Here is a 72,089-nt window from a genome sequence, read left to right on the forward strand (position 1 = left end):
CCCCTGCCGCTCCAGGCTCCTCCTCTTCGGCAAGTGACCCCATGGAAAGCCACTTTCCTTATTGACACAGAGCTGACGGCTTGGCACTACTTGCTCAGCACAGCATTTGATTGATAACTCCCGCTGCTGTCTGTCAATCTCCCCAGGTAGAAAGGAGGCAGCACACATACATGAAGGTGAAAAGCCTTAAAGGGGGTCGAAAAACCTCCCGTGATGCAGATGCCCCCATTTACTTACCTGAGCCCGGTCTTTCCAGCAATGGGGACGAGCACAGCAGCTACAGCCGTTGTTCCGGGTCCTGATCGGATAGATTGAAAGCAGTGCAGCCATTGGTCTAATGATGTGGGGGGCGGGGCCGAGTCCTGCTGTCTGTCAATGGACACCCTTTGGCGTCTAGCTTCAATTTTTTTTATTGTATGATCGTAAATGTAACACTCCCCCAGACTGACACTGATGCTGTGCTCCTGTATTAGAGTGGGGGCACTCTAATACAGGAGGTGTGTTACTGGAAGATCACCAGGTGAAAACAGAGGGGGGAAAAAAAAAACAAAACACTAATGCAGCCACCACATCTAATGATTGGTAAACTGCAATACATTGCATTTTTTGGTCTTGGGTATCCTTTAAAGCCCAATGTCTGTCCATTACAAGATCATAAAAAATTGTCATGTTTCCCATTTTTTTTCTAGGGGCACGATATAACAGAGAGTAATACTTACCTCAACTGTGGCCCCAGGACAGCTGACAGGCTAGTCTTCCATCAGCACTGGAATGTGGGTGGGCACTCCTACCAGTGACCACATCTCATGGCTTGTTCACACCAGATGCTTTTCTTTTTTTTTTTTTAATACTTAAAAAAAAGTACAGAGGCATGCAGTGTTTTGAACTGGAATGCGCATAAACACGTTTTTCTAGTGGAAAAACATTCATTGCTTGGAAACACACATGGAACACAGGGATTGTGCTATGAATTATCCCTCATTCTGATGTAGCTGCAGGTGGTCATGGACTGACAAGGGCAGTTTTGGGGGATCAGTTCTCACCACCAAAATAGGCAGGGAGGTAGATGGCAGGGCCCTGGTTTGAAGGCATTGCTCTGTGGTACCAATACCCTAGAAATATAAGCATCATCTCTTTTATCAAGGAGAGAAAAAAAAAAAAAAAAAAAAAAAAAAAGACTTTTTTAACTACTGAGTTGGGCTTTAGGTTTGATGTTGTAGTACAGGAGTGTCCAAACTTTCTAAACAAAGGGCCAGTTTACTGCTCTTCAGACTTTGGCCAGCTGGAGTAGAAAATGTCTTGGAGTCAGTGGAAGTAAACCATGCCCCATTTTTGGTATTCGGGTGAGGAATAGTGCCCCATCGTTGGCGTCAGAGGGAGGTAGCGTGCCCCATCGTTGGCGTCAGTGGGAGGCAGCGTGCCCCATCGTTGGCGTCAGTGGGAGGCAGAGTGCTCCCAAGGGTCAGAGAAAGACAAGCAAAGAGCTGCATTTGGCCCCCAGGCCGCAGTTTGGAGACCGCTGTTGTAACAGAACATTTTTTGTAATCAATATCAACTTTGGGAGGGATAAGGAGAATAAATGCACACTTAAAAGATTGTCAGACAATACTTGATAGTGGACATGAAAGGCTTCTCATTTCTAGAATTGCATGTTATCCCTTTTAAACCAAATTGTGCAATCGCAAAAGTGGACCTGAAAGAGAGCAAATGTAACACTTCAAATTGCAGCCCCACGTGATCAGAACTTCTCTGTAGCAAGTCTTAGACCTCAGGTGTCCCCGGTGCCAGATTACTCTTTCCAGGGAAACTATTTTTAATAGGATTTTTGTACTACAGGCGCACCCTTGTGAAAGTGTTTTATCCTACGAATCATTCTAATTTCCTAACAAAGCCTTTGATTCTCACTGCACTCAATGTTTTATTCAAGCAAAGGTTTGGGGAACGTCCGCACTTTCTGAACATCCGAATGCCTCAAAAGATTCTTCGTCGCCTCGGCTAATAGGCTGTAATTAGTACAGTGGGGGGGTGTTGAGGAATTTAGGTCAGGCTGTAGGAGGGGGCGGCTCAACATAGAGGACGCAAGGATTAGGCCGCTACTTAGTGTGACATAATTAGGAAGGACAAGGCCTAATTTAACTCTTATGCTGCCACAATCTGCTAGGTCTCAGCAGCTGTTGGTTTTATCATTCAGATAGAAGCGGTTAGTGGATGGTTCAAAATGGAGCAGCTGTTTTGTAGTATGGGCTGAGCATCAGGAAGCTGATTATTAGGAGCATACTTGTGCAATGTGTTGGTACAGACACACCTAGTCTATGTTGAGGGTGATAAAGCACAGCAAATGGAAGACAGGGACTTTGCATTGTCACCCTTATGGTAAGATGACCGGGTATTTGTTTAATGAAGAAAAAATTGAATATAACTTACAAGCTTTGTGTTAATGTAATTATGTAAGTGATTTATAACAACTGTACTTAAAATAGTACTACTGACGGAAGTTGGCTTTTAAATGTAAGTTCAAATCTATAAAGGTGATAGTTCACGATAATTTATTCATATAAAATACACCAAATACCATTCATAATATGTTAAAGCTAGAAGAAAATTTGCAATAACAGATGACAAAAATATTTGTGTCTGCCACATTTTGGTAATCATGGGTGTACAGAACTGGACATGATCTAAAAACAGTGAATTAAACACACAGGGGTCAGCACATAGCTTGCTAAAGTGACCGACTCACTGCAATTCCCTGGCTTGCTGAAAGAAAGACAACTTAGATAAATTGTATGTCTGCCCCACCGACCTCCCAAAAATCCTAGTTGCCTGGCTGTCAATACTGACCCAGAACAAGAACACAGCAAACAAAGTCAGAGCGTCTGATTTGCAATGTGCTGTATGTAGCTCCGGGATTTGGAAAGCACAGGAATAGCATGACAGCTGCACAGCTAACATTTTCAGGAGAGGTTAGTAATGGCAGCCTGCGTATTTCTTCAGTAGTCACTTAAGCCGACCAGGGCTGGTCTGAATCCTGGCCGGTTAAGCTGGGACCAGCCGAGATTCAAACTGTCTATGGGCAGGCCGATTGTACCAAAGTTGATCTATCGATCAACTTGGGCAAGACCAGCATGCTGGATTTTTACATGTGATTATTAACAGCGACTTTTTCTCACAACAGGGGCGGTTCCCCCAGCTAGGAGAACACAGTAGCTCCACAGGAAGAATTCCCCAATCAACACTGACTCTGTTGATGGGGGGGGGGGGGGGGGGGAGGGGGGAGAATCACATCATCTATAGCCAGCTTTAGAGTTTTTTTTTTTAGGTGATTTACAAGAAAAGGGGTTTGTACATTGACAGATTGCCAAGATGCAGTTTTTTTTGCCAGTGCATAATTGCATGTTAATGACAGGTAGACCCCTTCCACTTTTTCAAAGGACAGAAGCAGGTAAGAATCAGCAAACACATACTAAAAAACATGCAATGTATAGAATTGTCCTGTATTTTTACCTCCCAAAAGAAATAAAAATGGTAAAACAAGCCAGCAAAAGTAGCAGCAGCCATACGACTATTTTCATAGATTAATTTAAAGGTCCCATTCACACCATGGCAGTCTGTTGTGGTGCAGTTAACATGCATCATGTTAAGGCAGCCCATTCATTTGAAAAGGCTGCCAACACATCACAAACAACTAAAAAGCTACACCTGCCACATTTTTGATAGTGCCCAAAAAACTTGTGGAGGTTATCGGTCACATTCAAGGCTCCTTTCCGGCTCTCAAAGCCAATTTGCAGAGCTGGTGCTCATCCAGGGCACACCACACCTTTGCAACATCAGTGTCAACATCAGCCAACTGCAAATGACACCACTTTGTGGGGTTTGGACATATATTATGATACATGTGTAGAGCTATAGTTCATTTATCTTTGGTGGGTGTCAGAAGTCCGTTATCTATATCTCTTAGTGAAGCATGATCAAGATGGATTTCATTTCATCAATGCAAATAAGTACCAAATATTTACACTGTACAGAAGCTCTTAATGGAAAAGTGTAGAACACTGCTGTCCCAAGAGGGGAAGGAAAGCTTGTTTGCTCCCCATTAACAGTGCCTGCAATAAGTTAAAACTTTGCCGTTTTCTTTCCTTGCTCAAGAAGCGTTGAATATTTTCTGCAGTAGTGAGCGATTCGTCTGTGATCTCTCCTGTGCACGCTCTGCCTGCTCCTGCCTCTTCTGGATTCGTTTCTTGTCACCAGATGCCTTGAGGACCTGTATTTCAGCCTCAGTCTTACGCTGCGTGAAGTTCCACTGCTTGTCAGGGAATTTGCTGCCCTCTGGCTCCATTGCCCTCTTACGGTCAGCTTTGGAGAACTTTTTGCTGCGCTCTATGTTCTGCAAGTAGAAATTAGTTTCTCTCTTGGCCTGGGACACCTCGGCGCGCATTCTCTGCTTCCGCACTTGCCTCTCGATGGCCAGCCTCTCGCTGAGATGAGTCCACTTGAAACGGTGCAGATACTGTAGATGGAGAAGTGCGAAAGTTAGTGAAAGTTACTTCTAGTTGCACGCAATCTGACGATGACCCCACAGAGGTTCTACATTTTCACCGTATATTATATTTAAAAAAAAAAAATGAATGGATGGCGGTTTTTGTCCCTCTTGGAGGGATTTCCTATGTAGCCACTGCCACAGAAGTGAGGAATAATCTCTCTAATGGAGACAAAACAAAAACCTGGCAGGTTCAAAATTTTTACCTACTATACTGTATGCAATTCTATTAAAAACATATTTGTATTTGCATTAAATTCCACGCTTTTTTGATATTGCTCAAAAAGCAGGACAAATAAGAAAATATGTTTTTACCCCATTTAAAAACTATTTTAAAAGCGGTTGAATCTTTGGGGTTTATTTACTAAAGGCAAATCCACTGTGCATTGTAAGTGCAGTTGCTGTAGATCTGAGGGGGACATGCAAGGAGAAAAAAAAAAAAAAAAAAAAAAAAAAAAGCATTTTTGCTTGTACATGATTGGATGATAGAAACCAGCAGAGCTTCCCCTCATTTCAGATCTTCCCCTTATTTCTACAGCAAGTGCACTTGTAGTGCACAGTGGATTTGCCTTTAGTAAATAAACCCCTTTGTTCCCCATTAAATCTGCTTTTTTTTTTTTTTTCTTATAGCAAAATCATAAACAAGCTCTACATTTTTACTTTACCACAGACTACTCTAACGTCTAGTACACACTATTAGCTGCCCAAATGGCAGAAACTCCAACCTCACCTTCATATTCCACATGTCATCATGAAAGCGGTTCTTTTTCCGTGTGCCCATAGGGGCGTTGTTCAGGCTTTTAGCTATCAGCTTAGCCACGCGCTTGTCCCGGAATTCCACCCAGCCCTCTGTGAAGTCGCGGGCATTGCTGCCGGCTTTCTTTTTCTTATTGCGAATTGCGCGATCTGCCAAAAAAAAAAGTTTAAACACACAAACGTGACTTTAGAATTTTAGTCGCCTAACGTTCGTACCAAAATTAAAGATGATAGAATACACAATGGACAAATTCATGTATAATCTAAGCTTAATCTAGGAGCCAGCAGGCGTCAGTAGTGAATCTGCCCACTGATATTTCAGTTTTCGTTGGACGTTGTAGTATCAACACACTGGCGGACATATCTGACACTAAGTGACACCAATTACAGTGATCTGTGCTAAAAAAAAAAAAAAACAACACACCGATCAATGTATAAATGACACTGGCAGGGAAGGGGTAAACACAAGGGGCGATCAAAGGGTTAAGTGTGTTTCCTATGAGTGCTTACTAACTGTGGGGGAGTGGATGCACTGGAGGAAAAGAGATCCGCATTTCAGCTTAGCTGAAAAACAGAAGAACTCTCTTTTAATCTGACAGAACAGTGGATTGGCTCTTGCTGTGTCCAATCCAGTGGGAGTGTTGCTCCGGCAGTGAGTGCGCGCCCCCTAGATCGCATGCACAAAATAACATACAGGTACATGATTTTGCGCTGCCACGCCGCCCTGCCACAGTATATGTGTGGTGGGCAGTCCAGAGGTGGTTAAGGAGATTATCGTCATGAAAATGACCTTTTCAATATGTGTTAAAGCGGTTGTATACCCTTTTTTTTTTTTAATTTTTACCTACAGGTAAGCCTATAATAAGGCTTACCTGTAGGTACAATTAATATCTCCTAAACCTGTATGGTTTAAGAGAGATAGTCACTTTGCATGCAGCCCCTGATGTCAGCGGCGCATGCGCTGTGAAGGCCTGGCAGACGCTGCCGGGAAGAAGACTCCCGGGCGCAAGCCCGGGAGTGACGTAATTGTGGCTCTGGCCTCTCACAGCGTCAGAGACGCGAACCCCGAAGACACACAGAGGGCAAAATGTCAGCTCCCTCGGCGTGGACCGGGGTCAGATGCCAGCACTTCGTTCTAAGATGAGTATTTCAGAATGAGCTATTATGCATACTAGCTCATTATGGCTTTGCCTTACAGTTTTTTTTTTGTAAACCTTAATTAAAGGTTTGAAAGTTTTTTTTTAAAAAATCCTCTTCTCAGGTCCTGCGCCAGTGCTTTTGGCTGCTCCCTCTTGACCAGTGCCCCCCCCAGAGCAAGCAGCTTGCAACAGGGGCACTGGTGCGTGCTTGCTCCCGAGCATGAGTCCATAACACATATAGAGTTGTGGATTGGCTCTACCCCCTTCTCATTTGCTCACTGGCTGTGACTGACAGCAGTGGGAGCCAATGGAGCTGGTCTCAGCCAATGAGAAGACACGGGACAGCTGAGTCTCTTATGCATATCACTGGACCAAGAGGGGGCTCAGGTGAGTATTGGGGGGGGGGGGGGGAGCAACACACAGAAGGTAAAAAAAACCTTCCGCCTTTACAACCACTTTAACCACCATCTCTATGTGAAATTTGTTATGATATATGTACATAGGGGCCCATACACGGATCGATCATAACTTTATGACCACTGACAAGTTAAAGTAGAACTATAGGCTAGAGGTCGACCGATATATCGGCTGATATTTGGTGTTTTTTACTTAATCGGCATCGGCTGATTGTGCTGATAAAAAAGGCCGATATAACTTCAGCGTGACTTGCAAATGACTTCTGTAATAGAAGTCAATACAGGTTGCCTGAAATCTTCTTTGAAGCACTTCTCTCCTCTCTGGGCAGCCTGCCAAATCTGATAAAAAGAACCTGAAGAGATACAATGTTTACACTTATGAATTAACTGAACTCTGTGTGTAGAAGCTCTCAGTTTAGCCATTTAAAGACTAAATCTTTTCTGACATTTGTTGCTTACAAGTAAAAATCCTGTATTTTCTGCTAGAAAATCACTTAGAACCCCCAAACATTATATATATATATATTTTTTAAGCAGGGACCCTAGGGAATAAAATAGCGGTTGTTGCAATATTTTGTTGTCACGCGGTATTTGCGCAGCGGTCTTTCAAAACGCAGTTTTTTTTTTAAAAAAATACACTAATAAATTAAAAAACAAAAAAAACAAAAAACTAAGCAGTAAAGTTAGCCCATTTTTTTCGTCCAAAAGTTTTGATTACCTGTTTTTGTGTATTTAATATTTAAGATATAGTTTGTTTTTTTTAATCTAAATTCTACATACAAGTGAACTGATTGGAGGTTTGTTTTGTTTAATAAATGTTTAAATGTAAAAAATTTTCTGTATCACTTAAGGTTGCTCCCACACTGGAGCGGGCATGCGTTGACGGTAAAAAAAAAAAAAGGTGCTAGTTTTAGCGGCGCTTTACCGTCATTTTAGCGGCGCTATTCGGCTGCTAGCGGGGCTCTTATAACCCAGCTAGCAGCCGAGGAAGGGGTTAAATGTGCCCCTGAAGTGCCGCTGCCGAAACGCTTTGCAGGTGCTTCGGCAGCGGTGCGGATTCATTTCAATGGGCAGGATTGGTGGTATACACCGCTCCAAAGATACTGCTTGCAGGACTTTTTTTTTTTTAACATTCTGCCAGCGCATCGCCTCAGTGTGAAAGCACTCGAGCTTTCACACTGATACTGCAGGGGAGCCGTTTTACAGGCACTTTACAAGCGCTATTTTTAGCCCAAAAGCGCCTGAAAAATGCCCCAGTGTGAAAGGGGTCTAACTGTTAGATTTTATGAGATGAGGGGGAAAAAAAAATAAAAAAATCGCGCTATCGGCCACCGCGATTTCTAAATATCGGCATCGGCCAGAGAAAAACCCATATCGGTCAACCTCTACTATAGGCAAAACTTTTTTTAAAAATCTTGTATAGAGTAAGGGAGGGTTATAACTAGAGGTCGACCGATATGGGTTTTTCTTTGGCCGATGCCGATATTTAGAAATCGCGGTGGCCGATATATGATGCCAATATTTTTGGGCCGATATATTAGGCCGATTTTTTTTTCTTTTTTTTTTCCCTTCATCTCATAAAATCTAACAGTTAGACCCCTTTCACACTGGGGCGTTTTTCAGGTGCTTTTGGGCTAAAAATAGCGCCTGTAAAACGGCTCCCCTGCAGTCTCAGTGTGAAAGCCGAGTGCTTTCACACTGAGGCGATGCGATGGCAGGATGTTAAAAAAAAAAAAAAGTCCTGCAAGCAGCATCTTTGGAGTGGTGTATACCACCACTCCTGCCCATTAAAATTAATGCGCACCGCTGCCAAAGCGCCTGCAAAGCGTTTCGGCAGCAGCGCTCCATGGGCGCATTTAACCCCTTCCTCGGCCGCTAGCTGGGTTATAAGCGCCCCGCTAGCAGCCGAATAGCGCTGCTAAAATGACGGTAAAGCGCCGCTAAAACTAACAGCGTTTTACCGTCAACGCATGCCCGCTCCAGTGTGGGAGCAACCTTAATAAGTGATACAGAAAATTTTTTACATTTAAACATTTATTAAACAAAACAAACCTCCAATCAGTTCACTTGTATGTATAATTTAGATTAAAAAAAACAAACTATATCTTAAATATTAAATACACAAAAACAGGTAATAAAAACTTTTGGACGAAAAAAAATGGGCTAACTTTACTGCTTATTTTTTTTTTTTTTTTAATTTCATTAATTTAAAAAAAAAAAATTGCGTTTGAAAGACCGCTGCGCAAATACCGTGTGACATAAAATATTGCAACAACCGCTATTTTATTCCCTAGGGTCTCTGCTAAAAAATATATATATATAATGTTTGGGGGTTCTAAGGGATTTTCTAGCAGAAAATACAGGATTTTTACTTGTAAGCAACAAGTGTCAGAAAAGATTTAGTCTTTAAATGGTTAAACTGAGAGCTTCTACACACAGAGTTCAGTCTATTGATAAAAGAACTTGAAGAGATACAATGTATCTTCTTATCAGACTTGGCAGGCTGCCCAGGGAGGAGAGAATCCTCTCCACAAATAACTCCAGGAAACTTGCATTGACTTCTATTACAGAAGTCATTTGCAAGTCCCGCTGAAGTTATAATCGGCTTTTTTTATCAGCACAATCAGCCGATGCCGATTAAGAGCCCTTTCACACTGGGGCGGGGGTAAAACGCCGCTATTACTAGCGGCGTTTTACCGTCGGTATGCGGCCGCGAGCGGGGTGGTTTTACCCCCCGCTAGCGGCCGAGAAAGGGTTAAGGACGGCGCGGTATAGCCGCGCCGTCCCATTGATTTTAATGGGCAGGAGCGGTAAAGGAGCGGTATACACACCGCTCCGAAGATGCTGCTGGCAGGACTTTTTTTTACCGTCCTGCCAGCGCATTGCTCCAGTGTGAAAGCCCTCGGAGTTTTACACTGGATACACAGCAGCGGCACTTTCGGGTCGGTTTGCAGGCGCTATTATAAGCGCAATAGCGCCTGCAAACCGCCCCAGTGTGAAAGGGCTCTAAGTGAAAAAAAAACAAATAGCGGCCGGCCGATATATCGGTCGACCTCTAGTTAAAACCCCTCAGATTTTTTTTTTTCGCCATCTGTGTCCCATTGCAGAGATTTACCTTAATTTCCTGTACCATAGCCAAAACAGGAAGTAAGAGGAAATCTATGCAAATAAAGGGAATTCCTTGGGGAGCCCCCAGGTCATCAGAACTAGTGTCTCCATTGGAAGATTTCCCCTCTATTACTTTTCTGGGGACAAAATGTGGGACTTTTTTACTTTCAATGAGAATGGTAAACAGGACAAATAGAGAAAGTGAATCTCCTTAATGGGAGCACAGATAGTAATAAAAACTGACAGATGTTCTAATCTATCTCTCCATTATCCAAAAGAAGAAGAAGAAAAAAAAGTTTTGCCTTTAGTTCTACTTTAAAGTTTTTTGCCCCATTGGGGGGATTCCTTTACTTCCCGCTTAATAGCCAAAACAGGAAGTGAGAGGAAATCCCTGGTTGTCACCAGAACCAGATGATTACTTCTCTATTACTGTTCTCGGAACAACCCAAAATTAGTGATTTTCTTTTACTATCACTTTTGATAACAGTAAACATGACTAATAGAAAGGGTAAATTTTCTTAACGGGGCACGGGCAGCAATAAAAACTGACAGAGGTTCTAATCTCTCTTCACTTTATCCAAAACTTAAAGCCTTTAGACTTTAAGTGAATGACATTGATGATCTCTCTACAATGACATCTGAAAGTGGGTATGATGTATTGGGCAGCAAGTGAACATGGTGTCCTGAAGTTGATGTGTTGAAAGCAGAAATAAATGGGCATCACAGTTTGTTGTGTATGTTGTTGAGTAGCTGCAGACCAGTCAAGGTGCCCATGCTGACCCGTGTCCACAGCCAAAAGCACCTACAATGCTGGACCACAGAGCACATTATAAAACTCAGGCTCTGCACTTTGCATCTCCAATTATGGTTTATTCCTCATTCTCGCAATTCCATGTAATGGCTGACTTACTGAAAATAATTCACTTCTTGTGTGTCTCAAGAGACAAGAACAGTGACGGTGTTTCGTCACCTATGGCGACCCATCACATTTGGCTACCCACTGGACTGCGCATTTTTTCGAGACTTTTTTGCTAGAAAATTACTTAAAACCCCCAAAAATTATAATTTTTTTTCTGACACCCTACAGAATAAAATGGAGGTCATTACAATACTTTCTGTCACACCATATTTGCACAGCGGTCTTACAAGTGCACTTTTTTTTTGGAAAAAAAATACACTTTTTTTAATTAAAAAATAAGACAACAGTAAAGTCAGCCTAATTTTTTTTATATTGTGAAAGATAATGTTACGCCGAGTAAATTGATACCCAACATATAATGCTTCAAAATTGCGCCCGCTTGTGGAATGGCGACAAACTTTTACCCTTAAAAATCTCCATAGGCGACATTTAAAATAAAAAATCTACAGGTTGCATGTTTTGAGTTACAGAGGAGGTCTAGCGCTAGAATTATTGCTCTCGCTCTACCGATCGCGGCGATACCTCACGTGTGGTTTGAACACCGTTTTCAAATGCGGGAGCTACTCACGTATGCGTTCGCTTCTGCATGCCAGCTCGGCGGGACGGGGCACATTTAAAAAGATTTTTTTTTTTTTCCTTAGTTATTTTAACTTTTATTTTTACACTTAAAAAAAAAAAAAAAAAAAAGGGTCACTTTGTAATGTAATGTAAACATCCCTTGTAATAGAAAAAAAGCATGACAGGTCCTCTTAAATATGAGATCTGGGGTCAAAAAGACATCAGATCTCATATTTACACTAAAACGCAAAAAAAAAGAAAAAAAGTCATTTAAAACAATAATTAAAAAAATGGCCCTTTAAGAGCTATGGACGGAAGTGACGTTTTGACATCGCTTCCGCCCTGCAATGCTATGGAGACAGGTGGGGGCCATCTTCCCCTCACTCATCTCCATGCCACAGAGGAGAAAGGATCTGATCGCCTCCGCCGCTGCCGATGGCTCCAGTAAGTGGCGGAGGACTCTGGAGCCCGGCAGGAAGGGGGAGTGCCCCCTCTCCCGCCGCCGATAAAAGTGATCTTGCGGCGAATCTGCCGCAGAGACCACTATTATCGGAAACCGGACCGCCGGCCGAACAAGAGGATGTTGCGGTTATGGCAGCTAGCTGCTGCCATAACAACGATATCCCTTTTCAAAGTTAGGACGTATATCGGCGTGCGGCGGTCCGGAAGTGGTTAAAGCATGTAGTGTTTGGTATCTATATACTCGGCATAAGATCATCTTTTAACAAATGTTTTACCAAACATTTGGGCAATACAGTGTGTTTTATTGCATTAACGTTCAAAAAAGTGTTTTTTTTTTCCCCAAAAATGCCTCTGCTTTAAAATATATAGATGTTTGAGGGTTCAAAGTAATTTTCTAGCAAAAAAAAAAAAAAAAAAAGATTTTTTCATGTAAAATCAAAAGTGTCAGAAAGGGCTTTGTCTTCAAGTGGTTAGAAGAGTGGGGGATGTGTGACATAAGCTTCTATATGTTGGACATAAAATACCTGGACATTTCAAAACCCCCCCCAAATGACCCCTTTTTGGAACGTAGACACCCCAAGCTATTTTCTGAGAGGCATGTTGAGTAGAGGTCTACCGATATGGGTTTTTCTCTGGCCGATGCCGATATTTAGAAATCAGGGTGGCCGATAGCCGATATATGATGGCGATTTTTGTGGCCTATATTTTAGGCCAATTTTTCTTTTTTTGGCAGGTGTCACTGGCAGGTTACACTGGCTGGCACTGTAGCACTGGCAGGCGGCACAGATTGGAAGGTGGCACTGAGCGGATATAGTGTAACTGTGTGAAACTGACATATGTAACTGAACGCAGAGACCAGCTGTCCAAATACAGCGGTGATGTCAGGGGTGGGCGGGGCTCTGCAGCTATCAAACTCCTGCCAATGATTGGGCTGCTTAAGTAAGGAGGCGGGGCCACATACACAACGGCCCGCCCAGATCCCATCCCACTGGCTGGTGATTGATAGCTGCTGGGTCCCGCCCACCCCCGAAGTCACCACTGAATTCTGACAGCTGGTCTCTATCTGCATTCAGTTACATATGTCAGTTTCACACACTCAGCGGCTCTGGCAAGCGTCAAGCACCGCTCTGCCAATGGAGTGTGAGGAAGGGAGGAGGAACACTCGTGGGTCGACGGGCACGGTGCGGTCAGTAATCAGCCAAATTTGCATAATTGCCCGATTTCTTAAAAAAGGCCAAATATCAGCCGATATAATCGGTCGACCTCTAATGTTGAGTCCATGGAATATTTTGCCACAAGTTTCGGGAAAAATTACATTTTTTTTTCTACACAAAGTTGTCACTGATATATTGCTCACACATGGCATAGGTATATGTGAAATTACACCCTATACATTTTTGATTTCACTCCTCACTACCTATCACAGTTTCGGAGGCCATGAGATGCCAAGATAGCACAAAGCCCCCCAAATTACCCTATTTTGGAAAGTAGACACCCCAAACTATTTTCTGAGGAGCATGCTGAGTATTTTGCAGATTTTTGTCACAAAGTTTTGAAAATTAAAAAAAAAAAAATTTTTTTTCTTTCTTCATTTTCCAAAACAAATGAGAGCTACAAAATACTCACCATTCCTCTTAGCAAATACCTTGGAATATCTACTTTCCCAAATGGGGTCATTGGGGGGGGGGGGGGGGGTGTTTATGCTATCTGGGCATTTAATGGCCTCCGAAACTGTGATAATTAGTGATGAGTAAAAGCAACAATTTACGCCCTTAGAAAGCCTGAAGGCGGTGCTTGGTTTTCTGGGTCCTGTATGCAGCTAGACTGCCAAAATGTCTCACACATGCAGTATCCCCATACTCAGGAGTAGCAGCAAAATTCATTTTGGGGTGTAATTTTACATATACCCATGGCATTTCGCCATAGCTGTACGTCGGTCCCTTTAACAGCTATAGCAGGCACGCATGCTGCACGGTGAGGGAGCTGATGTGCGTGGCAGACGGACGGGATGTCCGCCGGCCAGCAGCAATCACTCCACAGAAAGCCAGAATGGGGATCTGTCAATGTAAACAGATCCCCATTCTGACAGGGAAGTACAGACCAATCATCTCTTCCTAGTGATCAGGAACAGCGATCTCTCTGTACTCCCAGTCACTCCCCTCCCTCCCCCTAGTTAGAAACATCACCCTAGGGAACACTTAACCCCTTGATCTTCCCCTAGTGTTAACCCCTTCCCCGCCAGTTTCATTTATACAGTAATCAATTAATTTTTTTTTAGCACTGATCGCTGTATGTCACTGGTCCCAAAAAAAGTGTCAAAAGTGTCTGATCTGTCTGCTGCAATGTCGCAGTCCCGCTAAAAAATGCTGATCATCACCATTAATAGTAAAAAAAAAAAAAAAAAAATGTAAAAATAAAAATGCCATAAATCTATCCCCTATTTTGTAGACACTAACTTTTGCGCAAGCCAATCAATATACGCTTTTTCCCACAAATAGAGCTTTCTTTTGGTGGTATTTTATCACCGCTGCGGTTTTTATTTTTTGCGCTATAAACAAAGAGCGACAATTTTGAAAAAAAAAAAAAACATATAATGGTGACTGGTCAGCAAGTGCTTAATGTGCAATTAGTTTTTTTTTTTTTTTTTTTTTTAGATTAAGCAGCTTTATAAGTGGACCCCAAAGTCTGCAGCAGATTCAGACATGCCCCAGAGCTCCATTTCTGCTGAACAGACAGGGGTTTCTCTGGAATAAGCACTGTCCTAGTTTAGATTCCAGAAAAGTCTCCCTCATGGCAACAATTGCTTACCCTCTGCTTGCAGAAAAATACGCCCCACTTCTCCATGGATGCTCAGCATGTTCCGAATGTGGCGAGGCCGGAGGCGAGGTGGGATGTGACCCAGGTATATGATGCCAGGCTCAACAGACTTCTTCTTTGTACCAGCAAGATTTTCATCTTCACCCAGCATCTCTTCATTGAGTTCGGATGCATCTTCTCCTTGTTTATCCTTACTCTCCGTTTTCTTCATCCCTCCATTCTCAGCATCCGCCTCTTCTTCATCTGTCCCAACCTCCTCTTCTTCCATTCCAACCTCTTCATCTTCAGTTCCATCCTCCTCTTCTTCACTCCCAGTTACATCCCTTTCTCTGTCTGACATGTTTTGTGCTAAAAGTAGGAAAAAAAAAATATAGTTGAGGAAAGAAATGTTTTGTCCCTATTTTATGATAGCAGCCACTTAAAGTATAACTCCACTTTTGTTGAGAAAAAAAAAAAAAAAACATTCCCCCCTGGGTGATGTACATTGCAGTGATTTTAACAAACTTTGTTGCAGATTCCTACCTTTTGTTATTCTGAAGAAATCTCTGTGTGTTTGTCTGTGTCCCTGCAGGAAAGTGAATCTAATGGGAGTGGTTTCATAATTATCACTTAGCTGCAGCAACTGCAGGGCTCTAATTAGGAAAGCTGCTGGGCCTGCATCCCTTTAAATGTGATTTCCTATTGGGAGTATTTCATCAAAAATGACATTTTTGTTGCAGGGGATGCCTGAAATCTGACTTGTATTTTAGAGCAGACTTCTGGGAAAATCAGTGAGCCAATCACACAAGCAGGAAATGATGTTTCTGGGGGGCGTTCTGTACACATTCTGTATACAGGACACCTCCGGGTAGCCATATGGCATTTTCAGAATATTACAGATTGAAAAAAAAAAAATGTTTTTTTAATAGCATTCAATTACAATAGGACTTGTGTCACAATTGTATACACTATATTATTTTTTTTATTTGCTTTCTTTTCCCCCACGAAAGTGGAGTTACCCTTTAATGTAAACCTTTGATAATAGTTCATATAAAGTAGGCTGTATAAAAATTCAGTTTATAAACAACTCACTGGTGCATAATCAGTAATTAAGCTCTGCTCCAGTCTGTCCCGAGAGGACTAGTTATTACCTCAATTGGCGTCACCATCTTTCACACAGCATAGAGAAGGTGGAGACAGGCTGTCAATCACATCCTATGATAAAAATCATTTCTGCCCTTCGTGTGACAGTGAAGGATCACTGCCAGTGTTTGCATGGTTTTGCTGTGTATAGTATAAGCTCTGCAACTAGTTGTGATTGTGGCTTCATTCTGGTCAATCAATAAAGCAGTGATAGGCAACCTTCGACAGGTGGAGATCTACCTGAACAACATAAAAGAGATCAAAGATCACCTGGGTTCTATTGTTTGGGAGGTACTCTCCCCTTTTCTTTTTGGCTCCATGTTTGTATTTTTGAAAATGTTTTAATAAACATATCCAGGAAAAAAAAAAAAAAAAAAAAAGGGGGGGGGGGGGGGGTCACCAGGGTTCAGTGCTTTCTGATTTTTTTTTTTTATTAACTAGAAAAGCCTAACTAAATAGTAAGGAAAATTTAGAAAAATATATATAAAAAAAACAAACATCACTGTAAAAATATAAACTTACCCTACCTTAAGGCTGGGTTTGCCGGTCTTGAATTCAGGCGAAAAATTCGGACCTGATTCGCACCTGAAAATGGAGAACAGGAACGCACTGGACCCCCTGCTGCGAGCCGCTCCGCATATAGTGTGAACCGGCTTACAAAGTCGACGGTGTCAGTCAGTAGAACAGTGGACATGTCAGTAAAGCAGAGAATGATGTCAGTAGTTTATTTTTAAATTATTTTTTACAAATACTTTTTTTTAAATCAGCCCTGTTTGGTGAAATATCAGTGGGCTAAACAGCCCCCCGACACCTCACTTTTAAGACAGAAAGGTGATTGGGGACACAGTTCTCAATCTCTGCAGCCTCAGCTGCACAGAATGAATGAACAGTAATAGCTCTGCACAGAGCTTCCTGTTCATCCACAAACTGAAGCATAGTAAACGTTTACTATGTGGTAGCGATGCCGCTCCAAGCGTGTTGGTGTCTAATAACCGCCCTTCCCCACTCACAACTTCAGGTGCAGGCTCTGCAATGGTGTATAAATTTGAAGAAAACAGCTGAACGGCTGCACTCCGAATAACACCTTATATTTGTGGCAAAGCAGTGTAGAAGATTTAAAATCTCTTACATCATGGTGATGAAAGGTACAGACAGGCTAACGCGTTTCACATCAATATAGATGCTTAATCATAGCTGGTGACCATACTCAGACTGAAAATATTTATAGTGAAATAAAACCAAATAGGGGATAGACAACCCCCAGAAACGCCTCCCATATCTAATCAGACTAAAGTGGAAACCAAATGTGCACAGGAAAATGGGCAGCACGAAAAAAATAGAGAGCCAAAAGGATTAAGACCTCTGAAAGAATGACACAGTATTAATATATACTTAGTAAACTCAGAACAGAACTGGTTCACTGTGTTGGCGTGCTGTCCCATAGCAGATAATATTACTAACAGAGTTCTAATATAGATACAATGTACAGTATAAAAACATAAGGCACTGAACAATGCATTAAATTATATCTGCACAGCTGAGCGCAAATCAAACATACCACAAACAACAGCAGAGAGAGACGATCACTGTCAAAGAACCAAAGTTGACTAAAGTAAAGCACGGTTATAAAACATTAAGTAATACTACTGCGTCGGACGTAATATTTATATATAAGACCGAGCGATCGTACTCACATCTACCATGTATGTGGTAAAGAAAAATGAAAAGACACCTTATAAAAAGAAACAGTTATGAAATAGAAGGAAAAGAGCTGATGACAAACAAAGACAAAAACAGAAGGCAGAAACATAGGAACGTAGAAGAGATGATTTCAGGCAGAAGTCAAACGAATAAAGCAAAGGGGCTACACAGATGCCGCTTTGAGGTGTATCAAAGTATACAAGCTTCTCGAAATAAAACTGTCACAAATGAACCACTTTGAGCGGTAAACGAACAGCAAGTAAACAGCCTATTGTATACATAAGACATACATAAAGTATCCATAATACAGATATGGGCATTCTACCCCATCCTGCCAGGACATGACATGCATGAACCACAGCAGTAAAACACCAGCAGTATAAAGCAACACCGTTGTCCAATACATGTCAAAAAAAAAAAAAGATATATTTTTCCATGGCAATGCGATAAAAATCGCTTAGAAGGGCATACATAAAATCCGTAAAACATATATGGACACTACCTCCCAACCAGCCAGAATATAACATGCATGAATCACAGCAGCACCAAGCAACACAGTCGTCCAAAGCATGTCAAAAACAAATGGCCATGGCAGTGCAATAAAAGTCGCATGGAAATGCATATATAAAGTATCCATAAAATGCATATGGACACTCCAACCAGCTAAAATATGACATGCATGAACCAAAGCAGTATGGAGCAACACAGTAGTCCAATGCATGTCAAAGGCGATGTCCATAGCAGTGCGATAAAAGTCGCATTGAAAAAAAAAAAAAAAAAAAAATAATATATATATATATATATATATATATATATATATATATATATATATATATATATATATATATATATATATATATATATATATATATATATACACATACATACATATACACATACATATACACACACACATACATATATACTTTTTTTTTTTGACATGTATTGGACAACAGTGTTGCTTTATACTGCTGGGGTTTTACTGTGACAGTTAGCTTGTATACTTTGATACACATATCTGCATGGTTTCCTTAGTGGCATCTGTGTAGCCCCTTTGCTTTATTCATTTGAATTCTGCCTGAAATCATCTCTTCTACGTTCCTATGTTTCTGCCTTCTGTTTTTGTCTTTGTTTGTCATCAGCTCTTTTCCTTCTATTTCATAACTGTTTCTTTTTATAAGGTGCCTTTTCCTTTACCACATACAAGGTAGATGTGAGTACGATCGCTCGGTCTTATTATAATATACAGTATTTCACAAAAGTGAGTACACCCCTCACATTTTTGTAAATATTTTATTCTATCTTTTCATGTGACAACACTGAAGAAATTACACTTTGCTACAATGTAAAGTAGTGAGTGTACAGCTTGTATAACAGTGTAAATTTGCTGTCCCCACAAAATAACTCAACACACAGCCATTAACGTCTAAACTGCTGGCAACAAAAGTGAGTACACCCCTAAGTGAAAATGTCCAAATTGGGCCCAAAGTGTCAATATTTTGTGTGGCCACCATTATTTTCCAGTACTGCCTTAACCCTTTTGGGCATGGAGTTCACCAGAGCTTCACAGGTTGCCACTGGAGTCCTCTTCCACTCCTCCATGACGACATCACAGAGCTGGTGGATGTTAGAGACCTTAGACTCCTGCACCTTCCGTTTGAGGATGCCCCACAGATGCTTAATAGGGTTTAGGTCTGGAGACATGCTTGGCCAGTCCATCACCTTTACCCCCAGCTTCTTTAGCAAGGCAGTGGTCCTCTTGGAGGTTTGTTTGGGGTCGTTATGTTGGAATACTACTCCGTGGCCCAGTCTCCGAAGGGAGGGGATCATGCTCAGCTTCAATATGCCACAGTACATGTTGGCATTCATGGTTCCCTCAATGAACTGTAGATCCCCAGTGCTGGCAGCACTCATGCAGCCCCAGACCACGACACTTCCCCCACCATGTTTGACTGTAGGCAAGACACACTTGTCTTTGTACTCCTCACCTGGTTGCCGCCACACATGCTTGACACCATCTGTATCAAATAAGTTTATCTTGGTCTCATTAGACCACAGGACATGGTTCCAGTAATCCATGTCCTTAGTCTGTTTGTTTTCAGCAAACTGTTTGCGGGCTTTCTTGTGCATCATCTTTAGAAGAGGCTTCCTCCTGGGATGACAGCCATGCAGATCAATTTGATGCAGTGTGCGACATATGGTCTGAGCACTGACAGGCTGACCCCCCACCCCTTCAACCTCTGCAGCAATGCTGGCACCATTCATACATCTATTTCCCAAAGACAACCTCTGGATATGATGCTGAGCACGTGCACTCAACCTCTTTGGTCGACCATGGCGAGGCCTGTTCTGAGTGGAACCTGTCCTGTTAAACCGCTGTATGGTCTTGGCCACCGTGCTGCAGCTCAGTTTCAGGGTCCTGGCAATCTTCTTATAGCCTAGGCCATCTTTGTGTAGAGCAACAATTCTTTTTCTCAGATCCTCAAGAGAGTTCTTTGCAATGAGGTGCCATGTTGAACATCCAGTGACCAGTATGAGAGAGTAAGAGTGATCACACCAAATTTAACACACCTGCTCCCCATTCACACCTGAGACCTTCTAACACTAATGCCCTGTACACACGGTCGGATTTTCCGATGGAAAATGTGTGATAGGACCTTGTTGTCGGAAATTCTGACAGTGTGTGGGCTCCATCACACATTTTCCATCGGATTTTCCGACACACAAAGTTTGAGAGCAGGATATAAAATTTTCCGACAAAATCCGTTGTCGGAAATTCCAATCGTGTGTACACAAATCCGACGGACAAAGTGCCACGCATGCTCAGAATAAATAAAGAGATGAAAGCTATTGGCCACTGCCCCGTTTATAGTCCCGACGTATGTGTTTTACGTCACCGCGTTTAGAACGATCGGATTTTCCAACAACTTTGTGTGACCATGTGTATGCAAGACAAGTTTGAGCCAACATCCGTCGGAAAAAATCCTAGGATTTCTTTGTCGGAATGTCCGAACAAAGTCCGATCGTGTGTACGGGCCATAACAATTCACATGACACCGGGAAGGGAAAATAGCTAATTGGGCCCAATTTGGACATTTTCACTTAGGGGTGTACTCACCTTTTGTTGCCAGCGGTTTAGACATTAATGGCTGTGTGTTGAGTTATTTTGAGGGGACAACAAATTTACACTGTTATACAAGCTGTACACTCACTACTTTACGTTGTAGCAAAGTGTCATTTCTTCAGTGTTGTCACATGAAAAGATAGAATAAAATATTTACAAAAATGTGAGGGGTGTACTCACTTTTGTGAGATACTGTATACTATATGGCTTTTTGCTTATATTTCATATATATAAGTTACATCCGACGCAGTAGTACTACTTAATGTTTTATAACCGTGCTTTACATTAGTCAACTTCGGTTCTTTGACAGTGATCGTCTCTCTCTACTGTTGTTTGTGGTATGTTTGATTGTGCTCAGCCGTGCAGATATAATTTAATGCATTGTTCAGTGCCTTGTTGTGTTTTTATACTGTACATTGTACCTATATTGGAACTCTGTTAGTAATATTATCTGCTATGGGACAGCACGCCAACACAGTGAACCAGTTCTGTTCTGACTTTACTAAGTATATATTAACCACTTCAGCCCCAGACCATTTGACTGGCAAAAGACCAGAGCACTTTTTGCGATTCGGCACTGCGTGGATTTAACTGACAACTGCGCGGTTGTGCGATGCGGCTCCCAAACAAAATTGACATCCTTTTTTTCCCCCACAAATAGAGCTTTCTTTTGGTGGTATTTGATCACCTCTGTCGTTTTTATTTTTTGCGCTATAAACAAAAAAAGAGCGACAATTTTGCAAAAAAAAACCACATTATTTTTACTTTTTGCTATAATACATATCCCCAAAAAATATATAAAAAAACATTTTTTTCCCTCAGTTTAGGCCGATACGTATTCTTCTACATATTTTTGGAAAAAAAAAAAAAAAAAAAAAAAATCGCAATAAGCATTTATTGATTGGTTTGCGCAAAAGTTGTAGCGTCTACAAAATAGGGGATAGTTTTATGGCATTTTTATTAATTTTTTTTTTGTTACTAGTAATGACGGCGATCAGCAATTTTTATCGTGACTGCGACAATATGGCGGACAGATCAGACACTTTTGGCGCTATTTTGGGACCATTCACAGTTATACAGTGATCAGTGCGATTAAAAATGCATTGATTACTGTGTAAATGTGACTGGCAGTAAAGGGGTTAACCAGGAGGAGGCGCTGTAGAGGTTAAGTGTGTCCTAGGGATGTGTTCTAACTATGGGGGAGATGGGCTCTGTATGACACAACACTGATCATCGCTCCCGATTACAGGGAGCTGTGATTAGTGTCATAAGGCAGAACGGGGAAATGCTTGTTTACATCAGCATTTCCCCGTTCTTCCTCTCTGTGAGACGATCGCGGGTATCCCCACAGACATCAAATCCGCGGGACCGGGATTCACACTCACGGAGCTCGCAGCGGGCGCTCTGCCTGTGGTGCGCACGCCCACAAGCCGCGTCTTAAAGGGCAACGTACAGGTACGTTAATATGCCTGTACGTGCCCTTCTGCCGAAGTATATCGGCGTGAGCCGGTCGGCAAGCGGTTAATATTGTGTCATTCTTTCAGAGGTCTTAATCCTTGTGGCTCTATTTTTTTTGTGCTGCCCATTTTCCTGTGCACATTTGGTTTCCAATTTAGTCTGATTAGATATGGGAGGAGTTTCTGGGGGTTGTCTATCCCCTATTAGGTTTTATTTCACTATAAATATTTTCAGTCTGAGTATGGTCGCCAGCTATGACTAAGCATCTATATTGATGTGAAACGCGTTAGCCTGTCTGTACCTTTCACCACCACGATGTAAGAGATTTTGGATCTTCTACACTGTTTTGTCACAAATAAAAGGTGTAATTCAGAGTGCGGCCGTTCAGCTGTTTTCTTCAATTTTGTAAACGTTTACTATGCTTCAGTTGTGTGAATGAACACCGTGAGTGTTCATTCAGAAAACGGAAGGGGCCGGTAAATATGACACATTTCCTGGCCCGTTCCTCCACCCTGAAACATCCCCCTGCCGCAGCTGGCGGGAAAGGAAAGAAGGGAAAGCACACTGGGGAGGCCAGAGGAAGGGGAACCTGGACAGGAGGGGTAGCATTTACTCCGGCAGCTGCTAAATGCCGGCAGGAGAAAGGGGAGCAAAAGTGGCTTTTCAGGTGCTGCAGGAGAAGAGGGGAACGGTTCCAGTCTAAGTATCTAGGTTCCTCCTATCCAGGTTCTGGGGTTGGCAAGGAAGGAACGCAATCTACCCCTCACCTACCTGCAATCGACGAGTATGAGATTGATGGGTTGCCAATCCGCACAATGACTGAAGCCAGAGACAGCCAAAATATGGGTTTTGCCATAATCATTAAACTGGAAGACTATGCAGTTCTGTGGTTCTTGACTTCTCTCCCACTAAATTATAACTAAAGGCATTTTTTTTTTTTTTTGGATAGAGTTGGGAGGTATTAGAACACCTGCCAAGTCTTTTCTGCTGTCTGTGCCCCTCTCTATTTGTCCCGTTTAGCGTTATAATCAAAAGTAAAAGTAAAAAAACAAAATTTTGGGTTGTCCCTAGAAGAGTAACAGAGGGGAAATTTCCCAATGGGTGGCCCCAATGGATTCCCTTAATTTGCAAGGATTTCCTTTCACTTCCTGTTTTGGCTATGGGACAGGAAGTGAAGGTAAATCTCCCCAATGGGGCACAGATGACAAAAAAATTAAATAGATAGATATGACGGGTTATAACCCTTTATACAAAATGAAAGAAAAAAGGTTTTGCCTATGGTTATACTTTAACCACTTAAGGTCCCGCCGCCGCAGTTATACTGCGGCAGGTTGGCTCCCCTGGGCGAGCCGTCGTAGCTGTACGTCGGGCATTTAAGAGCACTAGGAGGTGCATGTGCGACTATGGAGCCGATGCGCATGCCCAGCGGTCGCAATGTCCGCCGGGCACCTGCGATCGCCCCTTGACAGCAACAAAACAGAGGTCTGTCATTGTAAACAGACAGATCTCTGTCCTGTCAGGGGTGAGGAGACTGATCTCTTGTTCCTACTGCTTAGGAACAACAATCGGTCTCCTCCCCCAGGCAGTCCCATCGCCCCACAGTTAGAAACACTCCCTTGGACACACATTTAATCCCTTGATCGCCCCCCTAGTATTAATCCTTTCCCTGCCAATTAGTGGCTATTTTTTAGCACTGATCGCTATATAAATGTCAATGGTCCCAAAAAAGTGTCCGATCTGTCCGCCGCAACGTTAAAATGCTCCCTAAATGCCCTATGCATGGTTTTGTAGCGTCTGATAATCGTTAAAACTGCTCCACAATGGAAAGTGATGCTCCACATCCGCCCCAAAAATGCCTGCCAAGGGTTTGCGGAGTGTTACCATAGACTAGAATGGGAGGCACTGAAAAGTTTCAATGCCTCCAAAGCAACGCTAACGCTTTATGTTTTTGTACTGTGAACAGCACAATGTGCTGTATATTGAATCTTGTGCATAGGCGTTTGAAACGCCTGTCAAACGCCTGTTCTTAAAGCGGGAGTTCACCCACACCGCCAAAAAAAAAAAATATTAAAAGCCAGCAGCTACAAATACTGCAGCTGCTGACTTTTAATACATGGCCACTTACCTGTCCCAGGGTCCAGCGATGTCGGCAGGGGACGCCGAGAACCCGCTCGGTTCTCGGCAGCTGCCGCCGCCATCCTAGGTGAGGGAATCAGGAAGTGAAGCGTTGCGGCTTCACTTCCCGGTTCCCTACTGCGCATGCGCGAATCGCGCTGCACGTCCCTAGTGGTCCCCGCTCTCTCCTGGGAGCTGTGTGTTCCCAGCAGACAGCGCGGTCGGGACGGGAAGAGGCATAGACTCCCATGGGAGTCTATGCCGGAAGTGGGTGCAAATACCTGTCTTAGACAGGTATCTGCACCCCCCTCCCCCCTGAAAGGTGCCAAATGTGACACCGGAGGGGGGGAGGGTTCCGAAAAGCGGAAGTTCCATTTTTGTGTGGAACTCCGCTTTAAGCCAGTGTGAACTCAGCCTTAATGCACAATTTTTCTACCTGCAACAAAATGTGCATTTATTTATTTTTTTCTTAAAAAGTGAATGTATCCTTTAATGATGTTAACCTTAGAGCCTTACTTTCTTGCAGTCTGTGGCTCACACCATAAGACAGGGGTGCCAGGTCCAAACTTCTGGTCGCAATGACGACCTGGCACCTGTGCTGCTGGCCGAATGCTCCCCCCCCCCCCCCCTCGCTATGGCTCAGCTTGCCCATCTGCAGGTGCTGCCGGGTAGAGGGGGTTCTAGTTGCTGACCCGGAAGTGACATGCAACGTAATTTCCGGGTCCCCGTTGACAGTATCCCCGGGCATCAAGGCCAAGAAAGAAGATAATGCAGTGCGATGTGTATTCCATTCCATTAAGTGGAGCACAGGGGAGACATGCAGGTTTTTTTAGACCCTGGATGTCATTAAAGAGAACCTGTCACCAAAAAATAAATCATCACATAGGGAACTTAAAAAAAAAAAAAAAAAAAAAAAAAAGGATTTTTGAATTACACTTAAGCACATATAATCCCCCCCAAAGAAAAAAATTGAGCCCCCACCCCAATATAGATACGCACAAGACAAGGTGCCTATGCCTAAAAACGTTGATTGCAATACACATAAAGTGTCACCTATGGAAAATATAGGGTACTGACGTGTTTAAGGTTTGACATGTTGGGTATTTACTCGATGTGACCTTGGTCTTTATATCTGACCAAAAAATTGGGTAATTTTTTGTGCCCCCTAAAATTAACTTTTAATGTGGTTTTTCTTTTTTACTGACCTTTGCAGTAATATCGTGTGACATAAAAAAAAATTGGAACTACCACTATTTTATTCTCTAGGGTGTCTGCTTTCAGAAAATATATCATGTTTGGGGGTTTTATGTAATCTTCAGGCCTAAATTTTTTTTTAAATGTGTGCAAAAAATGCAAAAATGGCCCTGGCTGTGAAAGAGCTAAAGGAGAAAGTCATCTTCAGGAACATGTTACATGTTCCACCCATAGGATTTGTTAGTTTAAAAAAGAACTGGCTCCTAACTTTTTTTTTAGCTGGCTCCTAGATCCAAAGCAAATTTGTCAAGCCCTGTCATAAGATTTTCCCTCATTCTCTATCTAGGTGACAACACTGTCACCATAACAGGAAGCGAGGGGGAAATCTCTCAAAACAGAGAAATGCTGAATGGGCTGCAATGCACCATAAAATGTGTCTGCATTTTCTTTTTCCTTGCAGTGCACATGAATTTTCAAGGTTTGTTGGAAGGACATTTACAGTGAATATAATGTGCATTATCACACTATGAATGGGCCCTTATTATTGGGATGGGAAAGCTGTAACCTACCTTTTCCACATTGGAGGGATCTCATCAAAGGTGTGCGCCAGGGCACACCCTTATGAACCTGTGCTGTGTCGATGCCCCCTGCAGTGCTGCCAGCTTCCCTCCTCTCCAGTGAGAGGACGGAGCTGGTAAACCTTTTTTTTATCCAGCCCCTTCCTTTTTTGAATGAACACAATGAGTGATCTGTACTGATCACTCCTGTCTTTATTCCTAACTGAAGTACAGTAAACTAGGTTGGCTGCAGAGAAGGGGACTGGGGAATCTCTGTCCTCAGTTTCTTTCTCTGTCGCAAAAGTGAGACATCAGGGGTCCATTTAGACTAGAGGTGCACCGAAATCACAGCCCCCAACTGTGTTTTGGGCATGCAGCCGAAAGAAAAAAAAAAGTGTCGGTCCGCCCTGGGTGTTGCACATTGCGGGGGTGTCCTCCTGGCGGCTCAGTCAAAGTCCTCCCCTCCCTCCTCCTCGTCACCTAGAGCGGCAATCTGTGTCACGGAGCTGAATTGTCTGGGCGGCTGCAGTAACAAAGTCCTGCCTTCTATGATAGACGGCACACTGATCCAATGCCGGGAAACTGAATCAGTGCGACATATCATAGGAGGCAGGACTTTGTTACTGCAGTCGTCCAGCCCGGGAAATTCAAATCCAGCTCCGTTACACAGCGGGAGATCGCCGCTCTGACCCGGGCACTGGTGAGGCTGCATTGCATCTTGTATCAGTCTGCAGTCTCTGACCATCTCCTGTATCATGTCTGCTAGAGGTGCACCGAATGGAAATTTTGCTAATACTATTAGCAATGTGTTTAAAGGGTAAGTTCACCTTTACAGAAAAATCTGTAAGGCGAACTTACACAGGAACCCCTCCTCACCCACCCCCAGTCCCGCTGACCTGGAGTGTGGCAATCACCCGCACTGACACACCAGGTCGCTGCCTCACCAGTCCGGGGCTTAGAAACCCCCTTGGTTAAATCTCCAAAAATGTACCTCATCAGGCGGTAGGTTTAGGAGCATTCTAATTGGTAGGCGCCGACCAATCAGAACACAGGTAGCCCGTCCTGTCACTGTGGGCGAAGAGAGAAAGCCGCTGGGATTTCAAATCCCCAGAAAGGTACTGCGGTGATACGAGCTGTCAGTGCGGTGGATCCCCGGACTTCAGGTTGGGGGACCCTGGGTCCAGTGTAAGTTCACCTTACAGATATTTCTGTAAAGGTGAACTAACACTTTAAGTTTAAAGTGAAGGTCCAGTGAATAATTAATGGGCACGGCGCCAAAAACATTTTTTTATATATACATGCTTTCTACCAAACTGATGCTGCTCCTAAATTAGTCATTTACTAATAAACAATATAACAGACAATATAGGGCGCATCAATAGTGCAATCTATTAAAATGTGAACCTGTTGATTTTTACATATATTAAAGTGCTCCAGTGCATAAGCAATAAATATTCTGTGTTTACAATAAAGTGAATCTAGTGCAACAAATCAAATGTCCTCAAATGATTATGAAGAAAAACACACAAAATTCTTCTTAGTAGATCCAATCACCACATAATAAAGTGCACATGCTTTCTTATTCGTGCTTCACCCGAAGTGGTAGATCAAAGCGCTCACCAGACAGTAGTGGCCACAGAGTGACCCTCAGGCATGAAAAACTATTTATCTTCAAAGGTAACTTTTCCAGATATCCTGGCAGAAGGACTCCAATCACCAGTCAGCAGGAATGTATTGTATATAACAACTTCTATATCTGAGCCTCGGTGCAACAACCAAATCTGCAAAAAGTGGCTCCCCATGAAAGCCACAAAACTTGGATAGTGTAAAAACGTCTTTATTCCAAATAAAACTAAGCTTCCAAACAAATGTGCAGGTACAGGACGAAAACCAGACTGGGCTACAGCTGAGGAGGAAAAGCAGAGACCGAGTGGTACCTTGTATTCTGTGTGTACTTGAATAGCGTCTCGGCATGCGTCCCAGCTGATCCAGGAACGGAGGACTGGTGAGTGTGTATCGAGCCTCCCTTTCAAAGGGATCTGCTTTTCCTCCTCAGCTGTAGCCCAGTCTGGTTTTCGTCCTGTACCTGCACATTTGTTTGGAAGCTTAGTTTTATTTGGAATAAAGACGTTTTTACACTATCCAAGTTTTGTGGCTTTCATGGGGAGCCACTTTTTGCAGATTTGGTTGATGCACCGAGGCTCAGATATAGAAGTTGTTATATACAATACATTCCTGCTGACTGGTGATTGGAGTCCTTCTGCCAGGATATCTGGAAAAGTTACCTTTGAAGATAAATAGTTTTTCATGCCTGAGGGTCACTCTGTGGCCACTACTGTCTGGTGAGCGCTTTGATCTACCACTCCGGGTGAAGCACGAATAAGAAAGCATGTGCACTTTATTATGTGGTGATTGGATCTACTAAGAAGAATTTTGTGTGTTTTTCTTCATAATCATTTGAGGACATTTGATTTGTTGCACTAGATTCACTTTATTGTAAACACAGAATATTTATTGCTTATGCACTGGAGCACTTTAATATATGTAAAAATCAACAGGTTCACATTTTAATAGAGTGCACTATTGATGCGCCCTATATTGTCTGTTATAAAGTGGATGTCCGCCCCAAAAAAAAAAATTTAAAGCCAGCAGCTACACATACTGCAGCTGCTGGCTTTTAATTATAGGACACTTACCTGTCCTGGAGTCCAGCGATGTCGGCACCTCAGTTGATGTTTCTATCAGCTGTCGGGTGCTGCTGCCGCCATTGTGGGTAAGGGAACCTGGCAGTGTAGCCTTATGGCTTCATGCCGAGAACCCTACTGCGCATGCGCGAGGCCCCGCTCCTCTCTCCTACTGGCCCGGTGACAGGAGAAGTAGGGAGCCCCTCGGTGGCGTCATGGGCCGTGGCGCGGACTCCCGGAAGTGGGAACAGGATGCCTGTCAAAGACCTATATCACAGACTGGTATCCTGTCCCCCCCCTTCACCCGAAAGGTGCCAATTGTGGCGCCGGAAGGGGAGAGGAGACAATTGAGTGGAAGTTCCACTTTTGGGTGGAATTCTGCTTTAGGTAAGAGATTGTAGACTTGACACAAGAGATGGTCAGAGACTGCGTTTTTCTTGAGCTTGTCTTGCACTAAAAAGTGCCAATAATGGCCAACAATAAACTCATATTAATTTAAATTGATATTAAAAAGTCAAAAATAATACAATTATATATAAAAATATAAGTATTTTTAAAAAACTGTCATTTTCAGTTTTCAGGCCACGTGCATTCTGCATTTTCGGCACCAAAATTTCCATTCGGTGCACTTCTACTTTAGACTTTTGATATTTCACCAAAGCCCAATAAAAATAAAATATGTAATAAAAATATTGTAAAAAAATTAAATATAAAAAAAAATAAAAATAAACTAATATCAGTCTTTGCCCTACTGACACCATCCACTGCTCTGCTGATACACACGCATGCGTGTTTGTGCTCTGGGGTGCTCACCCTAATACAATAAGCTGTGCACACCAATTGATTTAAGCCAGCCTATACACTATACAATCTGATTGTACAATATCCACCATGCTTGCCAAAAGTGTGGAACATGAACACATACCAAAACTAGCCATTTTATTAGTATCCAATCAGACAGGCTCTTGCACTACACAGTTGACAGCAAACCTACAAAAGATCGTACAATCAGATTGTATAGTGTATGGTCAGCTTTACTGCAACCATGTGACCATAAATCAACTAAAAAGTATAACAACATCCCTCTACAAGGTGGAATAGGCTGTCTAGTTGATGCCATTATCTTAGCAGCCTAGGTCACCTGATAATAAAGTGCGCTCAGGGAAGCCCTCTCATCTTCCTGTACAACCGGTAAAAGCACAAAAACCCGGACACCGCTCTACTTACTCAACCCGAAGCTCAGCTCCACACAACGTGCTGCCCGGCGCAGTTTGCTGACGTCATCGTTGAGGGTGTAGCTACCAGGACTCTCTGGGTGTAGTGGGCGGCGCTGGGGTCACATGATAGAGGAAGGCGGGAGGATTGAGCAGAGCTGTGAGGGAGATGTGTTATCAGCGCGACTAGAGAGTAACCATGACTTCCATCCAGTGTGTTATTAATGTGAGAAATACCAATGTATTCTATGATATCGTTAAATGCCTTTACTTAACAATATAGTTTATGAAACCATTGTATGACGATTGACGCTTTTTTTTTAGTTTTATTTGAACTAGAAAATATCAGAAAATACTGATTCAGATGTACAGTGCCTTGAAAAAGTATTCATACCCCTTGACAATTTTCCACATTTTCTCATGTTAGAACCAAAAACATAAATGTATTTTATTGGGATTTTATGTGATAGACCAACACAAAATGACACATAATTGTGAAGTGGAAGGAAAATGAAAAATTTAAGTTTTTTACAAATAAATATCTGAAAAGTGTGGCGTGTATTTGTATTTAGCCTCCATTACTCTGATACCCCTAACTAAAATCTAGTGGAACCAATTACCTTCAGAAGTCACATAATTAGTAAATAGAGTCCATCTATGTGTAATTTAATCTCAGTATAAATACATCTGTGCTGTGAAGCCCTCAGAGGTTTGAGAACCTTAGTAAACAAACAGAATCATGAAGGCCAAGGAACACACCAGACAGGTCAGGGATAAAGTTGTGGAGAAGTTTAAAGCAGGGTTAGGTTATAAAAAAATATTCCAAGCTTTGAACATCTCACGGAGCACTGTTCAATCCATCATCCGAAAAAGGAAAGAGTATGGTACAACTGCAAACCTACCAAGACATGGCCGTCCACCTAAACTGACAGGCCGGGCAAGGAGAGCATTAATCAGAGAAGCAGCCAAGAGGCCCATGGTAACTCTGGAGGATCTGTAGATATCCACAGCTCAGGTGGGAGAATCTGTCCACAGGACAACTATTAGTCGTACACTCCACAAATCTGGCCTTTATGGAAGAGTAGCAAGAAGAAAGTCATTGTTGGAAGAAAGCCATAAGAAGTCCTGTTTGCAGTTTGCGAGAAACCATGTGGGGGACACAGAAAACATGTGGAACAAGGTGCTCTGGTCAGATGAGATCAAAATTGAACTTTTTGGCCTAAAAGCAAAACACTATGTGTGGCAGAAAACTAACACCCAACATCACCACATCAACATGGTGGTGGCAGCATCATGTTGGGATGCTTTTTTTCAGCAGGGACAGGGAAGCTGGTCAGAGTTGATGGGAAGATGGATGGAGCCAAATACAGGGCAATATTAGAAGAAAACTTGTTAGAGTCTGCAAAAAACTTGAGACTGGGGCAGAGGTTCACCTTCCAGCAGGTCGACGACCCTAAATATACAGCCAGAGCTACAATGGAATGGTTTAGATCAAAGCATATTCATGTGTTAGAATGGCCCAGTCAAAGTCCAGACCTAAATCCCATTGAGAATCAGTGGCAAGACTTGAAAATTGCTGTTCATAGACGCTCTCCATCCAATCTGACAGATTTTGAGCTATTTAGAAAAGAAGAATGGGGCAAAAATGTCACTCTCTAGATGTGCAAAGCTGGTAGAGACATCCCCAAAAAGACTTGCAGCTGTAATTGCAGCGAAAGGTGGTCTACAAAGTTTTGACTTAGGGCTGAATACAAATGCATGCCACACTTTTCACATAAAGAATAGGTTTGCAGATGATGGACTTTATAGACATAACACAGGTATAGATTAAAAACTGTAAGTTAGCACCTGGGTATATACTTGCACAATGCTAGATCCTATACATTACTATCTTTTATAGATTAACTATCTTAATGTTATGCTTGTTCCCGTAATCAGTATATCTGCCGTTGTGACTTTGAGCCCAGGTGGGATACTTTGTGGGTAGCGGTGTAGTGATCTGAATACCATCAAAGCAATAAGAAGCGTCTCTTGAATACACGCAATATGTAGAGCTGAGCTGTATTATGACACACCGCCTCTTTCACTTATACGCAATCTCATAAACTATTGCAGAGTGACCTGTTTGGTTACTCATTTTAAGTATACTACCTTATATGTTATGTAGGTGGTGTGTTGTTCCTGCTTCAAGGCATATTTGTGAATAGTCAATGAATTTTAATGCAATTGTCTTGTATGTTTTTGTTATAAATTAATTTTTAATCTATACCTGTGTTATGCCTATAAAGTCCATCATCTGCAAACCTATTCTTTAAAATCAAAGTTATCGGGACGTGGCATAATATACTCAATTCCGGTATCCACTCTGTGGTGATACGATCCCCAATCATCTACACTTTTCACATATTTATTTGTAAAAAAAATTGAAAACCATTTACTCTTCCAATTTACAATTATGTGCCACTTTGTGTTGGTCTATCACATAAATTCCCAACAAATTACAATACATTTACGTCTTTGGTTGTAACATGACAAAATGTAGAAAATTTAACCCCTTCCTGCCGACCGTATGCACATATGCATACTCGGCTTTCCGGGGTTATACCGGGATGATGCCCGCAGCTGCAGGCATCATCCCGGTACCGTTGTTTTCAGCGGGCGATCGGCTACCCGAGTATAACAACCGATGCGGCTAAAAGCCGCTCGGTTGTTATACCGGAGGAGCGGGAGGGGACATCCCGCCGCCTCCCGCCGCTGTTACCGGGCCTCCCGTGCGATCGGGAGGCCCGGTGTCCAATCGGGAATCTTCGGCGGCTGGGGGCGGGCTGGAACGAAGCTGTAAGCGGCTTCGTTCCAGCCTTCTTGTTGTAAACGCGGAAGCGACGTCATGACGTCACTTCCCGTTTACTCGGCTGCCAATGGCGCCGAATTTAAAAAAGTACACAGTATTCAGAATCGCCGTTTTCAGCGATCTGAATACTTTGAAGTGTAAAGGAGGGATGGGGGGGTCTTTTAGACCCCCCATCCCTCCATAAAGAGTACCTGTCACCACCTATTACTGTCACAAGGGATGTTTACATTGCTTGTGGCAGCAATAAAAGTAAAAAAAAAAAAAAAAATTTTAAACACAATTTATAAAAGTACAAAAATAAATAAAATAAAAAAAAAAAAAAAAAAATTTTTTAACCACTTCAGCCCCGGAAGGATTTACCCCCTTCCTGACCAGAGCACTTTTTACAATTTGGCACTGCGTCGCTTTAACTGCTAATTGCGCGGTCATGCAATGCTGTAACCAAACGAAATTTGCGTCCTTTTCTTCCCACAAATAGAGCTTTCTTTTGATGGTATTTGATCACCTCTGCCGTTTTTATTTTTTGCGCTATACACGGAAAAAGACCGAAAATTTTGAAAAAAAATGATATTTTCTACTTTTTGTTCTAAAAAAAATCCAATAAACTCAATTTTAGTCATACATTTAGGCCAAAATGTATTTGGCCACATGTCTTTGGTAAAAAAAATGTCAATAAGTGTATATTTATTGGTTTGCGCAAAAGTTATAGCACCTACAAACTAGGGTACATTTTCTGGAATTTACACAGTCTTTAATTTATGACTGCCTATGTCATTTCTTGAGGTGCTAAAATGACAGGGCAGTACAAAACCCCCACAAATGACCCCATTTTGGAAAGTAGACACCCCAAGGAAATTGCTGAGAGGCATGTTGAGCCCATTGAATATTCATTTTTTTTGTCCCAAGTGATTGAATAATGAAAAAAAAAAAAAAAAAAAAAAATTACAAAAAGTTGTCACTAAATGATATATTGCTCACACAGGCCATGGGCATATGTGGAATTGCACCCCAAAATACATTTAGCTGCTTCTCCTGAGTATGGGGATACCACATGTGTGGGACTTTTTGGGAGCCTAGCCGCATACGGGGCCTCGAAAACCAATCACTGCCTTCAGGATTTCTAAGGGCGTACATTTTTGATTTTACTCCTCACTACCTATCACAGTTTTGAAGGCCATAAAATGCCCAGATGGCACAAACCCCCCCCAAATGACCCCATTTTGGAAAGTAGACACCCCAAGCTATTTGCTGAGAGGCATGTTGAGTCCATGGAATATTTTATATTTTGACACAAGTTGCGGGAAAGTGACAATTTATTTTTTTATTTTTTTTTTTTTGCACAAAGTTGTCACTAAATGATATATTGCTCACACAGGTCATGGGCATATGTGGAATTGCACCCCAAAATACATTCTGCTGCTTCTCTTGAGTATGGGGATACCACATGTGTGGGACTTTTTAGGAGCCTAGCCGCGTACGGGACCCCGAAAACCAATCACCGCCTTCAGGATTTCTAAGGGTGTACATTTTTGATTTCACTCTTCACTGCCTATCACAGTTTCGGAGGCCATGGAATGCCCAGGTGGCACAAACCCCCCCCAAATGACCCCATTTTGGAAAGTAGACACCCCAAGCTATTTGCTGAGAGGCATGGTGAGTATTTTGCAGCTCTCATTTGTTTTTGAAAATGAAGAAAGACAAAAAAAAAAATTTTTTTTTTCTTTTTTTAATTTTCAAAACTTTGTGACAAAAAGTGAGGTCTGCAAAATACTCACTATACCTCTCAGCAAATAGCTTGGGGTGTCTACTTTCCGAAATGGGGTCATTTGGGGGGGGGTTTGTGCCACCTGGGCATTCCATGGCCTCCGAGACTGTGATAGGCAGTGAAGAGTGAAATCAAAAATTTACGCCCTTAGAAAGCCTGAAGGCGGTGCTTGGTTTTCGGGGTCCCATACGTGGCTAGGCTCCCAAAAAGTCTCACACATGTGGTATCCCCGTACTCAGGAGAAGCAACAGAATGTATTTTGGGGTGTAATTTCACATATTCCCATGGCATGTTTGAGCAATATATAATTTAGTGACAACTTTGTGCAAAAAAAAAAAAAAAAAAATAATAATTTGTCTCTTTCCCGCAACTTGTGTCACAATATAAAATATTCCATGGACTCGACATGCCTCTCAGCAAATAGCTTGGGGTGTCTACTTTCCAAAATGGGGTCATTTGGGGGGGTTTGAACTGTCCTGGCATTTTATGCACAACATTTAGAAGCTTATGTCACACATCACCCACTCTTCTAACCACTTGAAGACAAAGCCCTTTCTGACACTTTTTGATTACATGAAAAAATTATTTTTTTTTGCAAGAAAATTACTTTGAACCCCCACACATTATATATTTTTTTAAAGCAAATGCCCTACAGATTAAAATGGTGGGTGTTTTATTTTTTTTTTTCACACAGTATTTGCGCAGCGATTTTTCAAACGCATTTTTTGGGGAAAAAACACACTTTTTTACATTTTAATGCACTAAAACACACTATATTGCCCAAATGTTTGATGAAATAAAAAAGATGATCTTAGGCCGAGTACATGGATACCAAACATGACATGCTTTACAATTGCGCACAAACGTGCAGTGACAACAAAATAAATACATTTTTAAAAGCCTTTAAAAGCCTTTACAGGTTACCACTTTAGATTTACAGAGGAGGTCTACTGCTAAAATTACTGCCCTCGATCTGACCGTCGCGGTGATACCTCACATGCATGGTGCAATTGCTGTTTACATTTGACGCCAGACCGACGCTTGCGTTCGCCTTAGCGCGAGAGCAGGGGGGACAGGGGTGCTTTTTTTTTTTTTTTCTTTATTATTTTTTTGCTTTTTTATCTTATTTTAAAACTGTTCCTTTCATTTTTTTTTTTTTTAATCATTTTTATTGTTATCTCAGGGAATGTAAATATCCCCTATGATAGCAATAGGTAGTGACAGGTACTCTTTTTTGAAAAAATTGGGGTCTATTAGACCCTAGATTTCTCCTCTGCCCTCAAAGCATCTGACCACACCAAGATCGGTATGATAAAATGCTTTCCCAATTTCCCAATGGCGCTATTTACATCCGGCGAAATCTAAGTCATAAAATGCTTGTAGCTTCCGGTTTCTTAGGCCATAGAGATGTTTGGAGCCACTCTGGTCTCTGATCAGCTCTATGGTCAGCTGGTTGAATCACCGGCTGCATTCTCAGGTTCCCTGTTGAGACAGGAGAGCCAGAGAAAAACACGGAAGACGGTGGGGGGGGGGGGGGGCATTCTCTCCCACTGCTTGTAAAAGCAGCCTAGAGGCTAATTAGCCGCTAGGATTGCTTTTACATGAAAGCCGACCGCTGGCTGAAAAGAATGATACCAAGATGATACCTAAACCTGCAGGCATCATTCTGGTATAACCACTCAAAGTCGTGAATGCTGTACCTGAAGACAAAAATATGGTTAACAATAAAGCACAGTAAACGGTAAAGTATAAAAAATTGCAGACCTGAAAAGCAAACATGATAAAACATAATAACAATAAAACATTGCAGAATAGAATACAGTAAAAAAGAGCAGAACAATAGAGAGAATAGAGAGAGAGAGAGAGAATAGAGAGAGAACAATAAAACTACAACTATTATTTTTTATTTTATATTTTTCTTTGTGTTTTTTTTTTTTTTTTTCTTTTTTTACACTTTTTTTGTAACTGTAACTTTTATAACTGTAACCGGTTCCAGGTTCGGGTCTCTCAAAATGCGATGGCATCTTGGGAGACCCTGTGAAAGTGTGTCCTAGTCTGTGCAATGCTGTACCCTACGCTAATACTCAACTAGTGAATGGTAGCGTTCAAAACATTCACCAATGCAAAGACCAGGATTGTCAGGACAGGAGGGACAATAATAGCGGGTGTCACGCCTATATCCGCGCTTGCTGCAGACACAACATCTTTTTTGGGGGGGTTCGTTGGGTAGGGGTACTCGGGAGGACATAAAAATGCCTCTCATGCAGCCGACTGCATTTGGTTGGGGATGTGAATGGGGGAAGTATGGGCGCTGCAGAAGTGGTGGGTTCCCAATTAGGATTGGCGAATGCAGCAGGAAGGGCACTATGGGCATGACGGGCCTGTGTTTGTCTTCTTGGTGGCAGCGGGACACTATTTGTGCTTGCCACCTCACCAGCTTGAACTGCACTTATGGGACTCGCCACGTCACCAAGTGTTACTGCAGTGCTGGTTTGACTACGACCGGGGTGTACTAGGCCGCTGGCGCTTGCCAGTTCACCAAAATGCTACCAAAAAAACTGTTAACGATCGCAGGGATCAGGCCTGACTCTGCGAACGCTGCAGTTATGCATTTAGTGTTTTGTAAGTGACAGTGATCGATCGATACTGCACTTGGGTGGGCTGGGCTGGGCCGGGCGGAGGGGCAAAACGCAGGTGCTAGCAGGTATCTGGGCTGATCCCGCTGACACTGCGTTTTTGGGAACCCTAAACTGCTGGGGACGCCAGTATAGATCTGATCGGATCAGATATTGATCAGTTCAGATACTATACCACTAAGGGAGGTGTACGGTGCGTGCGTGGGTGTTAGCGCTACTGGCACTAACCTGACGCTGCCTGGGGCTGGTGCTTGCCAGTTCACCAAAACGCTACCAAAAAAAACTGTTAGCGATCGCAGGGATCAGGCCTGACTCTGCGAACGCTGCAGTTATGCGTTTAGTGTTTTGTAAGTGACAGTGATCGATCGATACTGCACTTGGGTGGGCTGGGCTGGGCCGGGCGGAGGGGCAAAACACAGGTGCTAGCAGGTATCTGGGTTGATCCCGCTAACACTGCGTTTTTGGGAACCCTAAACTGCTGGGGACGCTAGTATAGATCTGATCGGATCAGATATTGATCCGTTCAGATACTATACCACTAAGGGAGGTGTACGGTGCGTGGGTGTTAGCGGTACTGGCACTAACCTGACGCTGCCTGGGGCTGGTGCTTGCCATTTCACCAAAATGCTACCAAAAAAACTGTTAGCGATCGCAGGGATCAGGCCTGACTCTGCGAACGCTGCAGTTATGCGTTTAGTGTTTTGTAAGTGACAGTGATCGATCGATACTGCACTTGGGTGGGCTGGGCCGAACTGGGCGGAGGGGCAAAATGCAGGTGCTAGCAGGTATCTGGGCTGATCCCGCTAACACTGTGTTTTTGGGAACCCTAAACTGCTGGGGACGCTAGTATAGATCTGATCGGATCAGATATTGATCTGTACAGATACTATACCACTAAGGGAGGCGTATGCTGCGTGCGTGGGTGTTAGCGGTACTGGCGCTAATCTGACGCTGCCTGGGGCGACGCATATCACCGTCGGGTGATCAGGGGGCTAAATCTTTATTCGGTAATAAACGGCGGGTGCCCTGACACTATAAAAAATAAACAAACTAACCAGCGTCACCCGTAACACTTATACGGTGATCAGTGGTGAAAGGGTTAACTAGGGGGCAATCAAGGGGTTAAAACATTTATTAGGTAGTATATGGGGGTCCCTGTCGCTATAAAACGCTGACGGCGAACCTAAATATTTAGGTCCCTAACTAGCGTCACCAGCGACACTAATACAGCGATCAGAAAAATGATCGCTTAGCGACACTGGTGACAAGGGGTGATCAAGGGGTTAAAACTTTATTAGGGGGGGTTAGGGGGGTACCCTAGACCTACAGGGGGCCTAACACTCACTGCCCTGACACTGTAACTGTCACAAACTGACACCAATACAGTAATCAGAAAAAAAAAAAAAAAAAAACCTGCTTGGTGTCAGTTTGTGACAGGGGGGGGGGTGATCGGGGGGGGATCGGGGGGGGATCGGGGTGTTTTGTGTGCCTGGCATGTTCTACTGTGTGTAGTGTGTTGGTGCACTTACATTGCAGTCTTCTCTCCTCGGCCCGGAACGGAAAATACCGAGCCGAGGAGAGATGACATCATTTCCTCTGCCTCTGTGTACAATACAGAGGCAGGGAAATGATCCCATTGGCTGAGAGCGATCGCGAGGGGGGGCCACGAATGGATGGCCTCCCCCTCACCTCCGATCGCCGGGGAAGATTTGCCGACCGCCGCAGGCACCGGGGGGGGTCCGATCGGACCCCCCACCCGCGGGCAGGCAAGGACGTACATACACGTCCTTTTGCCTGCCCGTGCCATTCTGCTGACGTATATAGTCGTGCGGCGGTCGGCAAGTGGTTAAAGTGCCCCTGTCCCCGCGAGCTCGCGCAGCAAAGAAAACGCATACGGAAGTCGCGCCCGCATATGTAAACGGTGTTCAAACCACACATGTGAGGTATCGCCGCGATCGTCAGAGCGAGAGCAATAATTCTAGCCCTAGACCTCCTCTGTAGCTCAAACCTGGTAACCGTAAAAAATTTTTAAAGCGTCGCCTATGGAAATTCATAGGTACCGTAGTTCGTCGCCATTCCACGAGTGCGTGCAATTATAAAGGGTGACATGTTTGGTATCTATTTACTCGGCGTAACATCATCTTTCACATTATACAAAAAAATTGGGGTAACTTTACTGTTTGGATTTTTTAAAATTCATGAAAGTGTCACTTTTCCAAAAATTTGCGTTTAAAACACTGCTGCACAAATACCGTGTGATAAAAAATATTGCAACAATCGCCATTTTATTCTCTAGATTCTCTTCTAAAAAAATATATATAATGTTTGGGGGTTCTAAGTAATTTTCTAGCAAAAAATACGGATTTTAACTTGTAAACACCAAATTTCAAAAATAGGCTTAGTCATGAAAGGGTTAAAGGAGTATGAATACTTTTTCAAGGCACTGTATCTGTCTGCACGTCTGTTTTTAGTTCAATTTTTCATCAGTTTTTTAAGTTCTACAACAAAATGTCGCCCCTCTGAACTTTGTCTCAGCATACAGTAAACCTTCCTTTCTTAAAAATGGCTTCAGCTTTTATCTCCTATCCATAGGAGAACCCCATCTTATGTGGTTCGCCCAATGTAGGGCTTTATAATGCATTTTGCACAATGTGGTGCTTAAAGTGATCGTAAAGTCTTGTTTTTTTCCATAAACTAACAAAGATGTTATACTTACCTGCTTTATGCAGTGTATTTGCACAGAGCAGCCCAGATCCTCTTCTCAGGTCCCTCGCCGGCGCTTCTGGCCCTTCCCTCCTGACGAGTGCCCTCACAACAAGCAGCTTGCTATGGGGGCACCCGAGCTGAGTCACAGCTCCCTGTGTCCATTCAGACACGGAGCTGTGGCCTGGCCCCGCCCCCTCTCTCTTCTGATTAGCTGACGGACTTTGACAGCACCGAGAGCCAATGGTGCCGCTGCTGTGTCTCAGCCAGTCAGGAGGAAGAGTTTCAGACGGCCGAGACACTCATGGACATTGCTGGACAGAGATGGGGCTCAGGTAAGTATTAGGGGGGCTGCTGTCAGATTGGATGGAGAGTGTCTGTGGACAACAATTTTTAAGTCTTGCCACAGATTATCAATTGGATATAGGTCTGGACTTTGACTGGGCCATTCTAACACAAAAAATATGCTTTGATCTAAACCATTCCATTGTAGCTCTGGCTGTATGTTTACGGTTGTTGTCCTGCTGGAGGGTGAACCTCCACCCCAGTCTGAAGTCTTTTGCAGACTCAAACAGGTTTTCTTCTAAGATTGCCTTGTATTTGGCTCCATCCATCTTCCCATAAACTCTGACCAGCTTCCCTGTCCCTGCTGAAGAAAAGCATCCCCACAACATGTTGCTGCCACCACCATGTTTCACAGTAGGGATGGTGTGTTCAGAGTGATGTTTAGTGTTAGTTTTCTGCTACACATAGCGCTTTGCTTTTAGGCCAAAAAGTTTAATTTTGGTCTCAACTGACCAGAGCACCTTCTTCCACATGTTTGCTGTGTCCTCCCACATGGCTTCTCGCAAACTGCAAATGGGACTTCTTATGGCTTTCTTTCAACAATGGCTTTCTTCTTGCCACTCTTCCATAAAGGCCAGATTTGTGGAGTGCATGACAAATAGTTGTCCTGTGGACAGATTCTCCCACCTGAGCTGTGGATCTCTGCAGCTCCTCCAGAGTTACCATGGGCCTCTTGGTTGCTTCTCTGATTAACCACTTCAGCCCCAAAAAGATTTACCCCCTTAATGACCAGGCCATTTTTTTTTATATGGCACTGCGTTACTTTAACAATTGCACGGTCGTGCGACACTGTACCCAAATAAAATTGATGTCCTTTTTTTCCCACAAATAGAGCTTTCTTTTGGTGGTATTTTATCACCTTTGCTGGTTTTTATTATTTGCGCTATAAACAAAAAAAGAGTGACAATGTTGGAAAAAAAAATATTTTTTACTTTCTGCTATAAAACGTATCCCCCAAAAAAACAAATTTCTTCATCAATGTAGGCCAATATGTATTCTACATATTTTTGGTTAAAAAAATCCCAATAAGCGTATATTGATTGGTTTTCGCAAAAGTTATAGCGTCAACAAACCATGGGATATATTTATGGGCTTTTCATTTATTTTATTGTTTTTACTGGTAATGGCGGTGATCAGCGATTTTTAGCGAGATTGCAACAGACAAATCTGACCCTAAGTGGCACTTTTTGGGGACCAGTGACACCAATACAGTGATCGGTGCTTAAAAAATGCACTGATCAATGTATAAATGACACTGGCAGGGAGGGGGTTAATATCAGGGGCGATCAAAGTTTTAAGTATGTTCCCTCAGTGTGTTTTCTAACTGTGTGGGGGAAATACTGACAGGAAGAACACAGAGATCGCTGTTCCTGATTACTAGAAACAGAAGATCTTTGTATACTTCCCTGTCCGAACGGGGATCTGCCTTGTTTACATAGGCAGATCCCTGTTCTGCCTCTCTGTGGAGCAAATGCGGGTGGCCGGCGGACACCAAAGATATCCCGAGTAAATCAAAGATGCAGTTTTTAAATTATTATTTCATTTATTAAGGGAAAAAAGCTGTTCAAACCTGCCTGGCCCTATGTGAAAAAGTAATTGCCCCCTCCCATGCTGAATCATGAATGAACTGTGATTAAGCACAATTTTTTGGAAAGCTGAGTTAAATTTCACTTGCCACACCCAGGCCTGATTACTGCCAGACCTGTTGAATCAAGAAATCACAGAAATAGAAGCTGTCTGACAAAGTGAAGCACGCTAACAGATCACAAAAAGCCACACATTATGCCACAATCTAAAAAAAATTCAAGAACAGATTAGAAACAAAGTAATGTTCATGTATCGGTCTAGGAAGGGTTTCAAAGCCATTTCTAAGGCTTTGGAACTCCAGTGAACCACAGGAAGAGCCATTATCCACAAATAGAGATAACTTGGAACAGTGGTGAACCTTCCCAGGAGTGGCCGGGCTACAAAAACTACTCTAAGAGCATGATGACGACTCATCCAAGAGGTCATAAAAGAACCCAGAACAACATCTAAAGAACTGCAGGCTTCACTTGCCTCAGGTAAGATCAGTGTTCATGATTCACCAATAAGAAAGAGACTGGGCAAAAATGGCATCTATGGGAGAGTTTCAAGGCCAAAGCCACTGCTGACCAAAAAGAACACTAAATGAGGAGGGTGCAGATCTGCTGGGAATGAAGATGGCCAAAAAGTTAGAAGGGTTTTTAAACTAGGCGATGGGGGGGAGGGTCCAGAGGTAGAGATAGTCAGCGCGGAAGATATTCCAGAGGGTAGTATTGGGGGCATTAGTGATAGGTTGACCAAAGCACAAAAACACAAGGTAAGTATAGTAGCAAGTCCTAGTTGCAATCTCGAAACACCCAATACAAGGACAATATGTGACCAGTCTAAACTATGTGGCATGTTCATCAATGCCAGGAGCCTGGCGGACAAGATGGGTGAACTAGAGATACTGTTGTACAAGGAGGATTTGGATTTTGTGGGAATTTCAGAAACCTGGTTCAACAGCTCTCATGATTGGCTGGCAAACATTCAAGGGTATACCCTTTACCGCAAGGATAGAGAGGGTAAAAAAGGCGGAGGGGTATGCCTATATATCAAGAATAATGTACAAGTGAATGTGAGAGATAACATCACCGAGGGAGCTAGGGAGGAGGTGGAATCCTTATGGGTAGAGCTCCAAAGGGATGAAGCTAAGGGGAAAATAATACTGGGAGTATGCTGTAGGCCCCCTAACCTGAGGGAAAAAGTGGAGACAGATCTCCTATCACAATTTGGATTAGCAGCAAGGATGGGAAGTGTTATCATAATGGGGGATTTTAATTATCCAGACATAGACTGGGCGGAGGCAACTGCGCATTCATTTAGGGCTCGCCAGTTCCTTAATGTCTTGCAGGACAATTTTATGGGTCAGATGGTAGACGCACCAACTAGAAATAAAACATTACTAGATCTACCGATTACCAACAATACAGACCTGATCACGGATGTGGAAATACGGGGCAATTTAGGTAACAGCGATCACAGGTCAATTAGTTTCAGTATAAATCACACAAATAGGAAACATAAAGGGAATACAAAGACACTGAATTTCAAAAGACCCAACTTCCCTAAACTACAAACCTTGCTAAAAGGCATAAATTGGGATAAAACATTAGGAAAAAAGAATACTGAGGAGAGATGGGTTTGCTTTAAGAGCATATTAAATAAGGGCATTAGCCAATGTATCCCATTGGGAAATAAATTTAAAAGAGCAAACAAAATTCCTGGATGGCTTAACTCCAATGTAAAAATGCATATAAAAGCAAAGGAGAAGGCCTTCAAAAAATACGAGGTTGAGGGATCATCCTCAGCATTCAGACTTTATAAAGAATGCAACAAGAAATGTAAGGGTGCAATTAGGACGGCTAAGATAGAACATGAAAGACACATAGCGGAGGAGAGCAAAAAAAATCCCAAGAAATTCTTTAAGTATGTAAACAGTAAAAAAGGGAGGACAGACCATATTGGCCCCATAAAGAATGAGGAAGGACATCTGGTTACAAAGGATGGGGAGATGGCGAAGGTATTGAATTTATTCTTCTCCTCAGTCTTCACGAGTGAATCGGGGGGCTTCAGTAACCAAAACTGCAGTGTTTATCCTCCTGACGCAACATAGGAAGTACCTCCATGGTTAACAGAGGACAGAATTAAAATTAGACTTGAGAAACTTAACATTAATAAATCACCGGGACCAGATGGCTTGCATCCGAGGGTACTTAGGGAACTCAGTCAAGTGATTGCCAGACCGTTGTCCCTAATTTTTATAGACAGTCTAATGACTGGAATCGTACCAGCTGTTTGGAAAAAAAGCCAATGTAGCACCAATATTTAAAAAGGGCCCAAAATACATCCCTGGGAATTACAGACCAGTTAGCCTAACATCAATAGTATGTAAACTCTTGGAGGGGATGATAAGGGACTATATACAAGATTTTAGTAATGAGAAAGGTATCATTAGCAGTAATCAGCATGGATTCATGAAGAATCGTTCTTGCCAAACCAATCTACTAACCTTCTATGTCTATGAGGAGGTGAGTTGCCATCTAGATAAAGGAAGGCCCATAGACGTGGTGTATCTGGATTTTGCAAAAGCATTTGACACAGTTCCCCATAAACGTTTACTGTACAAAATAAGGTCCGTTGGCATGGACCATAGGGTGAGTACATGGATTGAAAACTGGCTACAAGGGAGAGTTCAGAGGGTGGTGATAAATGGGGAGTACACGGAATGGTCAGGGGTGGGTGGTGGGGTTCCCCAGGGTTCTGTGCTGGGACCTATCCTATTAAATTTGTTCATAAACGACCTGGAGGATGGGATAAACAGTTCAATCTCTGTATTTGCAGACAATACTAAACTATGCAGGGCAATAACTTCTCTGCAGGATGTGGAAACCTTGCAAAAAGATCTGAACAAATTAATGGGGAGGGCAACTACATGGCAAATGAGGTTCAATGTACAAAAATGTAAAATAATGCATTTGGGTGGCAAAAATATAAATGCAATCTATACACTGGGGGGAGAACCTCTGGGGGAATCTAGGATGGAAAAGGACCTGGGGGTCCTAGTAGATGATAGGCTCAGCAATGGCATGCAATGCCAAGCTGCTGCTAACAAAGCAAACAGAATATTGGCATGCAATAAAAAGGGGATCAACTCCAGAGATAAAACGATAATTCTCCCACTCTACAAGACTCTGGTTCGGCCGCACCCAGAGTATGCTGTCCAGTTCTGGGCACCAGTCCTCAGGAAGGATGTACTGGAAATGGAGCGAGTACAAAGAAGGGCAGCAAAGCTAATAAAGGGTCTGGAGGATATTAGTTATGAGGAAAGGTTGCGAGCACTGAACTTATTCTCTCTGGAGAAGAGATGCTTGAGAGGGGAAATGATTTCAATATACAAACACCGTACTGGTGACCCTACAATAGAATAAAACTTTTTCGCAGAAGAGAGTTTAACAAGACTCGTGGCCACTCATTAAAATTAGAAGCAAAGAGGTTTAACCTTAAACTACATAGAGGGTTCTTTACTGTAAGAGCGGCAAGGATGTGGAATTCCCTTCCACAGGCTGTGGTCTCAGCGGGGAGCATCGATAGCTTCAAGAAACTATTAGATAAGCACCTGAATGACCATAACATACAGGGATATACAATGTAATACTGACACATAATCACACATAGGTTGGACTTGTGTCTTTTTTCAACCTCACCTACTATGTAACACAAAGGCTCATCTCACATTTACCAAAAAAACATCTTGAATATCCCCAAGACTTTTAGGCAAATATTCTGTGGACTGATGAGACAAAAAATTAACATAAAATTACATCTGGCATAAAACAAATACAGCATTTCATAACAAGAACATCATACTAACAGTCAGACATGGTGGTGGTAGCATGATGGTCTGGGGCTGCTTTGCAGCTTCAGGACCCGGACGATTTACCATAATTGACGGAACCATGATTTCTGAGCTCTACCAGAAAATCCTAAAGGAGAATGTCCAGCCATCAGTTCGTGACCTCAAGCTCAAGTGCACTTGGATTATGCAGCAGGACAATGATCTGAAACACAACAGCAAGTCCACCTCCAAATGGTTCAAACAAAGCAAAATGTAGGTTTTGGAGTGGCCTAGTCAAAGCCCGGACTTAAATCCAATTGAGATGCTGTATCATGACCTTACACAGGCCATTCATGCTGGTAAACCCTCCAATGTGGCTGAATTAAAACAATTCTGCAAAGAAGAGTGGGCCAAAATTGCTCCACAGCAATGCGAAAGACATATTGCCAGTTATCGCAAACGTTTGATTGCAGCCTGGCTCTCTCTGGTGGTGCGGGTACAGCATGGCTCTCTCTCTCTGGTGTGGGTACAGCGTAGCTCTCTCTGGTGGTGCGGGTACAGCGTGGCTCTCGCTCTGGTGGTGCCGGTACAGCTTGGCTCTCTATGGTTTTGCGGGTACAGCTTGGCTCTCTCTGGTGGTGCGGGTACAGCGTGGCTCTCTCTCTGGTAGTGCAGGTACAGCGTGGCTCTCTCTGGTGGTACGGGTACAGTGTGGTGGTGGCACTCTCTCTCTGGTGGTGTGGGTACAGCGTGGTGGTGGCACTCTCTCTCTGGTGGTGTGGGTACAGTGTGGCTCTCTCTCTGGCTTCCCCCAGCACAGTCCTCTCTTTTTCCTTTAGTAGTTATTCAGCTTCTTCCTGGGTTCCAGGCTCTCACTGTTTCCCCAAGCAGAGTGCATGCTGGGGGCTGAAGTCTGCTGCCTGTGGACAACAATGGGGCTTAAAATCCTCCAGTACTACATGTCCCATGATGCACTGCTAGACTCTTCTGATTGGCCCTCCACTGTGGCCAATGGGGACAGAAGCAAATCGGCAACGAGCTGAGCAGCCAAAAAAGATGAGAGCCGCGCTCTGCTGACAGGAAAATGGGGGGCGAGCAGGGAAGATACGCTGACATCACGCAGCTCGCCTCCCCCCTGTCACAGCGCGACCGCCTGTGTTCACTGGCGGACCGCACCACCTCCCCATAGCGACCTCTTCTTCGGCTTCTCCGTCCCTCCTCCTCTCCTGGCATCCTGGTTGCCAGGTGCCTGTCGGCTGCGGGGCGCATGCGCGAACAGAACCTTCTGTTCACCTGTGGCCTGGGTTGCCATGGATGGGCTTGGTAGGCAGAGAATGCCTCCACTCCTCCCACCGCCACAAGCGGCCGTCCCTGCATGTAGCGCAGAACATCAGCGGCTGGCCCTGCATGTCGGAACCCGCGACGGCGGCTGGCCCATGTCACAGCCAGACATGTGGCCCGGAGGCCACCGGCCCACCCGGCAAATGCCCAGTCTGCCCTATGGCCAGTCCGGGCCTGCCCAGACCTGACGTTTAGCACCTCTGTGCTTGCAGCTTCGTGCTGCACTGGCTCCCTCCTGACTTCTAGGCCAGAACTCCTGTCTGCCGGGCGGAGCTGTCTCTAAGGATGAGCACTGACCTCTATTCCTGGGATGATTATGAAGCCAGCACACAGGTTTGCAATTAGCAAGCCTACTAAAATTAGGCATACACTGCTCATATGCACCTATGACACGGGGTCGCATCTCCACATATCCTCCCCCCCGTTTCACACCGGAAGGAGAAATACAACATCCTTCTTCCTAAACGGGCACTCCACCCACCTCTTTTTCCGAGTGTGCTTCCATGCGCATTTCTTCCTAATTTTTGGAAGCTTACATTTCTTTTCACCTCCCACAGATCTACTCTCCCAAGACTGTAGGGGTCCTACTTTGACATCTGTCTCAACTTTACCCAGTAATTTTTGGGTTTCAGGTTCGTTGATACCTGTGTGGTTACCCCTGGCTACCGCTTTCTTAAAATTACCCATTTCAAAACCACCAGGAACTCTGGTCCCATCGCTTGCTAGGACAGTGTCTGAGGAGGGGCCACACACAGGGAAGCAGTTAAGTCCAACTCCAGCCAATCAAAAACATTTTTGTTATTTTAGTTTTGCATAGAACAGGGAGGGGCTATGGATTCTGTGAGGGTTAAGATTTGGAGTTCCCACAGTTTCACATCGCCCCCTGCTGTCCAACACTCCATCAGCGACTGTCAAAACACTTTTTCCCACACATGTTTTTACCATTTCTGTTACCGCTGGTATTTCCGAAACTGTCACAGACCTAGCCGGGACAGAGGCTGTTGGAGAGGACTGTATGCAAGCCTGTTGCCTTTTGATTATGGGCCCTGGATTTTTAATGGATTCATTCTGTTGGGACACATCCTGTGAGGAGATGCTGGTGTCATCAACCTGTGTTTATGTTAATTGAATGAGCTAATGACATTGTCCTCTATACAATGTAGGAGACGGGACGACTCCTATTGGAGCTGCTATTGTGTTAATTAACTGTATGAAGCTCGGTGACCACAAGTCTGGGCGAAAGGTCATGTCTCAGTCACCTAGGCTGTATAAAGGATTAGATAATTAGCTCATGTTAATTAAGTTACAGTTGTATTGTTAGAGGAGGTTCCAACGGCATATAAAGTCTTGTAACTTTGATTCATAATAAAACAGTCCATGTTAGCAGTGAAGCAAGTGTCGCCTTGTTTTCTGCTCAGAGAGGTTGGAATATCTGATATCTGTATACAGACTGGGAGGAAGTGGTATATGACAGAAGCACTCAAGCGGAGTGTGGGACGTTCCGTGACATTGGTGGCAAGCAGCGGGAAAGCTTCCTGCAGTCTGGGACATCCAAACTTCCATCTGGATCCAAGGTCCAGATAGCAGGAGAGGAGAGGTACAGATACCAGCCGCCATGGATGAGGAATTCAGAAGGAGGTTGCGAGAGATGCAGATACAGCACAGAGGACCAGTATCGGAGCAGGTCCTGCTGGGATGGTGTGATTCTATTCGTTGCAAACTCTGGAAGGAAGCGCTAGCCCGTGAGCAGCAAAACCAGGGAAAAGTTCTCCCCTCCATCGAGGAAAGGTACTGGTCGCAGTACGGACTGCGGGTGCGGTTTTTGGGAGAAAAACCACACAAGAAGCAGACAGCTGAATTAAGCAGGCTGGTCTGGGCAGAGATAAAGCTGGATGAGAGCTACAGAGCCCTCCGGTGGCATGTATCCCAAGCATGTCCCTGGATAGCGGATGACAGCCCAACGGAAGGCTTAAGCTACGGCGGCTTGGGACTGTTGTTTGTGAAGCTGACAGGGGACCCTAACTTTGGGAGTGATTTGGAGCGGCGGGTGGACAAAATCATGGATTTCAGAGAAGGGCTACTGAACATTTCGGAAGTGCACTGGGCACTGGAAGATTTGGAGTTTCTGGCCGTTCAGGAATGGGAGCTAGAGATCACCTACAGACGGCTGCTAGACATTGCTCAGTGCCAGGGCTGGGCTCCCTTTGCCTGGGACTATCAGGAAATACCAGCTGACAACCCTGAAATCCTGGCTGAAGAGTCGGCAATGTGGCAGAGCAATAGTGTGCTTTGCCAACCTGCCCCCACAGCTATGGAGGCGGAGGTCTTATGGCGGATGCAGCAAGTGCTGACTGACCTTGATGATCCTGTTTCTGCATGGGATGATCTTGGATGGAGGAATGTGCCTGTCCAGCAGCATACCAGAGAATCTGCAGTGGAAAATCTGGAGATTGCCATCCCCAAAGCTGAAGTGCTGACAACAGGGCAGAGCTCTGCTAACCTCTGCCCAGCACTGATAACATCTTCTGGGTTCCATGGACAGGAGATGGTGAACCTCCATCCCCAGACACTAGTTGCAGAGACAGGGGATTTGATAGACTTTTCTGCTGACGAAGAACCATGGGGTGAGCCCCCAGCAGAAGAGTTGGGATTAGGGCCAAACTTCATTGCGCTCTGCTCAGCACTGATAGCATCTTCTGGATTCCATGGACAGGAGATGGTGAACCTCCATCCCCAGATACCAGTTGCAGAGACGGGGGATTTAATAGACTTTTCTGCTGAGGAAGAACAACCTGATGAGCCTCCAGCAGAAGAGCTGCTATCAGGGCCAAAGTTCACTGTGTTCTGCCCAGCACCAACAGTGGCTTCGGCCTTCTTGAGAGAAGAGGTAGTCGGCCTTTCTCCCACAACACTGACAGGGACATGTGATTTTCTGCCAGCAGCATCTATGGAGTTAAAACAAACTTCTCCAGCTGAAGATCTGGTAACTGAACAGAGGGTCCAAGACCTCTGTCCCACACTTTTACCAATTCCAGAGACTGGGGATTTAATAGACGTTTCTGTAGAGGAGGAACCACCTGGCAAACCCCCAGCAGAAGTGCTGGCAACCGGACAGAGGGTCCAAGACCTCTGCCCCACACCTGCAGCAATTGTGGAGGCTCAGGCTGAGAAGATGGCAATCACTTCCCAGCAGCAGATACAGGGGGAGAAGGGAGAGGAGGTGTGTGTTGTCCCTCCCCAACAGTTGGCCAGGGTGGAGGAAGCGGGCTTTCCTCCCCAGCAAAGATCCGTGTACCTGGGAGACAGTACCATCGACATGTCGTCCCAGCAGCCAGATGAGGGAATGGAAAAGGAAGCAGCCGGCTCACCTCCCCAATGGCAGCTACACAGTTTGGGAGTGGAGGAAGCCAGCCTCCTGCCCCAACAGTTAGCCGGAGCAGAGGATGCGGAGTCCCCAGCAGAAGTGCTGGCAACAGGGCAGAGTGCTACCAACCTCTGCCCAGCACCGGCAACAACTACAGAGTTCCAGGGAGGCGGGGCAGTCGGCCTCCCTCTCCAACAGTTAGCCGGAACAGATGGTGTGGGGTTTCCAGCAGAAGGGCTGGCAACAGGGCCGAGGACTGCTGGACTCTGCCCTCAACTAACAGAGGATGGATTTCCTGTGAAGGTGGATGGGACTTCAGTCTCCACCTGTATACCCCAGGGATGCTGGGCAGTGGGCCCGATCTCCAACAGCATGACAGAGTGAGCCCAGACACCCTGTCTTCTCTCCAGCGGCAGAAAGGATTCCAGGGAGAAGAGCCAGTCCAGGCCTCTCCCCAGCGGCAGATATGTTCTCTGAGAGAGGCAGAGGTTGGCTGGGTGAGTAATACTCTGTTTGGAACAATTTGTTTGGGGTACTGTGTGGGTACAGGCAGTAGAGGACTGGAACTATGGACTAACTTCGGAGTCAACCGTCTGGGGTCTCCTCCTGTGTTAGTCTCCTGCCGAAAGGGGAGAAATGTCACAGACCTAGCCAGGACAGAGGCTGTTGGAGAGGACTGTATGCAAGCCTGTTGCCTTTTGATTATGGGCCCTGGATTTTCAATGGATTCATTCTGTTGGGACACATCCTGTGAGGAGATGCTGGTGTCATCAACCTGTGTTTATGTTAATTGAATGAGCTAATGACATTGTCCTCTATACAATGTAGGAGACGGGACGACTCCTATTGGAGCTGCTATTGTGTTAATTAACTGTATGAAGCTCAGTGACCACAAGTCTGGGCGAAAGGTCATGTCTCAGTCACCTAGGCTGTATAAAGGATTAGATAATTAGCTCATGTTAATTAAGTTACAGTTGTATTGTTAGAGGAGGTTCCAACGGCATATAAAGTCTTGTAACTTTGATTCATAATAAAACAGTCCATGTTAGCAGTGAAGCAAGTGTCGCCTTGTTTTCTGCTCAGAGAGGTTGGAATATCTGATATCTGTATACAGACTGGGAGGAAGTGGTATATGACAGAAGCACTCAAGCGGAGTGTGGGACGTTCCGTGACAGAAACCTCTGCCTTGTCTAACAGGGCTCCAGAGTACCTCACATACACAATCTTTGTATGAAGCAATCCAGCACACTGTGAGACAACTTTCCACATTAATGCAAAATATTGCATTAAACGATTACACCATTTGCGATTTCTACACAGTACAGCCTGCAATATCCAGCTCCAATCAGCCGTACCCCGTGGTAACAGTTCTCCAAATACAAGAGAGGGCGGCAGGACATACACTGGCTGTACACTCCATGATATTAACATTTCCTAAGCATGACTGTCACAAAATACACATTTTTCCCTTTTTGCATTGTGGACACAATTTACGCTGTGCGTTTACACTTGCTCTGACCTTCAGTCATGAGAGGGTTAATCTCTGCAACAGCCAATGCACTGTGGTCTACAAGCTGTTCCGCAGACACCTCTCTTGGCATAGTGTCAGGGCTGGGCTCAGCCTATCCTTTTCTGAGCTGGCCGCTCAGCTGTCGGCTAATTGCCAGTTCCCATCTCTCTCCACAGTTACCCAGCTGTTGTTGATTCTGCTCGTCAGTCCTGCCTACTTAGTGCCGGTTCATACGGGGGCGACTTGTCAGGCGACCTAGTCGCCTGACAAGTCGCCTCCCGTTCTGTACAAGGGAACCGTTCTAATCGAAGCAACACAAGTCGCTCCGACTTAGAAAAAGGTTCCTGTACTACTTTGGGGGCAACTTGGGGCGACTTGCATAGACTTCTATACAGAAGTCGTTTTGCAAGTCGCCCTGGCAGTCGTGTGCAGGTCGCCTCGGTGAGGCGACCTGCAAGTCGTGCCGCCCCTAGTGTGAACCGAGCCTAAAAGTTGTCCAGCTCACTTGATCTCTGCCTTCGCCTTTGTCAACATCACAGAGGCTTTCTCCTGCGTTCCTGTTGAAGACTTGCTCGGCTGACGTTCCTTCCAGCTCCTGATCCTGCTTGCTGTACTACTACATTTATCTCGGGCTCTCTGACATTTGCTTGGCTGACTACCCGATCAGGTTACTGAACCCTGGCTTGTTTTGACTATGTTTACTCTGTTTACCTTATTATTATTATTATTATTAATAAACAAGTGTGATTTAACTATACTTCTGTCTCGGTCTGGTTCATGGTTCCTGATAGTAGGCGAAGGCCATGAATTCAGAAGATACAGTCAATCCACTTGTTGGTAATATTTTTTCCAGATTGGATGAGCAAGATCACCCCATGGATCAGTTTGCCATAGCGTTACAAACGCTCCTGAGTCGCACGGCTCACTTGGAAACTCCCACTGTGGCTTCTCTGGTACAACCTGAGTTGCAGGCCGTCCCTGCTGCTGCGCCAGTCTCTGTGCAGGCACCCACCTCAAGTATAACCTCTATAAGAGGTGTGTCTGGTTCCGCTCAGCTTCCCCAGCGATTTGGGGGCAATTCAGTTCAATGCAGAGGGTTTCTCAACCAGGGTGAGATTTACTTTGAGATGCTGCCCCATGCGTTTCCCACGGACAGAAGCAAAGTAGGTTTCGTGATATCTTTGCTTTCTGAGAGAGCCTTGGCCTGGGCAAACCCTCTATAGGAGACGCAAAAACCTGTTGTCTTGAGTTACCCTGACTTTGTGGCCTCCTTTATAAGGGTATTTGACGTTCCCGCACGCTCCGCTTCTGCTGCCAAGTGCCTTATGTCCATCAAACGGAGTACGAGAACTGTTGCCGACTACGCTATTGAATTCCATACTCTGGCAGCAGAGGTTGCTTGGAACAATGAGGCCCTTGTGGCTGCTTTTTCTCATGGTCTCTCGGATTCCATTAAGGATGAGATAGCAGCCCAAGATATACCCACTGAGCTGGAGAGGTTGATCACATTTGCCATCCTCATTGACTCCAGACTCAGAGAAAGATTCTCTATTAAGGAGCGCTTGCGGAAGCCTCCTGTACGTTTGCCTCCGAGCTTTGCAGTCCCACCCGTGCCTCCCTCACCTCCCATGCCTCCTGGTACCCAGTCGTCCAGTGAAGATGAACTCATGCACTTGGGCTTCACGCGTCTCTGTGGATGAGAGAGCCTTTAGGAGGAGGGAGAGATTGTGCCTTTATTGTGGCTAGGCAGGTCACTTTTTGAAGTCTTGTCCTACCCGTCCAGGGAATGCCCGAACCTTGAGGTGCTGTCATGGATAGATCTTAGGTGGCGTTGTGTTGACCCCAGTTATCCAGAAGGATAAGCCCCTGGTTTCGGTCACCCTTTCTTAGGCTGAGTCGTCTATCGCGATACAGGCTCTAATCGACTCTGGGGCTGCAGGCCTATTTATTGATTCTGCCTTTGTATCTCAGCACTCGATTCCACTGCAGCTGCGTGACACTCCACTTGCCATTGAGGCTCTTGACGGGAGACCTCTACAGCCTGCCCATGTGACTCATGAGACGGTTCCGTTGTCCTCTCATGAGATAATCCAATTCCAAGTTATTTCCTCACCTAGGTTTCTGCTGGTTATTGGTTATCCTTAGTTACAGAACAACAAAAGGGATCCCCTAGTGGTGGACTTTTTAGGCACATACAAAAAAACATAAAAAAGTATATATAGTACAAATATAATTTATTAAGTAGAAACAGTAAAAACATAACAATAATGTAGCATCTATTGTTTGAAATGCGAATCAGACAGTTTTACATTAGTATGTATACAGTGTTTGAGACAGTACTCTTGCAACCGACGCGTTTCGGAGTAAATTAGCCTCCTTCCTCAAGGGTGGGTGTAAATTAGAGACAGTTGTTTACACTGTATTGGCTGGCTTGGCATTCCATAAAGCTTTTAGTTAAAAACAGCAACAATGACACAGTCTGTCTACCAAAAATGTTCTTGATTCCGAGAGAAAATATTAATTTAAGTATTTTGGAAAGAATTATAAATCCATATATGGGTGGGGATGGGATTTCTTTCAAAGAAGTATAAATGTAGTATTCTCTTCTATTTCAGAGGGGTAAAGGGAGAGGAGAAACCTCTCCCTGGCCTTCCAAAAAAAAGGGGAAGAAGAGAAGGCCCGTAGAGGGCATATAAAAAGAAACCTGAGGCTCCACTGAGGCCGAAAGGCAGGTCCTGTAAGTAGTTCATCGGGTGATGTTACAGATGTGTGGTTGATGGATAGCACAGGAGTAGATCAAGACATGTAACTCTTCAGGCCGGTGTCATCCCGCAAACTGCACTTTCTCTCGGAATCAAGAACATTTTTGGTAGAAAAACTGTGCCATTGTCGCTGTTTTTAACTAAAAGCTTTATGGATGCCAAGCCAGCCAATACAGTGTAAACAACTGTCTCTAATTTACACCCACCCCTGAGGAAGGAGGCTAATTTACTCCGAAACGCGTCGGTTGCAAGAGTACTGTCTCAAACACCGTATACATACTAATGTAAAACTGTCTGATTCGCATTCCAAACAATAGATGCTACATTATTGTTATGTTTTTACTGTTTCTGCTTAATAAATTATATTTGTAGTATATATCCTTTTTTACGTTTTTTTTTGTATGTGCCTAAAAAGTCCACCACTAGGGGATCCCTTTTGTTGTTTAGTTTAAATTTTGGATGTGGCACAGTAATACAGTTGGCTGCCGATCTATATTATTTTTCATCCTTAGTTACAGAGGGACAACCCCTCTTTTGATTGGCTCCGTGCTGAGGTTCTCTCCTGGTCACCACAATGCAGTGAGACATGCTTCCAGAAGGTAGCCAAGGTCCTGTGCACCTCTTTACTCTCCTCCCTGCCGGAGTACCGTGATTTTAGCGGTCTTTGACAAAGGTCAAGTGGGTAGTTTGCCTCCACATCGGCCTTGTGATTGTGCAATTGACCTTCAACCTGGTGCCATACCCCCTCATGGCCGAGTTTACCCTTTGTCGGTCTTGGAGGATAAGGCCATGGAGGAGTATGTTGCACTTTCTCAAGGTTTCATCCGCAAATCCTCGTCTCCTGCTGGTCCTGGTTTCTTCTTTGTGAAGAAGAAGAGCGGTGAACTGAGACCTTGTATTGATTATAGGGGTCTCAATCGTTTCACGATTAGGAATGCCTACCCGATTCCGTTGATTACAGAGTTATTTGACAGCCTCAAGGGAGCCACGGTTTTCATGAAGCTTGATTTGAGAGGAACATACAATCTTGTGCGGATTAAGGAGGGCGACGAGTGGAAAACTGCGTTTAATACCAGAACAGGCCATTATGAGTACCTCGTAATGCCTTTTGGCCATTGTAACGCCCCAGCAGTTTTCCAGGAATTTATTAACGATGTCCTCCGAGATTTGTTGCAGTTATGTGTGGTGGCTTATCTCAATGATATCCTCATAATTTCCAAGTCCCTGGAGAGCCACCACACAGATGTCTGTCGTGTGCTTCAGAAACTAAGAGAAAACAATCTCTATTGTAAACTGGAGAAGTGCGAGTTCCATCGTGAACAGGTTAAATTCCTGGGCTATGTCATTTCCACTGCTGGTTTTTCGATGGACCCAGAGAAACTTTCGGCAGTCCTACAGTGGCCCCGACCCGTGGGTTTACGTCCTCTGCAGCGTTTCCTGGGCTTTGCCAATTATTAATCGGAAGTTTATTCGTAACTACTCGTCTCTAATCAAGCCCCTGACTGATATGAACAGAAAGGACGGTAACCCACAGAGTTGGTCTCCGGAGTCCATTAAGGCCTTTGAGAGTCTCAAGGCTGCCTTTGTTTCTGCTCCTATGTTGGCACATCCTGATCCTACGTTGCCTTTTATCCTAGAAATTGATGCTTCTGAGACTGGAGTTGGCGCCCTTCTGTCTCAACGTCCTAACTCTGAGAGCGCTATGCATCCATGTGGCTACTTTTCCAAGAAATTGTCACCTGCAGAGTGCAATTACGAAACTGGTCACAGAGAGCTGTTGGCGATCATTTTAGCCCTGAAAGAATGGAGACATCTCCTTGAAGGTACCACTGTGCCGTTTCTCATTCTTACTGACCATAAGAATCTCACATTCTTGTCTGAGGCTAAGCGCCTCTCTCCCAGAAGGGCGCGATGGGCTCTTTTCTTGTCGAGTTTTAATTACATTGTCTCATTCTTACCCGTTTCTAAGAATGTAAGGGCTGGCACCTTGTCAAGACAATTTTCCTCCACTTCCAAGTTGGAGTCGGTTCTGGTTCCTGTGATTCCTCCTGATCGCATTCTGTCTACGGTTCGGACCAGTCTTACTTCTCCTTTGGGTGACAAAATTCTTGCTGCTCAGGTCCATGCTTCTCCTGAGAAACCTTGTGACCGCTGCTTGTCCCAGAGAGTCTTCGTACTTCTGTGCTCCAGACTTACCATTCTCCCAAGGCAGCTGGCCACCCTGGGAATAATCAACTCATTTGGGCCATTTCCCAACAATTCTGGTGTCCTAGCCTGCGGGCTGATGTAACTGCCTTCGTAGCTGCCTGTTCCGTGTGTGCTCAGAGTAAGACTCCACGACACCTTCCAGTGGGCCTCCTACAACCCATACCCAATGGAGAGAGGCCCTGGACCCACCTGTCTATGGATTTCATTGTGGAGTTACCTAACTCCCAAGGCAACACTGTTATCCTTATGATGGTTGATCGGTTCTCAAAGATGTGTCATTGTATTCCACTTAAGAAGTTGCCCACTTCTAAGGAACTGGCTTCCATTTTTGCTCGGGAGATCTTTCGCTTACATGGGCTACCCAAGGTGATTGTCTCGGACAGGGGTAGTCAGTTTGTCTCCCGGTTCTGGCGAGCCTTTTGTGCACAGTTGGAAATTCAGATTGCTTTCTCCTCTGCGTATCACCCGCAGTCTAATGGGGCTGCAGAACGAGCCAGTCAGTCCTTGGAGCAATTCCTACATTGCTATATTTCTGACCATCATAGCAACTGGTCAGACCTATTACTATGGGCAGAGTTTGCTCACAACAGTGCCTTGAATTCTGTTTCCTGATTGTCCTCGTTTATGGCGAATTATGGTTTCCAACCTACCATGTTGCCTGACTCATTTGTTCCGCAGAGTATTCCTGTGTTAGAGGAGCATCTCCGTGGTCTTCGTTCCACTTGGACACTAGTTCAGGAGGCTTTGCAACATGCTAACAATAGGTACAGACTCCATACTGACCGCAGACGCCTGCCTGCGCCTTCCTACCAGGTTGGGGACAGAGTCTGGCTGTCATCTCGCAACCTCCGATTTTGTGTTCCTTCTTTGAATTTCGCACCTTGGTTTATTGGGCCATTCCGTATCCTTCGCAGGATTAACCCAGTGGCTTATGCCTTGGACCTTCCTCCTAGTATGCGCATCTCAAATGTGTATCTCCTTATTGAAACCTTTGGTCTGCAACCGCTTTACCACCTTGGTTCCACGTCCTCACCCTATACAGGTTGAGAACCATGAGGAGTATGAAGTGCAATCCAATGTTGATTCCCGTAGGTTCAGCGGGCGCATACAGTACCTGGTGCATTGGAAGAAGTACAGTCTGGCACTCTCCCTGCAGAGCTTCTCCAGCCCTCTCCAACTGGCTGTAACCATTCCTCTTGAGCCAACCAGCCAGGACTCTCATCAGGATCATTCCACCATCTGCCATAGGTCTCACGACTGCCCTTGCCTTTGTTGCTACGGGCAACAACATGCACCGTTGCAGCAACAGATGCACAGTTCCTTTAGAATTTTTTTGTGGCATATTGTCTCCTTACAGCTGAGACACAGCACCCATCACTTTGCTTCACGCAGCAACAGCAATACATACAGTCTCTTGATACGCACGTTTTTTGGCATGCGAGGATCTGGACCAGCGCCATTCGTGCCCAACGCCAATTTCTCCAACTGTAACGATCTGGGGGGATTATGAAGCCAGCGCACAGGTGTGCAATTAGCAAGCCTACCAAAATCAGGCATACACTGTTCATATGCACCTGTGACACGGGATCGCATCTCCACAGCATTTTGTCACCTGAAGCAAAACGCCTGAAAAACGCCTTAAGCTCAAAAAAAACCATGAGCTTCTTTGGGGCAGATTACAGGCGTTTTTCTGCTTTTTACATTGGTGACCTTTGCCGCGATTTCAGGGAATGCCTGTGTAACTCGCATCAAAGTCGGACCAAAGTAGTGCAGGGACTACTTTGAAGTCAGCACGACTTGAAGTCGAACTAATATGAATGGTTTTCATTGGAAATCATGGGGAACAACTTGTCCTGCGACTTTGCAGTCCAAAGTCGCAGGAAAAGTCGTACAAGTGTGAAAGGGGCCTTACCGGTTGAATGGTCTGTGTTTATTTTCCCCTAAGTGCTGTTTTTTACTTCTCTTGTTTATGTGTAACGTATATGTTTTGTAGATTTCATACAAGTCTATTGTTGCAATGTAATGGATTCACATATCTTAATGCACTGTTTCTTTGGGCAAATGTGTGGCAGATGAGGTTGAATGTCGATAAATGTAAAGTTATACACTTGGGGGCTAAAAATATGCATGCATCATACATACTAGGGGTGTACAACTGAGGAATCAATGGTGGAGAAGGACCTGGGTTCTGTTAAATTATACGGTAAGCATAATAATATCATGCAATGCCCAGCTGCGGTTTCCAAAGTGAGTAAAGTCCTTTCTTGTATTAGGAGAGGCATGGACTGCAAAGAGAGAGATATAATTTTGCCCCTGTAGAAATCATTAGTAAGACCTCATCCTAGAAAATACAGTTCAGTTTTGGGCACCAATTCACAAAAAGGATATCGGGGAACTGGAGAAAGTGCAGCGAAGGTCAATCAGACTGATAAGAGGCATGGAGGAGATCAGCTCTGAGGAAAGTTTAGAGGAACTGAATGTAGTCTCTCTTGAGAAGCAGGGGATATGATCAACATGTATAAATACATAAGTGGTCCATATAGTGAACTTGGTGTTATTCACTTTAGGGTCATCACAAAGGACGAGGGGGCACTCTTTATGTCTGCTGCTCTCTGAGTCCATACACAGATAGCATCGGCTTTCACCTTCATAGTGGCAGCCAGCGGCAGTTATAATAATTACAGGCAGATCCCTGATCCCTGGGTGCTGAAGAGGCACTTAACAATGTGAGTAGATTTTTATTATGTGTTGATGTGTTTTAACTGGTTCAATACAGGGCATTTTCACCCCCTTCCTTCCCAGACCAATTTTTAGTTTTCAGTGCTGTCGCACTTTAAATGACAATTGCGCAGTCGTGCAACGTTGTACCCAAACAAAATTGACGGTATTTGATCACCTCTGCGGTTTTTATTTTTTGCACTATAAACAAAAGAAGAGCGACAATTTTGAAAAAAAAAACACAATATTTTTTACTTTTTGCTATAATAAATATCCCAATTTTTTAAAAAAAAACTAATTTTTTCCTCAGTTTAGGCGGATATGTATTCTTCTACATATTTTTGGTGAAAAAAATTCGCAATAAGCGTATATTGATTGGTTTGTGCAAAAGTTATAGCGTCTACAAAATATGGGATAGATTTATGGCATTTAAAAAAATGTTTTATTTATTTATTTATTTTACTAGTAATAGCGGCGATCTGCGATTTTTTTTTTTCATGACTGCGACATTATGGTGGACATATCGGACACTTTTGACACATTTTTGGGACCATTCACATTTATACAGCGATCAATGCTATAAAATTGAATTGATTACTGTATAAATGTGGCAGGCAGGGAAGGGGTTAACCACTAGGGGGAGACGAGGGGTTAAATGTGTTTCCTAGGGGAGTGATTCTAACTGTAGGGGGAGGGGACTCACAAGGGGAGGAGACTGATCGGTGTTCCTCTGTACTGGGAACACAGATCGGTGTCCTCTCACCTGACAGGATGTGGATCTGTGTGTTTACATACACAGATCCACGGTCCTGCTCGGTTAATGGGCAAACGCGGGTGCCTGGTGGACATCGCGGCCGCCGGGCACACACACCAGGTCCCGAGCAATGTGGCGGGCGCATGCGTGCGCCCCCGGCGGCGCACGCGCGCCCCCTAGACGGCCGGGAAGCCCAGGACGTCATATGACGGCCGCCCAGGATGGGAGATCCCATCTGCGGCCGTCATTTGACTATGTGCGGGTGCTGAAGTGGTTAATAAAGAAATTTTTGTGCGATGATATCCCTCTCTGCTTTATACACACGTTGAGCTCCAACTGGTCTGTGTAAAAAGAAACAGCATTAGAGACACCTAGCCACGCAAATTGGAGTTGTAGAAAACTTTCTTCAGATTACTTTTGGCATAAGCCATAGGTCAGGAGGTCAACTACATTTGGTGAGTTTGGACCCATTGGGGTTGGGGCACAGCACACATGGAGTGAACTGAAGTGGAATAGCACTGCACTGTCACTTAAAGAGCACTGGCATCGATCATTAGAGGATGTGATTGATCTATACACCAATACATTTTTTGATGAAAACTTTGCCTTTGTTTATCGCAATAGACTTTCTTGTTTGAATGTTTATTGAATGTTTTTTTTTTTTTTTATGGAGTCACGGATTGCACTTTAATTTAGGCACTGGCACTTTTTGACACACTTTACTTGAATACTATTTGTATCAAACATTTTATTTATTTAATACCTTCTTCATGACTTATTTAGGATCTTTTGGTTTTGGATATATCCAGCACATGTTGATGTAAAAAAGGGTAGAGCACATTATACCATTTATCTCTTAGGCCCCTTTCACACTGGGGAGGTTTGCAGGTGCTATTGTGCTAAGAATAGGGCCTTCAAACTGACCCGAAACAGCCGCTGCTGTCTCTCGGGGCTTTCACACTGGAGCAGTGCGCTAGCAGGACGGGAAAAAAGTCCTGCTAGCAGCATCTTTGGAGCAGTGAAGGAGCGGTGTATACAATGCTCCTTCACCGCTCCTGCCCATTGAAATCAATGGGACAGCGCGGCTATACCGCTGGCAAAGCGCCTCTGCAGAGGCGCCTTGCGGTGGTTTTTAACCCTTTCTCGGGCCTCTAGCGGGGGGTAAAACTGCCCCGCTAGCGGCTGAATGCCGACGGTAAAACGCCACTAACAATAGCTTCGCTTTACCGCCGTCCCGCCCCAGTGTGAAAGGGGCCTTACAAATCTATGCGTCTGCATTGAGAGAGTGCAGCTGTCCTGAGCTTGTTGCTAATTAACATTGCGCAGGTGTTATAATATTAGTTTGTGGGACTGTGCTAGCTGTAGAAATTGCAGATTTTATGCTGCATGAGCTAGACATTCAGATAGATTACATCAAATTCTATACAGACACCAAAGCTGTTTTGGGCTACATATACAATCGGACAAAACGCTTCTATGTCTATGTCAGCAACCATCTAGAAAGAATCAGAAAATCCTCAAGGCCTGAACAATGACATCATGTTCCATCTGAGTTTAATCCTGCAGATCATGCCACCAGGTCAGTGTCTGAAAGTGTCTTTGTAAATTTTTCTTGGTTAACAGGACCCAGAATTCCTGCTGGATCATACAGCAGGAACTACAGCGGAGGTCTTCTAGATCCTGACAAAGATCCAGGGTCCACCAACCTTCCTTACTGCAGCTACTCTTACCCAGAAGCTTGGGTCTATTCCTGCTCCACCTGGAGACTTGAAAACAGGGAACAGATACCGTGATCAATGGAAGCGAGAACAACACCTTGCCAACTACTTCTGGAATCATCCTGAAGAGGGCCCTCTGTACACAGCCAGTACTGTACTCCCCTGATTTTTCCAAAGATTCTGTGGTTCAGACAGATGCACCTGATGTTTGTATTAGGGCAGTGTTGTCACAGATGCACAATGGAGAAGAACACCCTAGTGTACCTGAGCAGAAAACTTAGTGAACATGAAGTGTCAGGGAAATTCAAAGCTTCTCCCTATAAGCAAATAATTTCTTTGCGCTTAAAAGCACAAATACAGCTCCCTCATATAATGCCTGGAAAGCGTGCTTGTATGTCTCCAAGTAACACAGACAGATGCTGGTATCACGTTGAGCTCAGCAGAATCCTGCCATTGAATGCTTTACTGCTTTATTTATGCTGTCAACATGAATAAACAAAGGAAGGTGGTGGCTTCAGAATCAGCCAATCTGTCAGAAAAGTACTTACCGAGGCCGAGATGCCGAGAGCAGTTCACCTTTACGACTAAGCACAGTCCGCCCCCTGGAGGTGGTACAGGGGGTGAGCGGCACAAAGAGGCACAGGATACCCAGCAGACAAGAGTGGACTTGCTTGGTGATCCTTGTAGGGATGAGCAGCTGTGCAGAAACTGGCAAACAGGAAGACTTGCAGGAGGAGAACAAACAGAAAGTCCAGAACCCGACTGAGGGTCAAACACAGAAGATCTAAAAAAAAAACTAATCACAGGCTGAAGAACGGTGTCTGAGAGACACAAGGCAAGTCCAGGTCACAAGCAGGAGGTCAAGGCAAGGAGACAGGAGGCAAATCCGGGTCACAGGCAGAGGGTCAAACACAGGAGATAGGCTGAATCCGTTTAACAAGCCAAGGGTCAGGTCCAGGAGAAGAGCAGAGGAGTCAGTAGCAATCTGAGTCACAACAGGTAATCAGGCACAGGAAACAGGATCAAGTTTTAACAGGAAGCTGAAGACAAACCTGCAATTTGTCTGAGCACAAGAGCAACTTTTATAGGGTCACGTTGGGCATGCGCCAGTGCGCATGTGCGTGCGCCGGGCCGTGAATGCGCATGCGCCAGAGCGCTGTTCCGCCGCGCATGCGCGCAGGGACACAGCTGGTGTGACTGGAAGGATTATTCCTCTGACACAATCAGACACTTGTGTTCTTTCAAAAGAACCAATCACACACACATGTATATATTGAAATAGAAATACAGTAGTGACATGTGCAGACGGTAATTTGCAGAGCCATGCGGCAAGCGTTTTGTGAGACACAAAGGACATGGCTCTGAACACGATTGTGTGCACATTCCCACTGCTACCAATGACACGAGCCATACTCTATCATGGATCAGTGGGCCATGATTTTGTATGGTTATGCTATGGTTCCCATGTACGCAGATCTGCTTACTTAGGAGTTTAGATGCGGTCACCATGGAGTGGCCAGTCCCTTGGTGAGGCATAAACAAACATCCCCAAAAGAGCAAACAGATCTGCCGTGTCCATAGGAAGGTTTCCGCAGCCAATTGTCTTCCACCAACATCTGTATGTGCGAATACTCTCACATGAGCATATTATAATAAAACGTGCAGTGGGGGACATTTGACAGCATACATTAATACAAATTTCCACAACAGCTCCTCCTCTTTGTCATATGCTCCCATGTGTCCCTCGATGAATCTTGATCTTCTTCTTACTCAGTCCTTAAGTCCATAAAAATGAAAACACGGCTTGACTTGTAGACTCTGTTCTTCAGGACGGATGACTCAGAGGAGGACATAAAGACCGGTCGGTCTGGGATCCTCTGTGTCTTGTACGTGGGTTGGGCTTCGGGGCGTCTCATCTCAGAGGAAGATGTGGTCATCTGCTCGGGCTCTGTTCACTCATCCAATCAGGCAACAGTAGCAGCTCATCACGGCATATAGAAGGAATAGAAACAAAAACAACATATAGTTGTATATATACCCCTTCTTCCTTCAACCATGATCTGCTGAAAAATAAAAAATAAAATCCCCAAAGATTCCCAGACTCTTAAAACTTCAACCTTCACTAGCTATAGCTCTGGCTTTGCCTTGCAGGGATCTCAACCTTATCCATATGGGCCTGAACTTTGTCACTAGAACCCCCTGATCCAGGTACAACAATCTTTACCTATGAATTCACAGAAAACCCCCTTAGATGCCAACAGATAATCATGGGCCATCTTTTAATAAAAAGGTCTTGATTTGCCATTATTCCTGTGGGAACTTCCTTGTAGCTTCAACAGTTACATTAAACATCCCATCCACAATTGATGAGAAATTGTTCAATCGTTTCATAAGCTCAAGCCCCCACCGTGTACAAGCAGGAAACCATGCCCAGTCCTGGTCAGGGTTGGTGAACAATTCCCTTCTAGCTGTCTCTGCCATTCTTACCTTCTCTCGTGCCATCAGATCCTCACGTTCGACCGTGGCATAAGATGCTGGGAGGAGTTTCATCAGCACACGTGAACCTCTTGCATTAGGGGTATTACCTTATAAGCTGTAGATCCGCATTAATACCAAACTAAAGTTGAAGCACACTTGTGGGCTACCTAGTTGTCCCGATACCAAAGCTGGCAAGAACCAGAGCTATTGTTAAAATTATAATACATTTTACCCTCTAGAAATGTATCGTTAAATTCTATTGACTAGTGTCTGTTTGGAATTTTTACTAGTTTGACAAAACTCCTCATACCAATATGAACATCATATATAGCATGTACCGATGTCATCGCTGGGGTACTAAAGCTCGGTGGAGATTCAGAGTAGACCCAACAATGTGTCCTGTTCGCTTTGTTAGCTAGTTGGAAAATACACTTTAAAAATATAAACAAAGATACTCCTCATCCTTTGATGTAGTTGAGAAGCTTCTTTTAGTGGCTGGCGTGGACCCAGTTGTCTCGTCCTGAAGCTTCTATACAATGACCCAGTCACCTGGTTGGAAAGAATGCAAATTGGTTATTGTGTCAGGGTCCAGGAGGGACTCATGAACCCTGTGGTGGACTATTTGAAGTTTATGTTACAGTGACTGCACCTACCCCATCAGCTGAGAATGTCGACAGCTGCTGAGGAAAGTACAACCCCGTTTTTGGTTGACCTCCAAACAAACCTAACTCAATGACTGTGGTCACTGAGTGGCTTACCATCTGGGGTGTAATACCTGGAACCATTGACAAAAAGGTTCTTAGCATCTGGGATGGGAGCCTTCCTTCACCGGACTGCTCCTTGCTGATTCAAATTCCATGAAAGAAAGACAGTCATGGAATTAGAGCGGTTAGTATTATTGGTTTGAGAATTGTCACTTACCATTATTCCTCCATTTTCTTCCTCATTACAAACTGGAGGAAGATACGCAGGGTTTAAAATGTTGCAGAAAAAAACAATGAAACAGTGAAATAGCCTATGATACTTTTACCTTCTTAGATGTGTGTATTTATGCACGTGTACAGCTGTCTACATACACCTGCTTTCTATGTACATACACTTTCAGAAACTCCTTGGACCTGAAAAGATACTTATAAACAAAAGTTATTACTCTATCCTTCATATTTAACCTGCAAAGAATGATAAACAATACAACATTCGTGTACATTAGTAAATTGTCACTGACATTCCTCGAAACCGACAAAAACGAAACCCTCTGTAACCCTTACTTTCATGTTCCTACTAAAATACAACACCTGCGACACGTAAGAGGGCTGTCACGGTAGGTTCAAACATATTATTGTTACTACATACAAACAATGAGAAGACTAAAACATGAGACAAACATTTAGATACAAAATGTGGGGGAGATATTTCATAGTTCCCGAAACAAAAATTACAAAACAACCACATGGAATGCTACCTTCACTCTTTTAGTGATAGAAAAAAATACATTGGGAAAAACACGAGAGCATCTCGAAATCTTGCATGGACCAGCCACACAAAGTTCAAAACCAGGCATGAGAATTTTAACCACACAAATGTGTACAAGACTTCCATCAACTCACACATCATTACAGATTTCTGAAGCCACAGCTGAACTACTTCCAAGGTACCGTATTTATCGGCGTATAACACGCACTTTTTTCCCCTTAAAATCAGGGGAAAATCGCGGGTGCATGTTATACGCCGATCCCCTGCGATCCGGAGCTGCCAGATTTTCAAAATCGCCGACCGCGATTTGAAAATGGCGCCGCCGGCGCCGAAATACACAGTGCCGGTCCTCGGCTCTGCTCGGCCACTTTCGTCTTCACTCGAGCGCCGCCCGAACCTGGCCGAGTGTGCTCGGCTAGGTTCGGATAGCTCCGCTCGGGACTACGAGTGGAGCTGAAAGTAAACGAGAGCTGCCGAGAAGAGCCGAGGACCGGCTCTGTGTATTTCGGCGCTGAAAGACAGGATGGCAGGGGATCACAGGATGCGAGGCTGCACTGGGGAAGGCTGCACTGGGGAAGGCTGCACTGGGGAAGGCTGCACTGACAAGGCTGCGCTGGGGAAGGCTGCACTGGGGAAGGCTGCACTGACAAGGCTGCACTGGGGAAGGCTGCACTGACAGGGCTGCACTGACATGGCTGCACTGGGAAAGGCTGCACTGACAAGGCTGCACTGACATGGCTGCACTGACAAGGCTGCACTGACATGGCTGCACTGGGGCAAGGCTGCACTGAGAAGGCTGCAATGATGGGCATTTAAATGTAAGGTTTTTTTCCTTCAACTTCCCTCCTAAAAGTTTTTTTTCCTTAAAATTCCCTCCTAAATTGGGGTGCGTGTTATACGCCGGTGCGTGTTATACGCCGACAAATACGGTATTTTTATTCTGGGGTCTCGTACCTCCAGACATCAAAAGTACCTTCCAAAGGAATGCACCTTACTGTACCCTCTGACCATATATGCCAATCTTTAAGGGGTCTCATGTCCAGAGCCCCAAACCCAGACCTCATGTGCTGTGCAGCTGTCTGACTGGGGTGCATGGACGGCACATTACCCATGATGATTCTAAAAGTTTTTTTTGGCGGACTCTGCGTCCAGAGAACCCTGCGCTTTACATTCGAAGTGGTTATTGTTTGCGCCTCTATCACTATAACTGGCCCCCACTTTCCGATTATCATGCACAGCCTGATCGGGGCTGCTAGAATACTACTCCTCACGTTTATGCTAATACAATCACGCACTGGAATTCCGACTATTATACACGGCCCAACCGGTCTCACGATATACATCCTTCTAAACGTGTTTGTCAGACAAACTACAAAGCACCATAAAATCCTCCACTATTCAAAACAATATTATGGCTTCTATCTGTACCTAGATGTTACAACAATAACGTGGATGCCCCCTGTTTGCTCTCTACCCAAAACTGTATTACAGTATAAAACTTCACAAAACAACTGGAATTAAATTTAAAAATCAAAAATGGTTTCCATCATACTTCCAAACACGAGTCAAAAGACCCCAAGCCCCTCCCACCAACTTCCTGTTGCATACCTGCAAATTACTTATTGTCTGCTCAGCTCTAAAAAACCCATCTAACTGGTTCATTCATTTATTATATCAATGAATAGGAAGAGGGAGGGGGAGGGGAAGCCTAGTTTCATTTTCCCTGAACTTCTAAAGCGATAAAAACCAAGACACTGGGTGGGCGGGGACATGAATTGCCCTCTGAGAAACTCAAAGGAAATGCCCAAACAATTTAAAATAAAAATAACACACAACCATAAAAGTACAAAACTCAGTTAAAGTTAGTAAATTCAGTGCAAAGTAGAGATTTCACTTAAAACCAAAATCCAATACAAAGAACCCAATAATTTTACTGAAAAGTATGTAAAAAGGTTCAAAAATAACTAAACCTGAAAAGATTGAATTCACTTAAAAGGAAATGGTGCCTACACCATTTGCAATAACAAAACAGTGTCTTCGAAACCCAACAGTGGAAAAACAATTTAAACCAGTGAGGGTTTCTATCAACCGCGTGTGTAGGGCCGAGATGACCTTTTTGGCCAAATTCGAAATCCAACAGTGGAAAAACAATTTAAACCAGTGAATTTAACATTTAAACAAAACAGTTTCTCAGTTCCTGGTGTCTCACCCCCTGAAATTTCCACTCTGGGATGATTTACAGGCTAAACAGTATAAAATACTTAAACTGCGACTCTCCAAAGCAAAATCACCTTTTTAAACCTGGCCCAAAAGCAGAGCAATTCCTCCCAAAACCCAAAACACAGCAGACACGAAATGGCAGTTGCAACAAACGGAAATCAAGCCACGGCCACATGGTGAAAATGGCTGGTGAAAAATGTCGGACCACATGGTAGCGAAATGGCCAACGGCAAAAGGGCCACATGGTACCAAATTGGCTGATGACAAAAGGGCCACATGGTAGATAGCAACACATGAAATGCAGTTGCTGATCCCGCCAAAACCAGCACAAACCAAGATTTCTTCACTAAAACACCAACACTTTCTCCACAAAAACTGACTAAAACAATTGAGAATGCACACTTAACCATAGACACAGGCTATCCAATCAAACAACAGATCCCTAATTGTCAACGTTACATAAAACACAAAATAACACAGATTCAAACTTATACTCTTGTTCCCAAAGAAAGATCATATACTTAACTCTGGCATCATCTTAAACGAAAACAAGACAACAAAAGAAATACAAACGGCAATGAATGCCTGCATGATCTTTTCATCTCAAAACAAGAGCTCCTCCATGCTGTTGCCTAGCTTCCAGCAATACATGGCCACTTGAATATGCGGCAGGCATTTTCAAGAGCAACTTAAAATCAAACTCTTTACTTAAAAATATTTTTACTCTTATGGGGACATGTGTCTTGGCCCCATGCAAAGGTAATAATCACAATTCAATCATTTCTATTTCTCATATGCATCACAAACATATTACACAGCATACAGTTACACAGCATGCTCAGTCACACACAGCATTAATTTTAGGTTTGTATTAAATGGGACCTATAGAGGATTTAAATATAGGTGATTCCCCAATTAATAGACCTACTCACAATGACAAAAATATAACCTACAATTAAAGTCCTGTCATTATACAGAAAGCGACAAAAAAAACCCATAAGGTTCTTTGCCTGGCAAATCTTATCCATACAACGCACAGAGAATAAAGATCCCAAACACAGAACAGCAAAAATGTTTAAACAACTTGAAGTATGGTTGGCTTATCATAGGCCTGCCTTTGCTGGTCTGGTTCTGGATGCCTCTTTCCCCTCGAGGTCCGCTGAATTAGGAAGATCTGTTGGCTTCCTTTCTGGCCCACCAAACTGTCAGGGAAATTCAAAGCTTCTCCCTATAAGCAAATAATTTCTTCGTGCTTAAAAGCACAAAAACAGTTCTCTCATATAATGCTGGGAAAGGGCGCTTGTATGTCTCCAAGTAACACAGACAGACGCTTCACGTTGAGCTCAGGAGAATCCTGCCATTGAATGCTTTACTCCTTTATTTATACTGTCAACATGAATAAACAAAGGAAGGTGGTGGCTTCAGAATCAGCCAATCAGACACTTGTATTCTTTCAAAAGAACCAATCACACACACATATATATATTCAAGTAGAAATACAGTAGTGACAGGTGCAGACGGTAATGTGCAGAGCCATGCGGCAAGCGTTTTGTGAGACACAAAGGACATGGCTCTGAACACGATCGTGTGCACATTCCCACTGCTACCAATGACGCGAGCCATACTCTATCATGAGTAAGTGGGCCATAATTTTGTATGGTTATGCTATGATTCCCATGTACGCAGATCTGCTTACTTAGGAGTTTAGATGCGGTCGCCATAGAGTGGCCAGTCCCTTAGTGAGGCATAAACAAACATCCTTAAAAGAGCAAACATATCTGCCGTGTCCACGGGAAGGTTTCCGCAGCCAATGGTCTTCCACCAACGTCTGTATGTGCGAATACGCTCACATGAGCGTATTACAGCAAAACTGACACTGGGGGACATCTGACAACATACATTAATACAAATTTCCACAACAAAAGAAATATGCAGTAATTGAAAATGAATGTTTAGCCATAAAGAGGGCTTTGGACGCTCTAAGATGCTATTTGTTAGGGTGTCAGTTTGACCTGATAACTGATCATGCTCACCTCAAATGGATGGCCCAAAAGAAGGAGACAAATAGACTGGTGAGCCGTTGGTTTTTTCTCTCTACAAGACTATTCCTTCACGGTAAAACACAGGCCAGGTGTTAAGATGGGAAACGTAGATGCCCTGTTGGATTCACTTCTGTTGGGCCACAGGTGTTCCAACCCTGGGGTTGAAACAAGGGGGGTATATATGTAGAGAAAGGCTGGGACTACAGCCAGCCCCTCTATTTAAATACATTTGTTTAGACAATAATCTTTAGGCCAGTGGAAGGAGCTGATGCTCCGAGCATGTATCCTATCCAGTGCAGTGTTCCTGGCCGTCTTCCTGCTTCTGGTGACGTAATTTCTGTGTGTTGTTCCACTTGTTCCATTAGATTTCCTGGTTGCCACAGGATGTGCTACAGACCTGTATCTACCCCAGCAGCCCATACATACAATGCAAGGTCATCAGGAGAGACCTGAGTGACACTTTACTACAGATGAGCATATTTTAACTTATCCTGTGAGTGTTTTGTATCTTTGCTATTAAACCCTTTACACTAATACTACACTCAGGCGGCGCTTCCTGTCTTTCCATCCTTTGTTTCATTCCACAGAGCTGGCTTTCTCTGAGGGTAGCTTCCACCATTATTCTATTATATGGATTCATGGAAGTTCCATAAGACTACTTTCACACCGAGGGCGTTTTTCAGGTGCTAAAAGGCTAAAAATGGCACCTTAAAAACGCCTCTCCTGCAGCCCCAGTGTGAAAGCCCGAGTGCTTTCACACTGGAGCTGTGAGCTTGCAGGACATTAGAAAAAGTCCTGCAAGCAGCATCTTTGGAGCAGTGGAGGAGCGGTGTATACACCGCTCCTCCACTGCCCCTGCCCATTAAAATGAATGGGCACTGCTGCCAAAGCGCATGCAAAGCGCTTCGGCAGCGGCTCTACACGAGCACATTTAACCCTTTCTTCGGCCGCTAGCGGGGGTTAAAAGCGTCCCGCTAGTTACCGAAAAGCGCAGCTAAAACGACGGTAAAGCACTGCTAAAACTAGCAGCGCTTTACCACAGTGCCAGTGTGAAAGGGCTCTTAGTATTGCTTATGGACTCTATTATTTCCTGTCTTGAATATGCCTTATTAGAGAAATAATTTTTCACAAAAGCATTGTCTTTGCGCTAGCAGCAGTTACTGTATTTTCTTGTCATCATACCTTAAATTAATTCTATTCCACAATGTTTAAATAAACAGATTAATTAACCAATTCATGTATCTCAGATAAATTACATTGCCTTGAAAAAGTATTTGTAGCAACCTGCAGTTTAGGCAGGGTTGCTCCTCACAAATTTACTTACCAGAAGTAGTCAACCTGGTTGATTGTTAGAGATCTATTGATTTCTCCCTAAGTTTGGCCTTGTTGCACTTCTCTCTTCTACCAGTAGGTGGCCGGGTACTTGGTGGTACTAGATATGAGAAGGGCAGTTTTAAGTTCAGGTTATGGGTATATGGGGTATCTCAGCCAATGGGCAGGGGTTTTCTTGAATTCCTTGGCCTGCTGGGAGAACCTATATATTCGGGTGGAGTCAGTTGATCTATGTTCTGTGCCACCTTGACGGCTGTCTGGGTGGACATGTGTCGTGTTGCCCCGGCCTGCTAGGCCAGAGATTGGGCCTATCCCGGAGGCATCTGGCTGCTAGACTGTCTGAGGGCCTATCCATAAGCAAGAGAGCAGCGCAGGGTTGGGATTGCGGCTTGCAGTCCAACCAGAAGTGATGGTTCTGCCGGCCGGAGAACCCATCAGTGGTCAGATGTAGAGGGGAAGCTGCCGCCACAAAGGGACCATCCACCTTGTTACCAGGGACCACAGTGAGTAACTGAAGCAAGTACCGGAGCCATATTCTCACCGCATGGGCACGGTGGAGAATCAGGAAACTTCAGACGGTGATCAAG

General features: G+C 44.1%; 1 protein-coding gene across 2 annotated transcripts; it reads right to left on the reverse strand.

The window, feature by feature from the left end:
* Nucleotides 1-2,353: 2,353 nt before the first annotated feature.
* ABT1 (activator of basal transcription 1) lies at nt 2,354-30,041 on the reverse strand. Of its 2 annotated transcripts, none has more exons than XM_073600010.1 (4): nt 29,895-30,041; nt 14,704-15,060; nt 5,268-5,443; nt 2,354-4,507 (listed from the first exon to the last, which is right to left on the reverse strand). In XM_073600010.1, the coding sequence occupies exons 2-4, from the start codon at nt 15,050-15,052 to the stop codon at nt 4,142-4,144; spliced, it is 891 nt and encodes a 296-aa protein (XP_073456111.1). In that variant the 5' UTR covers nt 15,053-15,060; nt 29,895-30,041; the 3' UTR covers nt 2,354-4,141. The 2 variants fall into 2 exon arrangements, with proteins under 2 accessions (XP_073456111.1, XP_073456112.1); XM_073600011.1 differs by having other exon boundaries at nt 29,809-29,926.
* Nucleotides 30,042-72,089: the final 42,048 nt, after the last annotated feature.

Source organism: Aquarana catesbeiana, linkage group LG09 (assembly GCF_042186555.1).
Source record: "Aquarana catesbeiana isolate 2022-GZ linkage group LG09, ASM4218655v1, whole genome shotgun sequence".
NCBI classification, from domain to species: domain Eukaryota; kingdom Metazoa; phylum Chordata; class Amphibia; order Anura; family Ranidae; genus Aquarana; species Aquarana catesbeiana.

Bases quoted from the DNA above. Each gene is read 5' to 3' on its own strand.
- ABT1 (XM_073600010.1), bottom strand. From the start codon at position 15,052: ATGTCAGACAGAGAAAGGGATGTAACTGGGAGTGAAGAAGAGGAGGAT. The intron at 5,444-14,703 runs GTAAGCAATTGT...TTTTTTTGGCAG, and splicing joins TATTTTTCTGCAAGCAGAGG to ATCGCGCAATTCGCAATAAG. The intron at 4,508-5,267 runs GTGAGGTTGGAG...CTCCATCTACAG, and splicing joins ATGACATGTGGAATATGAAG to TATCTGCACCGTTTCAAGTG.